Source organism: Mytilus edulis, chromosome 13 (genome assembly GCF_963676685.1).
Source record: "Mytilus edulis chromosome 13, xbMytEdul2.2, whole genome shotgun sequence".
Classification (NCBI taxonomy): domain Eukaryota; kingdom Metazoa; phylum Mollusca; class Bivalvia; order Mytilida; family Mytilidae; genus Mytilus; species Mytilus edulis.
This window is the reverse complement of record NC_092356.1, coordinates 36,062,282-36,134,370: the sequence shown is the minus strand read 5'-3', so window position 1 is coordinate 36,134,370 and position 72,089 is coordinate 36,062,282. Positions and strand designations below refer to the sequence as shown.

Sequence of the window (72,089 nt, the reverse complement as noted above, 5' to 3'; positions counted from 1 at the left end):
AAATGATTAGTTAACAAGGCCATGTCACTAGCGTAGGGTAGTGCCCATTATTCAGGAATCACTAGTTACATAGTCATATCACTAGCCTAGGGTAGCGGTCAATTATCAGGAATCACCAGTAAACAAAGCCATGTCACTAGTCTAGGGTAGTGGTCAATTATCAGGAATCACCAGTAAACAGTCATGTCACTAGCCTAGGGAAGTGGTCAATTATCTGGAGTGATCATCAGTTAACAAAATCATATCACTAGCCTAGGGAAGTTGTCAATTATCTGGAGTGATCAGTTTACAGTCCTGTCACTAGCCTATAGAAGTGGTCAAAATTATCAGGAATCACCAGTTAACAAAACCATGTCACTAGCCTAGGGTAGTGGTCAATTATCAGGAATCACCAGTTAACAAAGTCATATCACAGTCACTAGCTTAGGGTAGTGGTCAATTATCAGGAATCACCAATGAACAAAGCCATGTCACTAGACTAAGGCTATTATCAATATACCAATGGGCCTATGGTAGTGGTCAATTATCTGGAATTACCAGTGAACAAAGTCATGTCACTAGCCAAAGGTAGTGGTCAATTATCAGGAATCACCAGTTAACAAAGTCATATCACTAGCCTAGGGAAGTGGTCAATTATCAGGAATCACCAGTTAACAAAACCATGTCACTAGCCTAGGGTAGTGCCCAATTATCAGGGATCATCAGTTACAAAGCCATGTCACTAGCCTAGGGTAGTGGTCAATTATCTGGAATGACCAGTTAACAAAGCCATGTCACTAGCCTAGGGAAATGGTCAATTATCATGAATCACCAACTAACAAAGTCATGTCACTAGCCTAGGGTAGTGCCTAATTATCAGGAATCACCAGTTAACTAAACCATGTCACTCGCCTAGGGTAGTGCCCGATTATCAGGGATTATCAGTTACAAAGCCATGTCACTAGCCTAGGGTAGCCGTCAATTATCAGGAATCACCAATTAACAAAGCCATGTCACTAGCTTAGGGTAGTGGTCAATTATCTGGAATGACCAGTTAACAAAGCCATGTCACTAGCCTAGGGAAGTGGTCAATTATCATGAATCACCAACTAACAAAGTCAATATCACTAGCCTAGGGTAGTGCCTAATTATCAGGGATCATCAGTTACAAAGCCATGTCACTAGCCTAGGGTAGCCGTCAATTATCAGGAATCACCAATTAACAAAGTCATGTCACTAGCCTAGGGTAGTGGTCAATTATCAGGAATCACCAATTAACAAAACCATGTCACTAGCCTAGGGTAGTGCCCAATTATCAGGGATCATCAGTTACAAAGCCATGTCACTAGCCTAGGGTAGTGGTCAATTATCTGGAATGACCAGTTAACAAAGCCATGTCACTAGCCTAGGGAAGTGGTCAATTATCATGAATCACCAACTTACAAAGTCATGTCACTAGCCTAGGGTAGTGCTTAATTATCAGGAATCACCAATTAACAAAGTCATATCACTAGCCTAGGGTAGCGGTCAATTATCAGGAATCACCAATTAACAAAGTCATATCACTAGCCTAGGGTAGAGGTCAATTATCAGGAATCACCAATTAACAAAGTCATGTCACTAGCCTAGGGTAGTGGTCAATTATCAGGAATCACCAGTTAACAAAACCATGTCACTAGCCTAGGGTAGTGCCCAATTATCAGGGATCATCAGTTACAAAGCCATGTCACTAGCCTAGGGTAGTGGTCAATTATCTGGAATGACCAGTTACTAAAGCCATGTCACTAGCTTAAGGAAGTGGTCAATTATCATGAATCACCAACTAACAAAGTCATGTCACTAGCCTAGGGTAGTGCCTAAAATTATCAGGAATCACCAATTAACAAAGTCATATCACTAGCCTAGGGTAGCGGTCAATTATCAGGAATCACCAATTAACAAAGTCATATCACTAGCCTAGGGTAGAGGTCAATTATCAGGAATCACCAATTAACAAAGTCATGTCACTAGCCTAGGGTAGTTCCCAATTATCAGGAATCACCAGTTAACAAAACCATGTCACTAGCCTTGGGTAGTGGTCAATTATCAGGAATCACCAGTTAACAAAGTCATATCACTAGCCTTGGGAAGTATTCAATTATCAGGAATCACCAGTTAACAAAACCATGTCACTAGCCTAGGGTAGTGCCCAATTATCAGGGACCACCAGTTAACAAAGCCATGTAACTAGCTTAGGGTAGTGGTCAATTATCTGGAATGACCAGTTAACAAAGTCATGTCACTAGCCTAGAGTAGTGCCCAATTATCAGGAATCACCAGTTAACGAAGCCATGTCACTAGCCTAGGGTAATGGACAATTATCAGCAATGGCTCAGTTATCAAAGCCATATCACCATCCTAGGGTAGTGGTCAGTTATCAGGAGTATTTCTTGCTTTTAAAGAAAAGCAAACATGATGACATTCATATATGATTATCCAGTTTGAACTTAACTCTATTGTTTTTGTGTTGTTGGAATGTTGTCCATTGGAACTGTACCCCATATCTCCTTGTATTCATCTGCTTAAATGTTTGGAAAACATATTTCCATACTACTTGTCTAAAACTGAGACAAAATTATTCCAATCTTTTTTAATTATTTACAACATATTTTCCATGATTAGGGTAATGATACATTACTGACAACATCCCTAGGCTGGTGACACATTACTGACAACCCCACCAGTCTAGTGACACATTACTGACAACACCCCAGGCTAGTGCATGAGTGAAAACATTCATAGGCTAGTGACATATTACTGACAACATCTCTAGGCTGGTGGCACATTAGTGACAACACCACTAGGCAAGTGATACATTACTAACAACATATCTAGGCTGGTGACACATTAATGACAACATCTCTAGGCTGGTGACACATTACTGACAACACCCCATGGCTGGTGACACATCAATGACAATATCTCTAGGCTGGTGACACATTAGTGACAACACTACGTAGGCTAGTGACACATTAGTGATAACTTCCCTAGGTTTGTGACACATAACTGACAATATCTTAGGTTAGTGACACATGACTGACACATTCCTCGGCTAGTGCCACATTACTGACAACACCCCTAGGCTGGTGACACATCAATGACAACATATCTAGGCTGGTGACACATTAGTTACAACACCACTAGGCTAGTGACACATTACTGACAACAACCCTAGGCTGGTGCATGAGTGAAAACATCGCTCGCCTAGTGACACATTACTGACAACACCCCTTAAGCTGGTGACACATTAGTGACAACATCCCTAGGCTAGTGAAACATAATTGACAATACCCTAGGCTAGTGACACATTACTGACAACATTCCTAGGCTAGTGCCACATTACTGACAACACCCCTAGGCTGGCGACACATCAATGACAACATCTCTAGGCTGGTGGCACATTAGTGACAACACCACTAGGCTAGTGACACATTACTGACAACACCATTAGGCTGGTGACACATTAATGACAACATCTCTAGGCTGGTGACACATTAGTGACAACACCACTAGGCTAGTGACACATTAGTGACAAATTCCCTAGGCTTTTGACACATAACTGACAATGCCCTAGGTTAGTGACACATCACTGACAACATTCCTAGGCTAGTGCCACATTACTGACAACACCCTTAGGCTGGAGACACATCAATGACAACATCTCTAGGCTGGTGGCACATTAGTGACAACACCACTAGGCTAGTGATACATTACTTACAATATATCTAGGCTGGTGACACATTAGTGACAACACCACTAGGCTAGATACACATTACTTACAACATATCTAGGCTGGTGCATGAGTTAAAAAATCCCTCGCCTAGTGACACATTACTGACAACACCCCCTAAGCTGGTGACACATTAGTGACAACATCCCTAGGCTAGTGCAACATAATTGACAATACCCTAGGCTAGTGACACATCACTGACAACATTCCTAGGCTAGTGCCACATTACTGACAACACCCCTAGGCTGGCGACACATCATTGATAACATCTCTAGGCTGGTGGCACATTAGTGACAACACCACTAGACTAGTGACACATTACTGACAACACCACTAGGCTGGTGACAAATTAATGACAACATCTCTAGGCTGGTAACACATTACTGACAACACCCCTAGGCTGTTGACACATCAATGATAACATCTCTAGGCTGGTGACACATTAGTGACAACACCACTAGGTTAGTGACACATTAGTGACAACTTCCTTAAGCTTGTGACACATAACTGACAATAACCTAGGTTAGTGACACATCACTGACAACATTCCTAGGCTAGTGCCACATTACTGACAACACCCCTAGGCTGGAGACACATCAATGACAATTTATCTAGGCTGGTGGCACATTAGTGACAAAACCACTAGGCTAGTGACACATTACTGACAACACCACTAAGCTAGTGACACATTAGTGACAACTTCCCTAGGCTTGTGACATATAACTGACAATACCCTAGGTTAATGACACATCACTGACAACATTCCTAGGCTAGTGCCACATTACTGACAACACCCCTAGGCTGGTGGCACATTAATGACAACATCTCTAGGCTGGTAACACATTACTGACAACACCCCTAGGCTGGTGACACATAACTGACAATACCCTAGGCTAGTGCCACATCACCAGTGGCGGATCCAGAAATTTTCATAAGTGGGGGCCCACTGACTCATCTAAGAGGGGGCCCACTTCAGTCACGCTTCAATGATTCCCTATATAAGCAACCAAATTTTTTCCCAAGAAGGGGGGGGGGGCCGGGCCCCATTGGCCTCCCTAAATCCGCCTATGATCACTGACAACATTCCTAGGCTAGTGCCACATTAATGACAACACCTCTAGGCTGGTAACACATTACTGACAATACCCCTAGGCTAGTGACACATAACTGACAATACTCTAGGCTGGTAACAGATTAGTGAAAACACCACTAGGCTAGTGACACATTACTGACAACACCCCTAGGCTGGTGACACATTAATGACAACATCTGTAGGCTGGTAACACATTACTGACAACCCCCTAGGCTGGTGACACATAACTGACAATACCCTAGGCTAATGACACATCACTGACAACATTCCTAGACTAGTGCCAAATTAATGACAACACCCCTAGGCTGACGGCACTTTAATGACAACATCTTTAGGCTGGTAACACATTACTGACAACACCCCTAGGCTGGTGACACATAACTGACAATACCCTAGGCTAGTGACACATCACTGACAACATTCCTAGGCAAGTGCCACATTACTGACAACACCCCTAGGCTGGTGACACATAACTTACAATACCCTAGGCTGGTAACACATTAGTGAAAACTCCATTAGGCTAGTGACACATTACTGACAACACCCCTAGGCTGGTGATACATTAATGACAACATCTCCAGGCTGGTAACACATTACTGACAACACCCCTAGGTTGGTGACAAATCAATGACAACATCTCTAGGCTGGTGACACATTACTGAAAACACCACTTGGCTAATGACACATAACTGACAACATGCCTAGGCCAGTGACAACACCATAGTGATACATCATTAACAACCCTAGGCTAGCCACGCATACTGACAATACCCTTAGGTTAGTGATATATTATTGACAACACCTATAGGCTAGTGATATGTTATTGACAGCCTAGGCTTATGAATGGCACATTACTGACAACACCCGTAGTGATAAATTATTAACAATTCTAGGCTAGTGACACATAACTGACAACTACCTAAAACTAGTTATATAACATGTTACTGACAACTACCGTATTCTAATGATATGACTCGTTACTGACAACTACCCTAGACTTGTGGTATGACACATTAATGATAACTCCCGTAAGTAAGTGTAAAATGACTCTGGGTAAGTGATATGAAACATAACTGACAACTTTCATGGGCTAGTAATATGACACATTACTGAAAACTACCTTTGTTAGTGATAGGAGACATCAATGACAACTACCATAGTCTAGTGATATGACACATAACTGACAACTACCATAGTCTAGTGATATGACACATAACTGACAACTACCATAGTCTAGTGATATGACACATAACTGACAATTACCAGTCTTGTGATATGACACATAACTGACAACTACCATAGTCTAGTGATATGACACATAACTGACAATTACCAGTCTAGTGATATGACACATAACTGACAACTACCATAGTCTAGTGATATGACTATTAACTGACAACTACCAGAGGCGTAATATGACTAATAACTGACAACTACCATAGTCTAGTGATATGACACATAAGTGGCAACTTCCATAGTCTCGTGATATGACACACAACTGGCAACTACCATAGTATAGTGACATGACACATAATTGACCACTACCCTAGGCTAGTGACATGGCTTTGTTCACTGGTAATTCCTGATAATTGACCATTACCCTAGGCTAGTGCTATGACTTTGTAAACTAATCATTTCAGATAATTGAACACTACCCTAGGCTAGTGATATGACTTTGTTAACTGCTGATTCCAGATAATTGACCACTACCTTAGGCTAGTGATATGACTTTGTTATTTAATCATTTCAGATAATCATGACAAATGCAAAAATTAAGCGCTTTGTTAATTGCTCATTCCAGATAATTGACCACTACCCTAGGCTAGTGACATGGCTTTCTAACTGATGATCCCTGATAATTGGGCACTACCCTAGACTAGTGACATGGCTTTGTTAACTGGTCATTCCAGATAATTGACCACTACCCTAGGCTAGTGACATGGCTTTGTAACTGATGATCCCTGATAATCGGGCACTACCCTAGGCTAGTGAAATGGCTTTGTAACTGATGATCCCTGATAATCGGGCACTACCCTAGGCTAGTGACATGGATTTGTTAATTGGTGATTCCTGATAATTGACCACTTTCCTAGGCTAGTGACATGGCTTTGTTAACTGGTCATTCCAGATAATTGACCACTACCCTAGGCTAGTGACATGGCTTTTTAACTGATGATCCCTGATAATCCAGCACTACCCTAGGCTAGTGACATGGTTTTGTTAACTGGTGATTCCTGATAATTTGGCACTATTATAGGCCAGTGACATGACTTTGTTAATTGGTGATTAATGATAATTGACCACTACCCTAGGCTAGTGACATGACTTTGTTAATTGGTGATTCCTGATAATTGACCACTTCTCTAGGCTAGTGACATGGCTTTGTTAACTGGTCATTCCAGATAATTAACCACTACCCTAGGCTAGTGACATGGCTTTTTAACTGATAATCCCTGATAATCGGGCACTACCCTAGGCTAGTGACATGGTTTAGTTAACTGGTGATTCCTGATAATTTGGCACTACCCTAGGCTAGTGACATGGCTTTGTTAACTGGTGATTCCTGATAATTGACCACTACCCTAGGCTAGTGACATGACTTTGTTAATTGGTGATTCCTGATAATTGACCACTTACCTAGGCTAGTGACATGGCTTTGTTAACTGGTCATTCCAGATAATTGACCACTACCCTAGGCTAGTGACATGGCTTTGTAACTGATGATCCCTGATAATCGGGCACTACCCTAGGCTAGTGACACGGTTTTGTTGACTGGTGATTCCTGATCATTTGGCACTACCTTAGTCCAGTGACATGACTTTGTTAATTGGTGATTCCTGATAATTGACCACTACCCTAGGCTAGTGACATGACTTTGTTAATTGGTGATTCCTGATAATTGACCACTACCCTAGGCTAGTGATATGACTATGTAACTAGTGATTCCTGAATAATGGGCACTACCCTACGCTAGTGACATGGCCTTGTTAACTAATCATTTCAGATAATTGACTACCCTAGACCATTATCTATTTTGATAACTGGTGATTCCTTATAATTGAACACTACCCAAGGCTTTTGATATAACTGATGTCTGATGACCCCTAGATTGGGCTATTAATATGACTTTTAAGGCTTATATGACCACCTGAATTTGTGTACCTTCAATTGCAGCTGTCTTAAACTATTACCAATCTCTCCAGTTTCTTTTTCTATAGATGAATATAATCAACCTGTCCAGTCACTCAAAAGTGTTATAGTCCATTGTAAATAAATATAAAACACATAATAAGTAACTGGAAAGGTACAGCAGTTGCTGAAAAAAAAATGCAGAAAAATAAATACATGCATGTACTCCTTGCACTTTACCTTTTTGTATTAACATGGTTAAGTGGACTAGTGACATTAATATATTTGACATTTAGATTGATTTTTTTTTTAAATTGTCATGATCAGAATTCCTTTACTCCTAGTTTTACTTAAAACTAAACAAAAAGCTTACTTTGAACAAAATATATCATTTGTAAATTTTCCTTTTAAGAGCATTATGTATATAAGTATATTTAAATTATTAATAGAGATACTTCCTGTCTTCACAAGTGTCAGAGGTTTTTCACTCTTTTTGTATTTCAGATTAAAAGAAATAAAAACACATCGGAACAATAAAAGAATTTAAGTAGGCAGCTAAATATACATATAGGTTTCTCACATACAATAATAAATGTACAATAAATGTATATGAATGGGGTGTCAGACTGTCTGGTTTACACCAGCCAGATGTCTGTATACTTTTTTTTTAGCATGTAACTGTGCACAAGATTAAACAAGCACCCTAGCCCCCATCCCCTTTGCCAAATTGGCCATATGTTTATGGTGAGATCAAAAGTAGTAGTAGTCTAGATAATTATGACAAAAAAGCCTTTCTAGACATCATATTTATTGGTCTAATCACTCAGTTACTGAGTTAGGCTAAGGTTTAGTTTTTTCAAATGGATGTGGAAGATTGACCAGGACTGGAGCGTTGCTTTATAAAACTCATGAATATTCATACTACCCTAGGCTAGTGCTACGTAGAGCTAACCTGTGCAAACACCTATTACGTTCTGGTAAACGCTTTTTTGACACAGATTAAAACAAAACGCATTAGTGATATACACTTTGAAAATTAAGAAAATTATAAGTTTTAGTTTTCTAAAAAACTCTGAACTACTTCGCTGTATTCTTTTACAAGGTAATATGTGTGCATCGGGTTGTTGATTTAGTATTGGAAATGTGGTATTTTTATATATTGATTGATATAAAAATGTTATATAAATATTTAGTTTTTAGGGCACATCATGTTGTTCTACTTTAAGAGTGTGCGTTATACATCCATTCTTTTTATATTTTGTCCACTTTACTTGTTTGAAATTAAAATATTTACAAATATACAGACACGATTCTCGGGGTGTCTCACTCTGGAGGTGTGCCTAGATTGACAAAAGTCATAAAATACATATAATGCATTTTTGAAATCATTGTATAGGAACATTTTTTAGCAAACAAATCGTGCAGATTGCAGATTTGCAATGCAAATAAAAACGTATTAACGATTGATATTTATGTTTTCAATTTCAGTGTGTAATATATGCATAATAAAACGACCATGAATTAATAACATTTAATCTGAAATGTAATATACATAGTTAATTTTCCGGCATTTGATGGCTTTATATCCTCAGAAGAGAACAGTTTGTAATTCTTCTTCTTATTTAATACAATAGGTGTTGCTGAATATCAGCCAAATCATGAAGCAACCAAACAGAATTCATATGTGGCAAGTAATTATTTCAAGATGGCGTGTATATCGACTGAAACTAAAAGCTCTGCCCCGTTATTCGAAGCAAAAAAAAAAGTTACATGTAAAAAACAAAACGCAACCTCATTTCTTTACGGAAAATGTGAACGGAAAATAAGTTGATATAAAAAAAGAAGACGGGGTATGATTGCCAATGAGACAACTCTCCACAAAAGACCAAAATGACGCAGAAATTAACAACTTTAAGTCAGCGTACGTCCGTCAACAACGAGCAAAGCCCATACCGCATAGTCGGCTATAAAAGGCCCCGAAATGGTTATGTAAAACAATTCAAACGAGAGCACTAACAGCCTTATTTATGTAATGTTCTCTTTCATCTGCATCAAGCGGGTCATTTCATAGGTCGCCATATCTTGCATACATAATCATAACATATGGTTTCGGAAGGCGCCGAATTACATTTATCAATTATAGACTTTTGACAAGGTCAACACATTATATATGCGTCTATTCAGATTATATTGACCGAGAACGAAGATAATATTTTCACCACCTCTTATCTTGATTTTTTTTTAAATTAGCAGGAATTTTTAGCAAAACTGAGGCCCGAGCCCCCTCTTATTTAAACTGCTTATAGGACCAACAAACGCAGCTCCATCATTTTAAAAAATTCTGGTTCCGCCAATGGTCATTGAATGAGAAATCAAAAAGAGAATTTTTTTTACGTCCGTGTGTTTGTTTATCTAATGATATTTTAATGAACAACTTCTCTATTCATTTTACATCGGATGATCGTGAGGACATTCATGTGTATTGCTGTCGCCTAGATTTCCATTACGCAACCTTCTTTTTGAGATTGTAACCGATCTATAAACATGATAAATACGCGGACATTATCGAGTGCAAAATTACATTCCTTATCGCTTGTTCTTAGTTCATTTTTAAATGGATACTCCTAAAAATATATTTTTTTGAACATAAATGAATAATATAAAAATGCCGTTAGAAACATTAATAAAGTAAAAAATCTTTGATATTTATACACACGTACAGAAAAAGTGTGTTAACGCATGCGGAAGAATATCTCAAGAACGTTTGCAATCTCCCATGCAGAGTTATCTGTCTTTGCTCTCTCTGCGTGGGACTTTGACGTTTTGCGGGAAAATATGAATGCCCACTCAAATTCAATCTATTAGAAAAAATCGATTTATTACAGAAGAGTGTCCACCATGCACTTGCACAGAACTATTATTAATATATTGCAATATAATGATAAACAAATGGAAGAAAATTATATATACATGTAACTGTAATTTACAAATATTAAAACAATATATAACAAAAAAAACACAGAGTATACTAATCTGTATCACTACTACGATGAGGTTGACTTTATCATTTACGCACGGACTTGTCTCAGAAAAAACATATATCTATACTTTATCGTCACTTTCATGTAAAGATATGTGATTTGGTTTTCTGGGACAAGTACTTGTGACCACCCAAAAGAACTTGCGGTCATCCGATGTTCAGTATTTCAGTACTTTGATTCATATCTTTAACATAAAGAAGTTCTAAAAAAGTAATAAAACATAACAATGGTTTTATATTTTTTTACAAATGTCTTATTAGCCTTATTCTATCTTGATTCATTTTGAGAACTCAAATCGTATCAATGACATATAAAGATTTTTGAAAACTGGGAGTTCGCAAGCAATTGTTTCATGGTGCTTTAAACGGATGAACAAGAGGGTTCCGAAATTCCAACAATACAAAACATGACAAGTTAACTTTCTTAATTTATAATCAGTAGCAGGAGAATTACAGAAGAATTTAAGCCTTCCCTTTCGTGTTAAAGTCTGTCACAGTTTTCTTTTCGTTACATAGGTGATTTTTTAAAAGAATTTTGACTAAATATGTTACGTCGATTTCAAGGCGAACAATATAAAAAAGAAGATAAGGTATGATTGCCAATGAGACAACTGTCCACAAGAGACCAAAATGACACAGACATTAACAACTGTAAGTCACCGTACGGCTTTCAACAATGAGCAAAGCCCATACTTCATAGTCAAGATTGCATCAATTCAAGAGGGTTTCCGCACTTTGCGGATAATTTGGATTGAATCATATAAACTTCATGCCTCGCTAGCTATTAATAATTAAAAAAAAAAAAAAAACGTCTCGCTTTAACAGTAGCCGAGAAAAGGGGGACCGATATATCTAAAAATTGCAATATTTAACGGAACCGTCAAAACTATGTATATTTTAGAATGATAACATTTAGATCCAATAGAATATATTTGTATGAAATTTTACATTTTTGAAAATAAGATTTCTCAGAATAATGATGTGCAGCAAATCCCTTTTATGAACATTTGGCTTAATTGTGTATTTGGCTATATTTATCGAACTTTTCGCGTTCATATCTAAACGCATCGAAGCTTACCGTTTATACCGTATATCCTGCAATAATATTCATTGAATTATGACTCTCCGTTCGGAAAATAAGTTGATTTTTTAATTTATTCGACGATATTCGTTGAAATATTGAACAAAAAGATAAATTCATATCAACAACTGGGGAATAATGTATTGATTATAAATGTACTTTGTCGGTAAGCGTGAAATTTATTTGTACGAGTTTTAGAAACAGGACGAAAAGCGATGCTTGCCGAATTTTCTCCTGTTTCGCAGCAACTAATACATTTTATATATCTGAGAATGTAAATATATTGTTTACAATTTACACCTGGTATTTGAGCATAAGTTGTTTAAATCTTAACCATTGTCTCTGATTTTTACAATTATTGAAACATGGACTCGAAGAAAACCCCAAAATGAACTATTACCCAGAAAGAAATATCCATATTACCGATTGATCAACATGGAAGCGGGTATTAGGAAAATTTATTTGCACATGTACAAACAAAGCACAACAAATGTTGTTTACCTGTTATGTGTATACAATAACTAGCTAATTGCAGGATAAAAGCGAATTACTTTACTGTAACCATTTTTTAAAAACTGGTGAAAAAATTAAATAGAGTAAAAAAAATAAATAGATTAGCTGACTATGCGGTATGTTTTTTTTTGTTGTTAAAGGCCATAAAGGGGTCTATTGTTATTTATTTCTTTGTCATTTAGTCTCTCATGGATAATTGTCTCATAGGTATTCATACCTCATCTTCTTTTTTATAGATAGTCAGATTTTTCTGAAATTCAAAGGGAAAATTATGTTATGATGACCAATTTAACAAAGAAATTATTTATTTATTCTTATAGACAACAAAAGTAACGATATGCACATCACTTATATAAATCAAGAATGTGTCCATAGTACACGGATGCCCTACTCGCACTATTATTTTCTATGTTAAGTGGACCGTGAAATTGGGGGTAACAACTCTAATTTGGCATTTAAATTATAAAGATCCTATCACAGGGAATTCAAGTTGATTGGACTTCAACTTCATCAAAAATTACCTTGACAAAAAACTTTAACCTGAAGCGGGACGAACGGACGGACAGACGGACGAACGGACGAACAGACGCACAGACCAGAAAACATAATGCCCCCTACTATCGTAGGTGGGGCATAAAAAATAGAAGAAAAAAATAACAATTTACTAGAATATGTATTTTTTTTTGTATCGTTCTTGATGACACGGTTCTCAAAAAGTTACCGGACCAAATACGGATAAATCAAAGTCATTATCTGGAGTTTCAAGTTGCGGGATTTATATTTAATTATACATAACATACAATTGTTTTACCAAACAAATTGCTAATTTGACATGACACAGAGATGCAGCGTCGGGAAATAAAGGCATCTGCACATAACATAAAAAAGAAATGACAGGACGTAAAGGTAAAGCGACAAAACACATTAAATATTTACACTATAAGACAGTTCCGGCGTTCCCAATTCGACTGATTGAAAGATTATGTCTTTATCATATGAATATCAAGCACAATCCCCCCGTTCGGGGTTTAGTATTATACAATCATAAAATATATGAGAAGACCATAACCCATGTCATGCCAACAGCTGGTTTTAGAATACATATGTTTAATTCCGATTCTGGAGCAGAATTTGTATTTACTAGAAAATGCCGTGACGCCGCGGTCCAACTGGGCAAGTGTAAAGGGAAAATAGTAGCAGATTTAGGAAGTCAAATTGCCACTTAGAAGCGCTGTGATTGGATGTAAGGGTACAATATATATTTTTTTTATTGATTTATTTTTTAAAATGACGGTGGGCATGGATGTTCATGGATTCTGCGTTAGTAGTTGATCATGATACTATTTGATTTCAAATTTTAAAACAGGATGATAAACAACTAACACCACACATAGCTGTTTTGCCCAGGATTATTATAAAAAGTGGTAAATTCAGAAAATATGAGTATTGTCGCATAAGGCAAAATACCCTAAACGAGGACGTTTTGCATTTGGTGAAAGCGTATATAAAAAATGCGTATTTAGTGAAAGATTGTTTCAAAGACACTTCGGTACACTTTCAAAGGAGGTACATTTTGTTTGGTATCAGAGAACATGCAGCTCAATGAAATCAGCCTCTTTCTTAAGTAATATAGATTTACATGTAGCAATTATTTAATTGATGGTACTCCAACATCACTTTCTTTGTCAGCATAAACTTAGACATTGCCAAATATGGTTTTTGTCCGAAATAGGATCAAATTGAATTAATGATATCAACGTCATCTATGTCAAAAATGTATGTAAGAAATATTTGTCGTTTATTTCTTCACCTTTGTAATATTCTTGGCCTAGATTTTGTACATGTGAAAAGGGAACATTCAGAATAAATAAAAATTAATGACTTGACATACTATATATCAGCTGTCATTTTTTTTTATATTATTTTAGTTCTTTTTTTATTTCTCAGTTACAATGTATGTTAGATTAAACATATTTATTTAAATATATGTTAATGGTACAGCAATGCATGTTAATGGTACAGCAGGTGAAAAAGGGGGGGGGGGGGGGGGGGTGGGGGATTTAGCGCGGTCTTTTTGTGGTCAGTTTATCAGTTCAATTTCTTATGTTTTATTCATTACAAATGAACAATTTCAAAATGCTCATTATAAACAAAGAGATGGAAGGCGACTTGTTCATATTGGTGTGAAAGTGTAAAAATAATATGGTATTTTGGGCGAACACATGTATTAGATTTAGTTCTCATATCATTTCCAAACACGATGAAGACGGACAATTAAAATACAGCTACACTTGGAAAGTCCTCCAATGGTAATTAAATATAATATACTAGATAAAAAGTTTGATTTACTGGCCGTTATCTATATATACAATGACATGTAAATAAATATAAATTGTACAGTGTGGAGATGAGTATCTATTGAGATTAAAATAATATATATGGAGGACGACGGTAAATTAAAATTTACAATCAGCAGTCCGAGAACAGATTGAAGTTCTGTGGACTGTGTGAATCGTATGTCGGTGTTTAGATTGTGACTGGTGTGAATTGTATGTCGGTGTTTAAATTGTTACTGGTGTGAATTGTCTGTCGGTGTTTATATTGTGACTGGTGTGAAAAATTTGCAACTAAGGAATACATCAATAATTGACCTAACTACTACAGAGCTATGGTTGTAGTGCTGTAAATGTCTGCATTTAGATTGCGACCAAAACGATTTAGAATACAATAAAAAAGGAACAATTTATTAAAGATTAACAATTGTGAAGTATAAGAGACACGATGGCACGTTCAAGAGATGAATTTAACGAATGGGACTGGCTTCTGTTTGCTGCAATGTTGTCAGTCTCAGCAGCCATTGGAATATACTATGCTATACGAGGAGCGAAACAAAACTCAACAAAAGAATTTTTGATGGGAGGCAGACAGATGCTGTTGATACCAGTCGCTATATCTATACTGGTTTCTTTCATGTCAGCTATTCTTATCCTTGGAACTCCAGCAGAAATGTATACACAGGGAACCCAGTATTTTGTTTACCTGTTTGGAATGATTCTGGCTGTTATCCTGGCCTCTCAACTGTTCGTTCCTCTGCTTTATCCTCTAAATCTCACAAGTTCATTTGAGGTTAGTTTAATTGAACTTTTTAGGTTTGTTCTACCGCATTTAAATTAAATTAATTTAAACGTATGCCATATCGAATAGAAAAATATATATTAAAACTAAGGCTCATTAACTCATCACAATTAAAAAAAGGCAATGCAATCTCAAAAAGAGGAACCACGCTAAGAAATGTGAAGAGCGTACCAGAGCAACATGAATGCAAAAAAAAAAAAAATAACAGAAAAAAACCGCGGAAAATACCGGAGGTTTTGAAGGGTAAAAAGATTCTCATGATTCTTCTCTTATGAGGGTAATTGGGTTTACTTATTTTCTAATGAAATATAAGGGGACAGGAATTGAAGTAAGGATCTGTTTTAAATGTATTATATTGGTATCAGAAATAAATCGAAATAAATCGAAATGAGTTAAGATTGATTTTCATAAAAAAAAATAAGATTATTTAAGGGGGCTCGCGGGTATAAATCATTTTTTTTTTAAATATAGGATTTCGCTAGATTTTCTTATAAATGAACTTCATCTTATGCTTAATTGAAAAATAAAATAAAAAAATGGGGTCACCATTCATTTAAACTAACAATATCCCTTCGAAAGAAGCATACATTTTTGTAAAAGTACTTTTTTTTCTATTGAACTAATATGAGAAAAAAAAAGGCAATATCGAAATAAAAAAAGAACTAAATTACAGAAATCGCTCAAATTTTACAATAGTTTAGTTTAAGTACAGCTTATTTGAAAATAATAATAAAAAATATAGGTCACCGATGAGTTAAAATAGATATTTCAATTTTAATGCCAACAAATGGCATTTTTGCACCAAAGGCAGATAATTTCAAGCTTTTTCAATGATATATACATTTTAAAAGTCATCTGGGGCCTACACGAATTGTTTTTTTCTGAAGGAGTTTTTGTGATAAAGTAATAACTAATAAAGTAAAAGATTATATATGAAAAAAGAAATGTTTAATTTTTTTCTGAAATTTTTATACCCTCAAGCCTCCTTAAGTGGAGAAAAGAAACTTGGTGAACGTTTTTGTATTTTATCATTTTTTCAATGTTAATTTCAGTATCTAGAAAAACGTTTCGATTCGAAAGCAGCTAAATTGACGGGGACAATAATGATGATCTTGCAACAGGTATGGTGTGGTAGATAAAAACAAATTAGAGAATCTCTGGTTATATAAATGTCAGTCCAAACAAGGAAATAGTACATTTCCATTTTACTGCTAGTAGAATTTTAAAGTATTATACAAGTGACTGAGGTGTCGATCGAAAAGGTACCCCGACAGTTAAAAATTAGAAACAAATTTGTTTTAAAAAATCATACCCAGCCATAATGTGGTGCATACAAATGTTTGAGAACACCTATCCCAGGTAGGTGAGAGTTTTAACTTTAGTTGCATCTTACTAGTTTAGTCTTGCTGCATTTTATGCACCTGACCTAATTATATGTTAGATACTTTGTTCGATTGTTCTCGTTTGTTGGTGTGGTTCATATTAAGATATATATATATGTACAGTTGCTCGTTTCTCGTTTTTTTATACAGATAATTATTAAGATCGGTGGTTTTACTGATGAAATTGTTTTACATTAGTCAGTCCGGGGCCAGAACTTGTTGTTCGGTCTTAGCCAATGCTCCATGTCATCTTCTAATTTATGGCAGCATTTCATATAAAAAGTCCGTAACATAAGAAACAATGAAGTTTCCTTCAAACTATTACATTTTAAAATATAACTAGTTTAAAACAAAAGGGGGGATATGTTCACAATTTTTGCACCATGACGTTGAAAAGATAGTAAAAGTTTCATATGTTTGTCAAAAAAAAAACAAAAAAAAAAACCCGTAGAAAACGAAAAAAAAAACCCGAAGGAAAAGCGACACTACGCTTGCCATAATATTTCTTGTAATGTTTATGGCGAAAAGTACATTATGCCATTATTTATTACTTATTCCTGAATATCTAAATTTTAATTTTTGTTGACTTAACTGATTTTGTGCGTTTACTTTATTTTTGTCTTGTAATATATTAAATATGAAGTGAATTCATCTGTCTAACAGGTTGTAAAAATAATGTATACGAAGTTTATTGTACTTAGTAAAACACTAAACAAAGTGCAGTAAAACATAACACTCTTGATTTGTCTGGTTTTAAGTATAATAAATAAAACTGGGTGTTTCCCGGCAGTTTTCTAGTTGATTTAACGATTGAATGAACGCATTTGCCCGTATATGTATTTTGTTTTGTGTTCATTGCAGATGTTAGCAACTTCGCACATTCGTGTATTAATGTGCTGTTCGGTCACTCGTTGCATTTTTTTCTATATTTCACGGTAGGTATAGTGTCTGGTTAGGATCGTGCTTTTTCGAGTGATTCAGTCCGTTTTTTTCGGGTGTCGTTTGGACTTTTTCGAATGAAAAAACATGCAATAAGGTCAACTAACTGCTAATTCCTAATTATAATAGTTTTGTTCATGATTACACAACTTATTTTGATTACTCTACATGTTTTGATCAACAAAGTAGCACAGTTTCTTGCACCTAACAAAAAAATGAGTATTTCTTTTCGAGAGCAACTGTGAAATCTTCCGGGTTTTTTAACAAATGGTCATGGTTTTTTTTAAAGAAAATTGTGAAAAAAGGTATTCTTGACTTAAAAATATGACTTTTTCTAGTTTATGAATGTAAACACGTGAAGGACAATGTCATATCTTCCAAACAAATCACAAAACCATATTACTACGGTGATCATTTAATTCTGTTCGGAAAACGTTCTACCACAACTTTCCAGTATTGAATTACAAGTTATTGGATCCTTTATAACAAAAGGTCTTTTGAACACAGTGCAGGGGACTCGTAATCTTTTCAACTTCAATTCATGGTTCTTTTGTTGTCACAGCTAATTATATTTTTCGTGGTGAACCCAGAGTTTTTATACGGGACGTTTCATGGTATACCGTTGTCCGTTCGTCGTCAGCAAGTCGGAAAATAACTCAAAAACGCTGTAACCATTTTACATGAAACTGCGGAGAATTGTTTTTATCTATTTAGGTATCCTCCCTTTCAGGTTTTATAAATTTTAGATTTTACATTTCCGAGTTATTGGATTTTATTAAACAAACTAGAGACCTTAAAAAGCATGTGTCGCCCACCTTGGTCTTTGTAATGCAGCACATATCAATCAAAGGACACTTATCAACATTGAAGACAACAATTGAATTTATGATAGAATTCTCTGTTTTGATGATGGTGACTTGTTATTCTTACTTTACTGAACATTCTTGCTGTTTACAGTTATCTATGTCTATAATGAACTTGGTCCAGTAGATTCAGAGATAATGTTTTTTGTAAAAATTAACAGACGACGAAAGCAAAGTGATGGGAAAATTTCACTTGACACTTTGGGCCAGATGAGCTAAAAAGGGGTGATTTTACAGTTTTCAGACAATATTTTCAAAGTGCTTTTAGAAGTTTTCACGAAACCTTTGTGACGGCTTTACATATAATACGGTAACCTCCCTTTAGTTTTTTTTTATAAAGTTTTAATATGACATTACGAAATTATTGATAGTTTTCATAGATATCGCTTGATACCAACTCTAGTATTTAATGTCAATAAAATACGGCGAGTTTATTTTATGAGAATTAAATAACAATAGTTGATGTCCAACTGTATCCCATTCTCACAAGTTGCTAAACCTATTCATCTTAATATGGTCAATATAACACTCTCGTTATGTTAAATAAAAATGAGATGTCGTAATATCATCTTATGATTCTGGATAAGCAAATCAAATAAACGCAGATTTTCGTATCTCTTCCTCGTATAACACGCTGTGCAGTGTGATACGAGAAATGTCTATTCATGCAAGATATAGATAATAAGCCACAACCATATGAGAATGAACTTTATTCTCTGAAAACGCAATAAGAAACCTACTGGACAGGAGAGTAAAATCAGAAATATGCTATGTAATAAGAAATATTCTAATGAAAGAATTTTATATTGACAGTTAACAATTAAACGAATAGTTTATCAGCTTTACACATGTTCGTACGTACGTCTCAATTCAAATTGTCTATGCATACATTATACAATTGGCATCACAAATATATATAATAAACATGTAATTTATAAGAAGTGACAAACAACAATATTTACAAATGAACGATACTTGTATATAAAGTTTAAGTATAGTACAACATTATTAAACTGATGAAATTATTGGTTTCGTGCCTTAACAAGTGCATAATTTGAACTCTTTTTTATTGTTTTTAAACGTAAATATATATATATATATACACGGACATTCAACATTTTAAGCTGTAGAAAATTTGTATAATCACTCGATAAAACACAGACGCACTCGATAAGGCCCGGACTGCTCTCGAAAAATTCCGAACACATAGAAATGAATTTAGTCTTAAAATGTCGTTTTCAATGTAATAACAAAAATTTTTGTAAAGTGTCTGTACATCTAAGGATATACGGATTCTATGAATGCATTAAAATTAACATTTGCATTGGTATTTGTATAAAATTGACTTTATTCTGTTTTTTGGAATAAAAGCATTGTAAGGCTAAATTCAACTTTATTTAACAAAAATAATATCGGATTGATAATATTTTTTATCTTAAATGCTAACACAACTTGTATATCTTGTATGTTTAACTAAAGCGTCTATATCACGTCTTGTCAGAAAGGAGGTCTGTTTGTTTACATTTTCGATCAACATCACTCGAAAAAAGTGGTAACAATCGAAAACGCACGATCAAATCACTCAAAAAACCTAAATCCTAGCCGGACACTAAACCTACCGTGATTTGAATTCTTCGATTAGTAATTCTTTAATTCAATCCTTAAGTTGTTTTACTTTCTAATGGTTTATATATTAGTTTCTGTTATTTTTTTCACCTATTTATTCTTATGTTAAAGATTTAATAATAGTTTAGACAATTTGAATTAAAAATAAAATATCTTATATCTCACTGGGGTCTATGAAGTAAAAAATTCCGTTTTCGCTCTACTAATACTTCCAACAACAAAATGATAGGTCATATGACACCAAAGTGATCTCAAACAAAATTTGGAGAAAAGTCTACGAATAAAACACTGAAGAAACAGCCAAGTACAATACGTCACAACTTGGCCGTTTCCGTACCAGAGTAGCGGATTAACCCGAGGATTGCCGATTGATCAAGGTACTGAGAATTTGACAGCTATTACACCGTTGCATTCAGCAATCCTAGGTATAACCTGCAACTAAATTAGGGTACGGAATGGGCCGAGTTGAGACGAATGGCACCGTTGAGTAGTACTTTTTGTAAGCTCAGTAAATATGCCAAAAAATTGTATTAATTCTGTACATGATACCTTATGGTTTAATTTTGTAGGTCATCTATATGGGAATCGCATCATTTGCTCCATCCACAGCACTGGAAGCTGGTGAGTTAACTCAAAATTGATATCGTGTGATGTCGAAACTATTAAATTGATGAGATTCACAAGTCAGACTAAAGAAAATAAATATCCCATCATATAAAATCTTAATAATTTTATTGTCTTTAACATACATTTATATTATGATTTTTTTAAATGATTTCTTCTTCTCTTTATTTTGTTTTATAATGTTTCTATAAAACACTACCTGCTAATGATTAGCAATTTAAAGTCTGCTATTCTGTAACCAAGTGTTGTGTCGGAGATGACATACGTGTAGAATACAGTAAATCGCTATAATTCATTGAATCGTGTACTGAGTATATATAATATTAGTTAAATTTACTCCTCTAGTTCCTCACCCGGTTTTCCCCATGGGTTCAACAATAATTATTGTAATGATTTGCCCGCAATACTCTCTTAAATCTATAACATCAGTCTTGTTTATGAGTTATTGGTGACATTTTATATTTGGACAGAAATTTTACGGCATCTTGTTGGAATCATATATAGGTAGGTAATTACATTGTAACGAGATTGTTGTTGTTGTTTTCCATCTTCCGAAGCAAGGTTAACAGCTCTCCGAACATTCCCGAAGTCCTGCGTTAAACATCGACTCTGTGAGATTCAGTCCTTGTTTGGAAGTTGGTTATTTTAATGGAGTTAATGTTAGTGAATTCGGTCTTATAGTTACGATACCGTTGTCAGGTCATTAAAGATTGTATATTTGGCTTTAATATTGATTCACTTATAGGGTCTTTGCATCGGAACTAAACACATTTATTTAAAAAAAAAACAGTTGTTGGCTTGACACGGGTTGTGTTCTTCTCATTTATGTGATGATGGTATGATAGTAAACCCCTAACGGGATGGACTGTGTCTGTTATTTATATGATGAAGGCATAATAATCTTCCAATCAGTGTAATTGAAGTCTGGAGCTGGCATGTCAGTAAACTGCTAGTAGGCTGTTGTTATTTATGTATTATTGTTATTTTGTTTAGTTTCTTTTTTGCATCTTTTGACATCAGCTCGGACTTCTCTTCAACTGGATTTTAATGTGCGTATTGTTATGCGTTTACTTTTCTACATTGGCTGAGGTATAGAGGGAGGGTTGAGATCTCATAAACATGTTTAACTCCGCCGCATTTTTGCACCTGTCCCAAGTCAGATGCCTCTGGCCTTTGTTAGTCTTGTGTTATTTTTAACTTTAGTTTCTTGTGTATAATTTGGTGTTCATTGTCACTGAACTATGTATATCTTTATTTAAGGGCAAGATGAAGGACACCTCCGGGTTCGGGAATATCTCGCTGCATTTTAGACCTATTGGTGACCTTCTGCTGTTGTCTGTTATATGGTCGGGTTGTTGTCTCTTTGACACATCCCCATTCCCATTCTTAATTTGATTTCATATTACTTTATTTATTTGTGAGTGAATCGGTAGTGTTAACATCAATAAACTCCTCCAAAATATACTTAAATATTACGATTGAATGCCTATACCAGAACACGAATGTCTACACATTTTAAATTAAACATTTATGTACGATATGGAAACCAATTCTTCTTTGAAAAATATATTAATTTTTCTAGTAAGCTTGTCACTGTATTGTTATTATGTGCAATTTTGTTGATGGTTCTTGTGATTTCTTTTGATAAATAAGACACAATTCATACTCCAAACAATTTAGCAAGAAACATAATGATATATTTTATTTTATTAACAGTAACTGGATTTCCAACTTGGGCAACAATTGTTACTGTTGGTCTTGTTTCTACATTGTATACGTTTCTGGTGAGTTTGCTTTATGTATTATCTGTTGTTAATCTGTTTACCAACTAATATTCACAAGTTCACATAATCGAATTGTTTTGTGACAAGACAGCCATTAAGTTGCCCCCCCCCCCCCCCCCCCCCCTCCCTTTTTGCAACATACGGGTATCTCAGATAAAGGTCAAGGAACAGTCTAGAGAACAATATAGGATACTGTCTGTTCAATGATCATTGTAGTAATACTAAAACGGAATTCTTTTCAAATCCAAATGAGAAAAAACACTCTTGAATGTATATTTGCCGTAGATTTATCAAATAAATATATGTAAACTGCATTGCAGATATCTTTACTGATTTAAAATTAAAAAAACTTCCTTTGAAATTTTAATATTTTATTAATAGTACTGTTCAACTCATATTGCTTACATTTTGTACTCAATCATAATGAATTATTTTTACACATTTATAGGGTGGAATGAAAGCTGTTGTATGGACAGATGTATTCCAGTCATTAGTTATGATAGCCGGATTACTAGCCATTGTTATTCAGGTAGGGATAACTAATCATTGATGCCGTTACCATGCAAGTAGTTTACATGCATTAAAAGGTCTTAAGTAGCGTTTTTGTAAAAACAAAAACACACGTCTTCACTGCTTCAAAAACTTGTTTATATATTTATACCTGAATAAATGATTTACCATTACAATGTTACATATGCTACACATTACTTATATGCTAGAAAATATATTTGCTCTGTAAAAATACCTTAGAGAATCATCTATTAATGGCAATAGCTTTTAATTTGATAACTAGTTTGATATGTCAAGTACGCTTCATTTGGAGCCATGCTCAGCATGGTTTTAAAGTGCAAGGTTGGGAAATTTTGAAGATTTCATCCTTTTTGTTTTGATACATTCTTGTCTAGAATTACATCAGTCCGTAAACAGACATTGACAAAACAAATCTAAAAACAATGGCAAATTCCATTGATCTAAAGAAGAGATTTAATCAATTCAATATTAAGAACAACAAATAATCGATAAATTAAGTCCATGAGACTTGTTACATTTACAAATTCGAAAGCACATCCCAATTTATACCGCGAAGTTGTTTACAAAGCACGTAAACTTAGATACAATTTTGGTAAACGTCGAATTGTATCTTTTTATATTACTTTTTCTAAAAAGTTACCAAGAAAAAAGATCTTTCAATAGTTTATACATTCAGGTAAAAAAAGGTCTATTTTGTATCAGAAATTAAAAGTTTTCGTAAAGATGAATAGTTTTGTGTCAGAAAAAAATGTTTCGTATGAAGAAAATGTATTCAAGCATGAATTATTTTGTACCTATAGGGAGTGGTAGAAGTCGGAAGCATGGGTGACGTGTGGGAAATCAACGACAAGTGGGGACGGATCGATTTCTTTGAGTAAGAAAAGTTTTGACTATTAATTATGAAATGCAAATTTGTGATTTTGATTTAGAGCAGGACAAATCTTGGCATGATGAAGTTAGTATCTAGATATACAGGACCACACTGATTTTACTCACTGTTGATAACATTAAACAGTCGCAATGTATTGCATTATAAAATGATTTCGGTGTCTTCACTAATATTTATAACATAAACGGTACCAAATTTTCTGAACTGGATTCAAATTTCGACAGCCAAATTAAAGCCTCTGCAGTGATGCTCGAGGCCAAATAATTCCATAAAATTCATAAATTCATAAAAAGAGCTATAAACCAAAAAGTATAAAAAGTATAGCCAAAGCCGGGCAAGAAATCAGACCTTTGCACGAGAAAGATGCATTCCTTATTATTAAATAGTAACTGTTTCTTAAATTTTGTTACAGCAAATTATAATATTTGAGATGAACTCTCTACAGGCTTGTAAGATTATTTTCTTTAATCAACATAACCCTAAATTTAACTTCTGTCTTATATATTTGTAAATATACCAGTATGTAGCTTTAATCTTTTTAACCCCATGTTTTTTTTTATAATGTATACTTTTATTACTATTTAACAGCTTTAATCCTGATCCCACTCAGCGCCATTCCTTCTGGTCATTGATAGTTGGTGGTATGGTAGGCTGGACAGCGACATATGGTGTGAATCAGGCCAGTGTACAGAGATACTGTTCAGTACCAACACTAGCAAAAGCTAAGCTGTATGTTTTATGATATATGAGCTGCGTATGATATGAACCGACCTTTTGCAAATGATTATTCAGGAGCCTCTGGCCTTTGTTAGTCTTGTATTATTTTTAATTTTAGTTTCTTGTGTACAATTTGGAGTTTAGTATGGCGTTCATTATCACTGAACCAGTATACATTTGTTTAGGGGCCAGTCGAAGGACGCCTCCGGGTGCGGGAATTTCTCGCTACATTGAAGACCTGTTGGTGACCATCTGCTGTTGTCTTTTCTTTGGTCGGGTTGTTATCTCTTTGACACATTCTCCATTTTCATTCACAATTTTATCAATACATCTGCTAACCTATTTCGAGTTGACAAAATCTATATACAAAGTCTGTAACTGTTTATAAAGTTGAGTTGATATGAAACACCTATCAAAAAGAGCAAAATTCATCTTTTATTTCGTAATTGAATGTTCCAAGAACAGTAAATAGTCTTTTATACATGTACATGTATCTGTGTAGTTGCATAAGGTCGATTTCTATTTGAAGCAGCTCAAATGCCGTTTGGTTGTAAACAAAGTTAGTGATAAGATAAACTGCCTAAAATAGTAAAATATAAAAAATACGGAAATTCCTATATCAAATGGCTAAATTAAAAGCTTAATTGATATAAGAAAATGTGGTATGAGTGGAAACACATTATATGAAGTGTAACCAACTGACTTGATATAGGAGTTTAATTTTGTTATACAGACAATGATGGATTGAGCTTGGTTTAATAACCTCTCATTTGCATGACAGTCGCATAGAATTCCATTATATTGACAATCATATATGAGCAAAAGAACGAAATACAATAGGTAAAATGTGATAAATTTGGGAACAGCATTCAATATAGTGTTACAACCTTCAATCACAACAGATTACTACTTCAACAAATAAAGGCAAATTAGCTAACAGACAATGTATAGACAAGGTACACAAGCAAAACTGAAAAAAACTCGAAAACAGAAAAGCCCATAGCAAAATAACACAATGGCGGGGTGTATAAATGCCGAGCCATATCATAAGTATACTAAGGTTAACAATATACAAACACATGTAAAGAACATTATTAACATTTACAACGTCAGTACCTTCCAGGGACAACCAAGAACTGTAAGTCGAAAAAATGCAACCAACAAAATATCCTAAAACGAAAAAAAGAAAGCAATAATAACCCCTTCAAAACCAGGTTAATATAATGTACTTTGTAAGGGAAGCAGTTACCATTTTACTAATGACACTCGAAAATTCTAAAAGGATTTGTGTATTTTGATAGTCTCCTTTTTTCCCTTTTTCTAGCGCTGTGTTGTTAAACATTCTTGGAGTTGTAATTCTGTTAGTTGTAACCTGTTTGGCAGGGATTGTTGTGTTTGCATATTATAATGGAGTGATTGGCTGTGATCCATTGGCCAATGGACAAGTAAGCAACGAAAATCAGGTAGGTTAAACATTTGTACAATATAAAAAGAAGATGTGGTATGATTGCCAATGAGACAACTCTCCACAAGAGACCAAATAACATAGACATTGACAACTATAGGTCACAGTACGACCTTTAACAAAGAACAAAGCCATACGTCATAGTCAGCTATAAAAGGCCCTGAAATAACAATGTAAAACAATTCAAACGCGAAAACTAACGGCCTATTTTATGTACAAAAAATGAATGAAAAACAAATACATAACACATAAACAAACGACATTAATCAATTACAGACTCTTAATTTAGAACAGACACATACATACAAGCATGTTTCATAGTTAGCAAATTGTAAAAAAAAACAAGTAATATATTTGTCATAATATAGAATCATTTCAAGAAGTTGACTGTTTTCATGTAACTTTACAGATTTTTTACCATTAAGTTTGGACTCAAACTATCAAATTTAAACTGAAACCCCCAAAACCAAGACATCACAGGCAAACAAAGATTTAATGGGATTCAAAAGAACAATATTAATGTCCAATAAAATTGATTCATGAATTATAATTATAATTGACAGTTTCATTTAAGTGTTTGCGTATATTATTTCAATTAAACTACAGAAATTGTCTACATTGTTTGTGTGTAGCCAGATACCAGTATAGATTGTGAACATTGATATCATTTCAGATAATTCCACTCTTTGTCATGAAAACATTGGCTTACCCTGGATTACCTGGGTTATTTGTCTCATGTTTGTTCAGCGGAGCTCTCAGGTAAGCAATTTGATAAAAATAATTGTTACTCAGTAGGCGGCTATTCCATAGTTTCTTTGTGAAGCTTTCTCATTATTGTCATATCATAACGTCCAACATTAAACAGTGAAGATATTTTGGTTGATAGTGATATCGAAGTTGAACACAAATTAACATTAACTTTCATATTTTTATCTGTTAACACTAATAACTGAACATTTTTCCGTATAAGATAAACAATTGTAAGATGTAGTATGATTGTCATTGTTACAATTATCTATCGGAGACAAATAAAGTAGAAGTTAGCACATATAGGACACCGTACAGCCTCCAACTATGAACAGCTAAAACCAATACCACTTATTTAACATGAAAAGGGTACTTTTATCGTACATATTTATCTTTCATTCAAAATTTAAAACGAACCTTTTCAATGTATATCAATAACTACAACTCATTACAACTTTTTACTCTTTTATTTTTTTAGTACAATGTCCTCATGTTTAAACAGTTTAGCTGCAGTCACGTGGGAAGATATATTAAAACCATTCTGGGGCAATATTTCAGAAGATAAGAAAATTTGGGTGACAAGAATATTAGGTTTGTATATACATGCTTTATATCTTTCCCAAAAAAAACTGAAAAAATTGTTTAATGAATATGTTTGAAAATAAAAAAAAAATAGAAAAACTATTTTATTACAAGGATTCTGGCTGTCTCCAATTGTTTTTGTCCATGCAGGTGTTTGGTACGAAAATCCATAGTAATATTTGCATGATTGATGACGTGTTTTTTTTAAACATAGAAGTATAGGGTCATATATTTTTTGTTATTCTGAAATCTGAGATAATTATAATTTGTTAAAACAGCTTATGTGTATTTTTATGTCATTGTATAAGTGGTAGTTTTTACAGTGAGAAAGCGGAATTCTCATTTAAAAGTAGAATGCTATGTGAGGTTTTTAACTGTTTACAAAATTTTGAATTTTTGAAATACTAAGGCTTTTCTACCTCAAGAATAGATTACCTTGAGTTAGCTGTATTTGGCAAAACTTTTAGGAATTTTGGTGTTCAATGCTCTTCAACTTCGTACTTAATACTTAATTTGGCTTTTAAACTTTTTTTTGGATTCGAGCGTCACTGATGAGTCTTTTGAAGACGAAACGCGTATATATAAAATTTCAATCCTGGTATCTATGTTGAGTTTATTTTCATATATAAATATACCGAGAAGTCTTCAAACATAGTTGTTTCCCCTAGTCTTCAGGTAAAAAAGTAAAAATGTGTATTCAAAGTATTAATTGATACCTTATTTTTTTTAACAATTTGATAGTGGTGTTTTATGGAGGTTGTGGTATAGGTATGGCCTTCATGGCAATGAACCTTGGAGGAACTGTATTACAGGTATTTTATATTGTACATTAAATATATTATTTCGTTTATTTATACAATGTATATGAGCTGCGCCTGATAGAATTCGACCTTATGCAAATGAATATCTATTCGTCTGTTAACCGATTTAGGGTTGACAAAATCTCTATGCGAAGTCTGTAACTGTTCGCAAAAATGAGTTGATATAAAAACCTAACTAAAAGGAGCAAAAAATTCTTTTATTTCGTTATTGAATGTTCTAAAATCTCTCTGTCTTGCACATGAACATGTATCCGTGTAGTTGTATAAGGTCAATTTCTATTCGACGCAGCTCAACTTATGAACACTTTGTACGAACTATTTTATTTGATAAGCAATAGCCATATTGTTTCAGTCGTGGCTGTCTGTCATGTCTTTCTTCTGTTCCTTTTTCGTCCTTTTCCCGTCCGTTCCATAACATAAAATAATTGGTTTCCTCATTCAGTTTCAACTTTAAATCATACAGAACGATAGTTATTAACTACACCCAAGGTGTGCATACCATCTGAATTTGATGTTTTCAACAAATTGAAGAAAAGTGAGCTTTGTTTTTTCTAATTGGCTAAATGTAACCTTTTGGTGGTATATTTGGTTGTCTTTCTAATTTTTAGTTAAGTTTTTCAGCAAAAACTTATAAAATAGTTAGTTCGTGTACCAACGAATAGAAGCTGTTAAGTGTCATGAGATTTTTTTAGTACAACTTAGCTAGCTCGTTATTAATACTTCACAAACTCATTTTCACGAATTAGGTAACTCATTATCACAAATTAGATTTTGACGACTAAGATAAATCATTATTGTTCGAGTCCGTCCACATAAATGCTATATCAACTTGGAATAAATCTATAATACAACAGGTACCACATTAGTTTATAGGTTCAGCTATTTCATATATATATATAAATGAAAAAAATCATTATTTATTATAATATACCCTATGGTCACTGTATCAAGCAAACCAACCCCAAAGCAACATATTCATGAATTAATGCAGTATGATAATATGAGAAAGCTAAAAAAAGTATGAAAAAGTAAAATCACAAAAATACTGAACTCCGAGGAAATTCTAAACAGAAAGTCCATAATCATAATTTTATGGCAAAATCAAAAGCTCAAACACACCAAACTAATAGATAACATCTGTCACATTCGTGACTTGATACAGGCATTCTTTTAATGTAGAAAATGGTGGATTAAACATGGTTTTATAGCTTGCTAAACCTCTCATTTGTATGACAGTCGCATCAAATTTCATTATATTGACAACGATGTGTGAACAAAACAGACAGACATAAAAGGTAAAAATGTCAAAAATAGGGGTACAGCGGTCAACATTGTGATATAATCTTAATCACTGTAAATACAAACAAGTTTGTACTAAAGAAGCACACAAAGGCATAGAGACAAAGCACATTATAAAAAACAAAAGACAAAAATAGAAATATTAGCAATAACACAATAACATAATGACGGAATGTATAAGTACAAAGCCACGTCATATTTATCAAATGGATTACTGAAATAATATAAAAATTATACAGTTTTTCTTTGATCTTTGTATAATTGTAGGCTTCACTGAGTTTTACCGGAGCTGCTTCTGGTCCTTTGTTAGGAATATTTGTTCTTGGAGCTTTCTTTCCATGGGCCAACTGGATCGTGAGTATTTCATGGTTCGTCGGTTTTTGTAAGTATGTATTGGATATACGTCAATGAAACAGCAAACTTTTGATACTAAAAGTATCAGAGGTCGTTTTTGATACGAAAAAATTATTCTCCATAACCGATTTTGGAAAAACAAAAACGGGTGCTGGGCTCGAACATCGTGACACTAGGCACAAACGTAAATGAATGAATCACAAACCGGTTTATCTTGAAATGTTTATAAGTACTAAATAGATATAAGAAGACGTGGTATGAGTGCCAATGAAACAACTTTCCGTCCAAGTCACATTTTGTAAAAGTAACCCATTATAGCTGAGAATACGGTCTTCAACACGGAGCCTTGGTTCAAACCAAACAGCAAGCTATAAAGGGCCCCAAAAATAACTAGTGTAAAGCCATTTAAACGGGAAAACTAACGGTCTTATCTATATAAAAAAAACCAAGAAACACTTATAAACCACATCAACAAACGACAACTACTGAACATTAGATTACTGACTTAGTACAGGTGCAAACGACGACCATTAGGCGATACTGTTTTAACAGGTAAGGTAAGCATAAAAAATGACAATGAAGCCAATCTTAAAAATGAAAAAAAAACAGCGATATTACTTAACGTACGTATAATTGTGTAGATATTGCTTATCAAAAAATAAAATAAACTAAAAGTTTGAAAAAATCTGAGATCGTCCACATGCAAAATGACATTATTTTAAACTATAACCGCAGATGCAACTTTGTTTCCATATCTTGTACTGAAGTTGGTTATTTCTTTAAACAAATTCTTTCTCTACAACTTTTCAATGCAAGGCAGATGTTAATTCTTAAACATAACATCACTTTGTAGGGAGCAGTTATTGGAAGTATTTTAGGTTTTATTCTCCCAATGTGGATTAGTATAGGTGCATACAGCGTTGGAGGAAAAACAAATCTCCCAACAAACACGTCACTGTGCTACATGTACAACCAAATAGACAACAGCACGAGCTCATACGTCACTTCCACAGAAATATATACTACTGTCATGCCAGATGAATCGTAGGTTTTATGTTATGATATTAAGGGAAAAGAGGTTTTTTAAATTTGTTTATAATCCCCATAAAAACAGAGGTGAATATCATCAATAGACAGTCCAAAACCTTAACTCGAATAATATAAAAAAAACAACATGGCTTAAAAAAGAAAAACAAGGATAAGACAACAGAAACGAATAAAAATAGTGAAAAGTGTCCAGATAATAAAAAAAAGATAATAACAGTTTAAAAAAAAATGTGTGACATGTGTGAACACGATTTTCAAATACATCGGCTATCAGTTACATATACTTGTAACGGCATTTTTCACACGCTAGCTAAATGAGTATGTACTATACAGACACAGTTGGTTTTAATGATTAAAACATAAATATTTTTCATCGTTATGGAATACATCTTTTGGTGTTCCCTTAATAGTGTTTGAAAGAATGACATCTTAACTTTACGTGTTATTGACGTATGTGAAAATGATTGACGCAATTATTTTGTAAACATCTCATCGTACTTATAGTGCATGAAATGTTTATTAATTTAAGTAAAGTAACCAAAAGCTTTTCTATTTGTAATTTAAGAAAAAAACTCATAACAGATACCAGGATTGCAATTTAGAAAGTTTTAAGTGAATAAGTAACTTTAGATTCTGAAACATACGTTTCCTACATACTCGTAGCAATAATAAGCAAATTAATAAAAAATCGGAAACTTTTAACACAAAACAAAGCGTCAGTAAACTACGATCGTCTTCAACTGTACCAGGTTTCGAATGCCGTAATGAAAATTCTAACATTGGTGTTAAAAACGCATTTCTTTTACATTTTGTAGGTCAGGAGGAATATCAGATCTATACAAAGTATCATATTTATGGTACCCATCTATAGGAGCTGCCACTGTTGTTGTAGTCGGAATGATTGTTAGCGCAATAACAGGTTTGTATTTATGCATGAGTTTGGGTTTGTCCACTAAAAACGCGTTATTCTTAACTTGCATGACATTGTTTTGTTGAAAAAATGCGGGTCTAGATGTAGTTTATAGTTTAGAGAACACTGAATAGTGCGTGGAGAAAGGTGAGCACTAAATATAAAGAGTAGAGAATAATGAGGTACACAAGTATAATTGAACAATAAATATTATACAAGAAGATCATTCCTATAAATAGGGATATGCGGTAAAGTAATTATTCTTTACTAAAGACGTTCATTCTCCATTCTCGGATCCAATCTTGATTGACTAGGATTGTCAGTTTTTCAGATCGAAGTTCCAAGGCTTTCTCCGTGCTCCCCAGCTTTCTCCACCAATAAAAACTGACCGCCAAAAATAGCCGAAAGTGTGTGCTTTAAAGTGGCGTTCAAATTTAAAAAAATCAAAATCAATTCATTTTATCACAGTAAGTGTTACAAGTATCCCTATCTATTTATCTACACAGAGTTGCCATTACACATTAGAAATACATCACATTTATTACTATACACCCAGTATACAAAACTTGCCCTGGTATTTGAATCAACTATAAATAAATAAATTTGGTGTTTTTACTGTCTTCTGATTGGTTAAAATTATTAGTTTTATTTTCAATGTTGTCAATTTTGATCGTGACACGCCCACGCTGACGTTGTGTATTCATACGCCAACATGTGTGTACGTTGTTATTGATGATATAAATAATATAAAAAGTTCTTTGAGCCTTATTTTTGATAGAAATTTATTTATGATGAATGGCAATTATTTATTTTGATTTTATTGAACCATAAAACTAATTTTTGACTCTTCACATTTTACATAATCCGCTTGGCGGATTATTCAATGTGAAGAGTCAAAATTTAGTTTTATGGTTCAATAAATTCAAAATAGATGATAGCCATTCATTAATGACTGTGTTGTCACATAACATTGACCGTTGTTCTTTGCTGTTATAATCAGACATGTTTGCGTTCTATAACAACTTTACATTAATAGGTTTTACAAGAAAGTCTGATGTTGATCCAAAATACTTGATTCCGTTGTTTGACAGAATTTTCTGCTGCCTGCCATCGTCTTTCCGTCGGTGGTTGAGATGTTATATAGACTTCGAGGATCCCGAGGTAAGACGTTAAAATGTAAAAATAAAAAATAATCACAAAAATACGGAACTTTGATGAAAATTCAAAACGGAAAGTCACTTATTTTAACAAATGAAACGGCAACAATTCAAAACGATATTTGTTAGGTGATAATTTCAAGAAGGTGACGTGAATTATGAATGAAATCAATTGTTTCGCACCGTAATGCAAAGCAATCAGAAAGTTTTTTTTTTAATTTTAACGGGCTGCTTGCCTGTTTAAGTTCAAAATACTTTGTATAAACATTCTAAATGATTAGATTATTTTAAGTATGAATTAATCTTTGGCGCTGACAGTTTTGTGTTTCTAATTCATATCGTAAACCTTTATATCGGCTGTCATTTAATAATTTTTTTATAAACATTATACATATCGATGTGTAATCCGAAATTGTAGTGAATTTACAATTCAAATGTATCTCTTAATATGATTCATTTATTTTTGAATGTTTTATTAGAGGTTTCCCGATTTGCTACATATCAGGTACGGTTGGTACGTAACACAACCGTTTGGTGCTGTTTTGGAGGTATCATTGAATGTATGAGATTAGTGTATTCATCATGATGGAATTTAAGAAATCGAATTGCATATCAGCGATAAAAAACATAATCTTTTATTTAAATACGATTTCACTCATTCTAAAACACTTTGTTCGTGATTTTATACGAGAATACTTATGTTGTGCACAAGAGAATGAATCAAACAGTCCTTACTTGAACTGAGTTGCCTCGACATTTAGATTCTAAATATAGATTTGCGTTTCTGTTTGTTTGGCTTTGATTTTGTTTTAGTGTATATTTTGAAAAAAAATAAGATAAAGAATGTTTTTTCTTATATAGAATTTGGGATAATTAGAAATTATTTCTTAACAATAGCTAACTGGTGTCATTATAACTAGTATACGTTAAAATGGCAAAATTGGGTTGACTTCTCATTAAAACCAATTGTCATTAATTATTAATTAATCTTTTCGGTCATTGCAGCAACATTTTTCTTAAACGCAACACACATTATAAAAATATCGATCTATCTTTTGTCTTATATCTTGTCACTGAACTTTTCGGGTGGATGTATTCATTAGAAAAAAGTTGTTGATTAAATTACTTAAAGATTGAATAAAATTTTATGACACTAACGAAAACCATTTCTTAAGTCGAAAGATTTATCATTACGATGTTATTTCATCTTGTTCGTTTATTACTATATTATTAAATATTGCGAGTAAATTTGTGTACTGCACCAGCTTTCGAGTAGTATATATAATCTACATGGGATGATGTTAACCAATATATCCATCCCTTAATCCTTTAATCGTACAGCAATGCTAGAAAAACTTCTTACATCACAACGTATTTTGTTCCCTGATTACGGCAATAACTTGACGCTATTTTTGCACTAATGCAATATGATTATGTCTTTCTAACTCTTGATATTGTTCTACAGGAAATACTCCATTTACAACTGATTTCTGGACTTAAAATTAGGGATCATTTTCATCGGTTGAAAATTTTTTCTAGATAATTTGTTAGATAGATATGTATCATAAGTAGGATCTTTGTCACTCGCCTTACTGCGACAAAGATATGAACTGTTTCATTAAAGGACATCTTTCTAAAATTCATATAGCATAGTATAGTGATTTAAGGAGTATTTTGTAAAGAAGTCCGAGGGTATAGTTAATTTTTTGTTGATCATTTTTCTTTTTTCAATTTTCAATTTCTCTCTCTATCTTTCATATTTTGTTGTACACTTACAAATGTAAAAGCATTGTCATTTAAGGGCAATAACTTTCATACGTGAACAACTGGCAATGCCATCTACACTGACCTATTTGCAGATCCTGTGTTTTTTTTTTATCAATTTGCTATTCAAAGTTTCTATCAAACAAGGACAATGACTACAATAACAACTGGACTGATGATTTACGATTGCTGATCACTTTTGATTTTGAAGTAATTCTCTGTCTATTAAAGATTTGAAGATAATAAGTTGTATTTTAACCTATAACTGTTTAACTTTTACAAATTGAGACTTTGATGGAGAGTTGTCTCACTGGCAGTCATACCACATCTTCTTATATCTATATAGAACAGAGGCTGATCTATGTTACAGGGACTATATTCTATCTGTACACGCAATATCACAAGTTCTTTTTTTCATACTTGTACACTATTCCCTCGTTTATTCCTCAGATATACAATTTTGTATTTATTCTCTGTATTGACATGACTGATATTATAACCATTATTTTTATTTTTTTAAATCTTTAAACGTTAATATTCATTTTAATTCAGAAAAGCTAATGGCGACCAAATTTGCTTTAAATTTATTTCATCATTATGTTTTTGTTATTGAGATCAATTTATTTTTAGAATAAATTCTATTTGTTCGACATGTTTTCTGAAAATCTACTGTAAAAAGTGATATAAAGTTATTAAGAACAAAATTTAAATAGGTTTAAAATTTGTTTTTTAATTAAGTTCTTTTTGTTTATGAATTTTTTTGGGGGAAATAACTCTTAACTATAAACCTTTCGTACCAACGGTTACTAGCAACGGTTGTTTGAATGCATAAACGAGTGCACACAATATTGTTTATTATGAATACAAGAAGTAACCACATGAAATTAGTACCAAATTACAGCTAAAATTTCTCAAAATAGTTACGTATATGATTCATAAAACATACGTTGAAATTAAGTGTATACATCAATTATTTCCAAAAGTTAAATGACGGCTCCCAGTTCGTACTACGGTTGGTACGGTAGCAAATCGTGAAACCTCTATTAGGAGACAATTCGAAACAAAAGGTCAGATAGACCTACACTATTAACTTAAAAATCACTTTTTGTCGCTATGGAAAACTGGAGTTGATATGACGGGTAGAAACTAAATCAAATTGTTCTTCAATGCAAACAAAGTTACTAAATATATTGATAAAGGAATTAACTTAATATGAGTTATATGGGGTTGTATTTAGTGATCTCCAGATAAGTATTTTCTGATAATAATTATAATAATAGTAATAATAATAATAATAAAAATAAAAAAAAAATAATAATAATAAAAATGATAATAATAATAATAATACTAAAAATGATAATGATAATAATAGTTATTATAACAAAAAAAAATAAAAATAATAATAATAATAATAATAATAATAATAAAAAATAAATAATAATAAGAAGAAGAAAATAGAAAAAAATAATAATAATAACAATAATAATGTATTCTGAAGGATATAAAAGAAGAAGAAAAGAACGAGGAATTTACAGTTGACAAGGAAGGCAACCTATATAAAGAAGAACAACCATCGATAATTGGATCGATGAAAAATGGCGATATCATCGACTACAACATCGGACGATATTCCAAACTGAATAAACCTTCTGATAATGGAGCACCGCCAGCTTATGGGGCACTAGAACATAATAATTTGGCCTTTACAGATGAATCTCATACAAGAATATGAATTTCGGTAGAACAGACAATTAGTTTCTGAATATTATTGTAGGCATTGCATAAACTGACTGACCAATCACAATCAAGAATTATAGAGCTACTTTTAAATCTGTCTATCATACATATAAAAATGCATATAACTATAGAGGAACATTTGTTTTAATGTACATATCTCTTGTAACTATCATGAACTTTTCAACTTAAATGTAAGTTCAAGATTCATTAAATGCTATAAAACTTAAATCAAAGGTACCATAATTATAATTTAGTACGCCAGACGCGCGTTGAGATTAACAGTAAAATATTGACAAAGTCCATGTTAAGTTGTCTCCCGTAACATGTTGAAAATGTCATTCGTAGATAAGGAAATAGAATTGTTGCAATCATGTTTAACCCTGAGTTTCAGTGATTTATTTTAATGTACACGTGCTCCCGTGATTATCATGAACTTTTAACTAATATGAATCCAAGATTCATTAAGAGTCCGTCTTTGATTTATGGATATTATTGCATTCATTTATTTGTTGTCTCCAAGGGAATATAATTGCAGAAATTTATATCGCTGACTTATTCGTTTTTTAATAATATTTTCTTAATATGATTAACGGGTTAGAGGGGGTTAATGTCAGTACGACAGAAACCAAACTTATATATTGTATTATATGTCATTTTCTATTGTTTCATTTTTATTGCTAACTATACTGAGCCAAAAAAATTCAGCAACACAAATGTGAAATTTTATTTTATTAAAAAATCATAATAACATATAATTTTAATAATAACGAAATGGAATTATGACATTTCAGAAGCAACATGAATGTTTATCACTCACATTCATTAGGGTTTTCTTTGTATGCAGCGCGAGAAGGTAAAAATGCAGAAATGAGTATAGTGTTATTCAAATTTAATTTCTCAGCCATGCCCTAAGTGCACCAATGAAGGATTGGCAGGCACACCAGCAACTGCCCTAAGTCATGCACTACTTTTGTGGCCGAAAAAAAAAATTGTCACGTGCTGACGTAAAGCGAAGGTAGCGCTTCTCCCCTGACGATAGTTTTTGTTGTCTACGAGATATCGACCTATCCTGTGCAGTTGCAATTTGTCGATATATGTTTGTTAGTCTCTGAACTGTTCCCTTATGCACATTTAATCGAGCCAAGATGTCAGCAACACTCTTTCTGGCCATTTTCGGGGTGGCCTGGTTGACGCCCCACGCAATTTTTTCAAAGGTGTATGTGTTTTTCTTACCAATTGTGTGTTTCTGAACGTTAGTGAAAAAGAATTTTTTAACAAAAGTTAAAAGTACAGAAGGTCAAACATCAATTACACATGCAAAGCTGAAATGGCGCCAAATCAATCACCAGGATAAAAAGTACGACTGTTTTGAATTACAGGTAAAACTAACGATTATATCAATGATATTCATATAATTTTTTTCCAGAAACAAAAAAACAAACAAACAAAAAAAGTGTTGCGAAACGTTTTCGGCTCAGTTTATTTAATTTGTCATTCCGGCAAGTTAATCAAACAGATAAAAATACTATGTTATTGTTGCTCCTTTACCCGACATTTTGCCTGCAGTGAAGATTTAAGAATAAAATTGAGAATGGAAAATGAAAATGGGGTATGTGTCAAAGAGACAACAACCCGACCATTGAGCAGACAGCAGCGGAAGGTCTTTAACAGGTCTTCAATGCAGCGAGAAATTTTCGCACCCGGAGGCGTCTCTTAGCTGGTCCGTAAACAAATATATATACTAGTTCAGCCCAGATATGGTCAACCAATACTGCACCAAAGAACGAATACTGCAATATTTCTCTTAAAGAAACATATTAACGTTTTGATAATGGTCAAGAAGGTTTGATAGTCATAACAACCGTTCGTATTTACAGATTATCAGAGTGTTTTGTAATTTTCAAAACTGTTAGTTATGCATGAAAATATGTATCAAATATGTATCAAATGTGTAAGAGTGACTGCATTGAGATGTATCTAGGAACAAATACATTAACGACTAACTTGTTTAAACGTGTCTTCAGAATTTTTAATGCAAAAAAGATATATTTAATAATCAGATTACTATTCCTATGGTCGTAACCATTACCACATCCTTTTATGCTGAAATATGATTTACTGAATTAGACTTATCACTGAGTTGGTAAAGCAATGATCAAAACGTTGATTAAAATCTGTTTATCCTATAAATGCACTTGAGACAACCCCCTCTTGTTGTGAGGTTATTGTTGTTCTTTTGTTTTCTTCGTTGTATTTTGTAACTAATAATTTTCTCTCGGTTGTTTTTCTTTTTATAGCCATGCCATTTTCAATTTGTTTTTGACTTTCGCCTTTCGCTTCAAACAAAACATTTTTATAATGAGTTGGGAGACAGACATATTGTATCAACAAATTCGTATTAGTGACAGTAAACGCGTGTGTGGTTTCTGAAACACAAGGCGAGTGTTGAAACTTTCTTATAGTCTTAATTCTATTATAATTTAATTTTGGATGCAATGCATCATCTGATTGGCTGACTTTGTTTTATTTATCAGCTCATTAACATGATTTAGTCATGTGAACGTGACGTCATTTACGATTTTCCATAGTTTACTCCGGTTTAAAATGGAATTTAGAAATAAATTATGAGAAATAACTGTAATATTTTTTCTATCTATTCGAAATAAAAAAAACTATGGTGCACACTTTAAAATAATACGCCACGTGGGTTATTCAGTGTGCCCCACATTTTTATGTTATTTCATTATAGACAGAAACAATTACAGTCATTACTAAAATATTTTTATACATTTATACAGTATTTGTATCAACATCATATACATCTATTCATATATATTTGTAAATAAAATTGAGAATGGAAATGGGGAATGTGTCAAAAAAACAACAACCCGACCAAATAAAAAACAACAGCAGAGGGTCACCAACAGGTCTTCAATGTAGCGAGACATTCCCACACCCGGAGGCGTCCTTCAGCTGGCCCCTAAACAAATATATACTAGTCCAGTGATAATGAACACCATACTAATTTCCAAATTGTATACAAGAAACTAAAATTAAAATAATACAAGACTAACAAAGGCCAGAGGCTCCTGACTTGGGACAGGCGCAAAAATGCGGCGGGGTTAAACATGTTTGTGAGATCTCAACCCTCCCCCTATACCTCTAACCAATGTAGAAAAGTGAACGCATAACAATACGTACATTAAAATTCAGTTCAAGAGAAGTCCGAGTCTGATGAAAAAAAAAAGAAAATAAACAAAATGACAATAATACATAAATACATTGTAACAACAGACTACTAGCAGTTAACTGACATGCCAGCTCCAGACGTCAATTAAACTGACTGAAAGATTATGATTTCATCATATGAACATCAGGCACAATCCTTCCCGTTAGGGGTTTAGTATCATACCATCATAACATATATGAGAAGAACATAACCCGTGTCATGCCAACAACTGTTTTTAGAATAAATGTGTTTAGTTCCGCGGCAAAGACCTTATCAGTGACTCAATATTAACGCCAAAATATGCAATCTTTAATGACTTGACAACAGTATCGTAATTATAACCCTTCTTAATAAGTCTATTCAAAGGTTTTGTAAGTTTCTGAGGTGAATACTGCATCTTTGTGCTTTATAAAGAATATTTCCATAAATACCTAAACGTATTAGAAGTCTGCATGTTGAGCTATATTTACGAATGATGTCTTTATACCGATGATAAAATTTAGTAAATGTTTTTGATATCGAAAACCCTGGTGTAATAATTTTTCAGTAATACATAAATTTCTCTCGTTAAAATCTAAAACATTGTTACATACACGAGCGAATCGTACACTACCAATAATTTACCCACACTTTTTTGGTACATTTCTACCCTCGTACATATCAGTACTGTTAGGAAAGACTGAAAACTTATAATGTTATACTTTCAATGAATTCAGTACTGATTTTGTCAGTACTATTTCAGTACTGATTTTGTCAGTACTGTGTCAGTACTGATTTTTTCAGTACTGTTTCAGTACTGATTTTGTCAGTACTGTTTCAGTACTGATTTTGTCAGTACTATTTCAGTACTGATTTTGTCAGTACTGTTTCAGTACTGATTTTTTCAGTTCTATTTCAGTACTGATTTTGTCAGTACTGTTTCAGTACTGATTTTGTCAGTACTGTTTCAGTACTGATTTTGTCAGTACTATTTCGGTATTGTTATTTTCAGTACTGTTTCAGTAGATTTGGTGTTGTTAATCTTTTTAACTTGAAGGTGTATTGTTTCAAAAAATATTTGGAACTGAAAACTTTTAAACTAGGTAAGTATAGTATGCTATATAATAACTGTGGCATATTTTGTATCTTTTGTAGATATCTCTGATTAAGTGTTTATCATTAGAGAAGTTTTTACAATGTGCATCTCAGTACAATTGGTATCCAAATATAGGTTAGATAATTCTGTGACAATATTATTATTATCCTTTTTTAGCTGGTTACGTTTTTCTCTTTGACTATATCACCCCGCTGCGCAGATTTTTTTTAGCGACGTGAACATGACCAAGGAAAATTATCAAGCTTACTCTCGTCTATCGAAAAACTATTGAAGCGAAGGAGAAAACTACAGAAATGAAGTCAGATAAGCAGTTTATCGGATTTTACCCATTAGGAGCACCTGAATTCACTCCCGGTTTTTAATGGAGTTCGTGTTGTTTTTATATATGTATTTTTCAAAGTGTTGTTGTAAAAGCCCTTTCGTTTTGTGATTCTTTGCTTACTTCTTGATTTTGATTGTGACTGTCTTTCAGTGTTTATAAAAATAATACGCACTCGACATCAGGGAGATTCACACTGTGGTTCGAGGCTGATATTTTACAGTATCAATGTGTATAATAGCGCATAATTTATTATAGGATTAAACACATTTTTTCTAGAGGTTATTGATGTGTAAACCGGGACGATTAACTCACAAACTGAATAAAAGTCCGAAGGACTTTTATGTTAAGTTTGTGAGTAAGAGACCCGGTTTACACATCAATAACCTCTAGAAAAAATGTGTTTAATCCTTATAATTCTTCAGCCAAACATACGCGATTATTAATTTACATTATTTGTTTGATGGCTGTTATATTTGCCATCAAAAGTACAATGGCATGTCGTAACTAAAGAGTACGCCGCCATCTTTTTAAAAACCATAAATGTCCGATAAATGCATCAGAATCTAAAATGAAATATAGCACCTTCCTCAAAAACTTCATTTTAATTAAATATTATCCGAATTTGAAGCGTACATGTAACAAATAATCTTTCCCTTGAAAAATTCCACCCGTATGACGTCGTGTTATGCTAAGACGTAAATTCGGCAAATCCTTCATGAAATTTCGCGGAATTTTATTTAAATTTTATTTTTATACACTTTCGAAGCTTTAGTGCATTTGTTTTATTTCTTTTTGTTTGTTTGTTATATGCATTAGAATAGAAACAACTGTTATGCAATTGTTTTATAATCGCAATTTTCTGAAAATCTCAGTATCCCCGCAAGAATGTGTATCGCGCATGAATAGATTACGAAAGTAGTTTCGGAAACATGGTTTATCGAAGTGTAAACCAAGAGAAAAATTCGAATTGACCAATCCAATTCAAGTATTTATAGATATGCAAATGATATAAGAATTATATATATATCAAACAAGATTAGAATCTTCAATACTGTTCATTTTTTGGTATTTTGCTATTGCTTAAAATATGTTGTAATTAATGCAGTCATATGTTACTATGTTAGGCAATGCATTATAATCAACACAAAACAATGTCTCGATTACCTTATTATTAATCATAACTGGAATTTCTTTTATTTATCATAACCATTTTTTAATATATAAAACATTCAACGTCATACCAACATGTGAAGTTTGTGGCAAAAATCTCTGTAATTTTCATGCCCCTTGGTTATTTTATGACCCTTTAAAGCTCATAAATAAAACAATCAAAGAAACAATTAATTTTGCATGTATCATGTTTCATTGCTCTACCCCTATGCCATCCTTTCTTTGGAATGCTAAAACAGTACTGTCAAAATCAGTACTGAAACAGTACTGACAAAATCAGTACTGAAACAGTACTGTCAAAATCAGTACTAAAACAGTACTATCAAAATCAGTACTGAAACAGTACTATCAAAATCAGTACTAAAACAGTACTGTCAAAATCAGTACTGAAACAGTACTGACAAAATCAGTACTGATTTCATTGAAAGTATAACATTATAAGTTTTCAGTCTTTCCTAACAGTACTGATATGCACGAGGGTAGAAATGTACCAAAAAAGTGTGGGTAAATTATTGGTAGTGTACAAGTTGAGACCGACACAGCTAATATCTATTTTTATCTATAAAAAGATTTCAACACGAACTTGTCAACCCCTTTACTTGTTTATCGTCTTAACAACGAACTTATTTCTAAATATAAATTATGTAGAGACAACTAATACGTTTAAATATTTCACATCCTATTTTCTATGAGAGTATTCTGTACAAAAAATGTCGCCATTCACCCTTCCAAACTTATCTAGTTGTACTGTGACTTTACACAAAGTCTTATCGTAAAAGGATTAATTACGATACTGTTGTCAAAATATTAACGAAGTTTTTTTTAATCAATACTGATCTACTCGTCGAGTCTTTACATCGAATATAAAATTATGTATTCTAACAAATAACTGTTGGCATGATACGGTTAATCACCTTTAATTCATACTGAATTGTTACTAAATAACTGACGGGGAGGATTGTGTTTGATTTCATATGACAAAGACACAATCTTTGTATCAGTTTAATTCAGGGGCTGGCGCATATGTAACAGCTAGTAGTTTATCTTTGCGTAATGTTTATTTTTGCCGTCTTACCTAGTTTTTTTTCTGTTTCCTGCCTATCAAACATCGAACTCAGACTCAGAACTGGAGATTCGCATTAGGTAGATATAAAGGGAGAGGGTTTAGATATCACAAAACATGTCTCATCCCGATTTATATGTACATCTGTCACAAAAGATGAATCTCTAGCCTTTGTTAGTGCCATCTTACCAACTATTACATGTTTAGTTGTCCGGTTTCGGTTTCCTACCTTTTGGTCGAGTTGTTTTATCTTTGTATCTATTTTATTATACAGTTTTGACTTCCGCACGTGATATCCCTATTTCTGCACATTTAAAAAAGATTTTTAGGACTTTCCCTTTAATATCTCTATTGTAATAAGTGTATTCAGATTTGACTTTTAATCATAATATATCTATGTTATAGTTTATTTTTTCTATGGGTAATATGGTTATCAAACCTGTTGAGGCTATATGCAAAAAGCGGCTTAGACAGCACGACATTCTCACTTTGACTCACATACATTTTTGTAACATCGGCGAAATATACCAAAGGGACATTCAAGCTAAAAAATAAAATAAATTGACAGTGTCATGCTTAAAAGAAAAGATTAAAAGACACTAGTACACATCATAAAAACCTAAAGACTGAGTAACAAAAAAACACGCCAAATTCTGGGGTGCACTGTAAGTGTCGTGTTGATATGTTGGTACAAACCCAGAAAATAAGTCTTATTCCGTTTGTTCGATTAAAAAGGGACGGGATTGTTGCTACGACATTTGGCACGCATCCGATAGGAACGGATATTCATTAACGGTCAACCAACTAGTGATGAGGTCTTTAAAATCTACAAAAGAATAGTTTAACATTTACCACTCTTGGTTAAGTAGTTTCCTTTCTAATTTTTTTTTATTCAAGATAGGAAGTACAAGCACTTGCGTATCGTATCTACTTGGAGATAAATACTCTGTACGCAGGCCCTGTTGAAGTATTGCTGCATATAAATGTAAAGGTTTACAACCGGGAAGCTGAAATTGTATTCTTTGTCGCAAAGTTTGTTTACATCATTATCAAAAGCATTGCTAATGTTCATCACATGTATATATGTTTGATATCATTAAACCCCCGTTTTTTTTTAAATTAGTATTTCTCAGTCGTTACTTTTCTCAGTTGAGTTTTGTCTACTATTGAAAAACTTTGTTCTTGGTGGAATTAATCGCTCAATGCCAAATGTTTGAAGCCTTTATTGCAGGATAAAGCTGCGGAAAATTAAAGATAAACAGTACAAATTACTTCAAAGGAATCTATTGATGAATAGGAAAAACAAGTACCTCTTGCTTTCCGGATGTTTTGGTGTGAAAAGTTTCCATAATCCGTGTGAATGGTGAATACATTGGACAACAGACAGTCATACACACGACATATTAGAAAAAAAACCCGTTTTATCCAACAATTGACAAATATTGGATTTACAAGACAAGTTCCTTATTTCAAAGAGAGAATGTCAATTGGAACATTATATGTATTCCGTATTAAAAACATAATAATAAAAAAAAAACACGATAAAAAATCAACAAAACAAACACGAGAAAAACCTTTGGTATACATACACAATTCTAAATATTTATAAAACATAGTTCGCTAAAAAGGGAAAGCATACCCAATATACATGCCCGTTATAGATAGAAATTACATGCCTCCATTCATATAAAGTATACATTTGGACAGGTCTAAGGTCTATTTCTATGTCCGCAACAGATTTCAAAATTATATATTCGATATAATAGAATTTAAATATATATTGTTTCTACATTGACCATCCGTGCAAAATAGATATATGTATAAACATACCTGTTGGCTTTAACTGATTGGATATGACTTTTTATTTTTAAACTAATTGATATTTCAAATTCATAACATTGGAAATGAAGATAAATGGACTATATCCGCCATCGTCAATTTCTAAAATGATAACGCATATCTTGAATTTTATAAAGGTATTTACCTTTCCCTGTCCTAAATCACGCTTATCAGTGGGAAAACGGGTATGACATACAATACATCGATTTTTGTTCAAATAAAACACACATGAAAGGAAGAAAACGCAGATAATCGTCACGATTTCAAAATGGTGGGAACAATAATAAAGTTGATGTTAGTAATTCTGTTCGTCCAAAGCGTTTCAAGTCGACAGGTCTTGCACAGTAAGCAATAACTGATTATTTTCTTTATTAATTTATACTTTATACGTAACTTCTTGTTCAACGTTTTGTAGTTTTATGGATCATTTAAAATTATGAAATGCAGAACTCTTAGTTAATCTTTACGTTTTGTCGTTTTTGTTTTTATAGGTTTTGGATAATCAAGTATGTATGTCGCAATCACCACTGGAAAATCACATTCGTTCATTACATTTGACACCTTTAACCTTGTAATGTTTTCACCAATATTGTTTCGAAACGAAAACCAGGTTAATAAACAATATTTGAAGTATATATGTACTATCGGTTTTCGATTTTCATTTCAATTTTCGCTGTGATAAAAAAAATGTAAAAACAACATTTGAGTTTAAAAAATATCAACATTGGTAATGGTTTTCATAGCCCCTTAGATAACCATTTGATTGAACTAGATTTAACATACGCTTTTGACTGTGTTGCGTGTGTATCTATACTACTAAAGCATGTAAAGAAAGAGGCCGATTTCATTGAGTAGCGACTCCTCTGAAAACATAAACAGTCGTTAAAATATTTGATATGACGTATAAACAAGATGAATGTAGTGTCTAGTACTTCCTAAATTTGTCTTTAAAACAATCTTTTTTTTCGACAGATAACGCCAATGTTTGTCAATTAAAGGCAACAGTAGTATAACGCTGCTCAAATCATAAATCGATTGAGAAAAAGACAAATCCGGGTTACAAACACAAACTGAAGGAAAAACATCAAATATAAGAGAAGAACTACGACACGACAGAAGCAAAACATTAAAATGTAGCTTTATGTGTTTGTCAGTTCGTATTGTTGTTTATTTGTGCAATGCTTTTGTTCGTCTTTCGTCGACTGATACATTCCACTGTCCCTTATTATCATTTTCCCAAAAATACAAATTGATGACACGCAATTCTATTATACTGTATAAATATTCGATAATTCTGCCCAAAACACCTTGTCCTAGATTTATATCATAAGATGTTCCCTAAGATTATTTTTTTTTAAAAGGCAAACATTACAAACAAAACATCTTGAGGTACTGCAGATTAAATACACCTCATTAGATATTCAAATTATACAACAGTTTTTAATTTCATACTTCGATTGTAGTACAACTTGCATACTTTCATATTTTGAAGGTTTACTTGCTTTAAATATACATACATTGTCCAAAGCAAGTAAAACGATACTCTTGTTATCTACTATTTTCTCTCAAAACTTATTGCACTATGTTGTGCGTTGGAAAGCGTTCGATAAACACATATATATTGTAAATAAAATGAAGGATCGTACGTGTTTTTTCTTATAATTATTCGATATGTAAAACTATTTGCAATTCTTAACTATGATTACATTGTTGTTTGTAGAAAGTGTATGCATGGATGGCGACGTTTACTTACAATGTCCACACAGACAGTCTATTGTTATAACGAATATATTGTACGAAACCAAGTGGAATATTTTTGAATGGAGGTTATTTAGTCCGTTCTTTTGTAAAACATTGACCAATTCATGGAATGATTGCAAATACTCAATTTCCTACCAACACTTACAAGACCAGTGTATAGGGGAAGATACATGTACAGTGATAATGAACTACAATCCATGCTCATCCGAACCGTTGTTGTATGCTACTATATATTATGAATGTTCAGGTTAGTTTTAATTAATGTTATTCTCACACATTATGATTGATAGATGTAATTAAATACCGAAATTGAAACTTAAGAAAAAACAAGAACCGTTATGATGAATAGTTGATATGTATATAACAACAATATTTGGATGTCCAAAAACAAAATAGTTCAATTGCATTCATTCATATTTTTATGATATCATTTGTCAAAATAATCAAGTAGTTTCCTAATATACTGCCGAATATTAAAATTAATTAAAGAAAACGTTAATAACTGTCCTTTTCAATGATTGTTTTATTAGTTGTTATTGTCTTTGAACTGACTGTGAGTAACTGCAAGTACTCTATGATCGGTACTAAGTGTCTTTTTTGTTGTTGAGATGCATAAATACTCTGCTACGTACATTACAAGGTTTGTGGTTTTGTTAGATGCGTCGATATGAGTATTTGAGCCATTTTAACTGATTTCTGTAGTTGAACTGATACACCACTGTTCAAGTTTAGTGGAAGGTGTGATGCCGAAAAAGTAGTTTAACCACGTCATATCATGAATGTACCTTTCCAAAATCAGGATCCTTAAGTGTGATGGTTGTCGTTTGTATCTTTTTTCATTTATTGTTTTGTACATATATCAGGCCGTTAGTTTTTTAGGCACCAGGTCTTTTTTTACTTTGAAGGTGATGGTTTTATTTCAGTTTATTTATTTGTTTACCGTGTTCCCTATTGAACTTCATCTTCCTATTTGATTCACTTAATTTTGCCATCGATAAACTATTGCCGCCATATCATACTCAGATAGTTATATCACAGGCAATCACGGCTTCTTTTTATAGAGATAATAAATATTAAAACATAAAATTGCAAGTTAGTTGCTTTAAATTTGAAATGGAGCGAACAGAAAACTGCTAAAAAGTAAGATCTAAAAACAACTGAACTTAGAGGAAAATCAATTCGGAAAGTCCATAATCACATGGCAAAATCAAATAACAAAAGTTTTCTAATAAGAATACACATGTTCATGCGGTATACGTTAGTTTAAAACCCTGGTATCTAATCTCTAAATACAGAGGTTTGAATATCTGATATGGATTTTAATTAATAGATTAAATAATCAACTTGAGTTAATTTGAAAAATGATGGTCCATGTTCGAAGTTTTTCATTTATGTGTTATGGAGAAAATCATTGGAAGCGCTGTTTTTAAGTTTTGGTACTCTTGTACGTACAATAAACTTGCATTAAAAAAAATCAATTAGTTTTACATTCAATCATGAAGTAAAAGTAGGAATACGATTTTGCGTAAACAAACAAGTTTAACCCGGCCACATTGTGTTTGTGGCTGTCTTAAGTCGGGAACCTGTAATTCAGTGGTATTCGAATGTTACTGTGTTACATATTTAATTTTCGTTCATTATTTAGTACAAAAATGAGGCCGTTACATTTAGAAGTTTCGTTTGAATTATCTAACATTTGTCATTTTTTTCAGCTTACTATGCTGTAAGGGCTTTGTTTATTGTTGGTTGTCGTACGCATGTGCTGACCTATAGTTGTTGATTTCTTTTTCATTTGATATCTTTTTGAGAGTTGTCTTATTGGTAATTATACCTCATCTTATTCTTATAATATATCAACGAATAATATCACACTTTACTTGATTTTTATGATTTTCTTGATAGAGGGTTGCTGCTCACAAGGAAGCAATTAAACCGAGAGTTCCAAATGGTGTAGTTGAAATCGTCCTTTCATTTTACGGACGCCATCACGAGTTGATTGACAGTTATGGAATAACCGTTTCACAGATGATATCGGATTTTTTCCTTACGTCGTAACTATCATTCCCTTCCCTTTCATGAACGTGAGCTACCGAAAAAGACTGTATACCGGATTTGTTATAACATGAGCAACACAGTGGGGTCACATGTGGAGCATGATCTGCTTACCCTTGCTGAGCACCTGAGATCACCCCTAGTTTTTGGTGGAGTTCGTGTTGCTTATTCTTTAGTTTTCTATGTTGTTTCATGTGTACTCTTGTTTGTCTGTTTGTCTTCTCGTTTTTAGCAATGGCGTTGTCAGTTTATTTTCGATTTATGAGTTTATTGATTGTCCCTCTGGTATCTTTCGTCCCTCATTTATGGATGTATCGCTGTATGTCCTTGAATGAAATTTAATTTTACCATAACAAGTTTATTTTACGCCTCTAATATGCAGATTTTACACAAACTTTTTTCGTTTCTGAAATAAATTCATCAGTGTTTATTTATCAAACATTTGCAGTAAGATCCGCATGTTAGGAAACATTAAGGTTTTTGTGAGAAGTAATTTAAAATTTAGGTTTTTCTGATTGACTTTCATTTTTTTATATACTTTTTGAGGGTTTATTGTTTAAATAACATAAATTAAACATAATTTGACATTAAAATCAGCGGAAAATGTATATCTCATATGTTTTTTTAGAATCAAGATATGAAACAATTGTTCCACTGATAAAATACTACCCAAATGGTATACCAACATCTACATCTACACAGAAAGGTATGTTTATCATCAACCTATTTGAACCATCAATTTTATGATTTCTATAACACTGATTCAATCCACATAAACCTCTTTTTTACGTGCACTTTATCGAAACATATAATATATAAAAAAAAATCAGTATATCCGTATATGTGAAAGTTGGAATTTATCTGTTCTTACTTAATTCAGATTTAGAATATTATTACAAATACAAAAAACTAATTACGACAAATAGGACGACTCTTATCTTCTTTATGCTATTATGCAAATTCTTCTGGTTAGTATATTACGGGTTCCTATATAGGGGTAATATCTTTTAAGTTGTAACAGTACTTGCATATTTGACGTTTACAGTGGGATTAATAAAGAGTTAAATTGAAGGATCGTGTACAGAAAAGAATTTAAAAAACAACTATGAAATAAAACAGTGTTGACTACTGTACCTTTTTTTTGACATTTGAACCTATTATTTCTGTTTGTTTTGTTCACACATCGTTGTCAACATACTGGAACAGTATACGATTGTCATACATGCAAGATGTTTAGCTAGTGTCAAAACCAGGTTTGATTAACTATTTTCGACATGAAAAAATGCCTGTACCAAGTCAGGAATATGACAGGTGTAGTCCAATTGTTTGATGTGTTTTGTCATTTGATTTTTCCATTTGATTTAGGACTTTGCGTTTTGAATTTTCCTCGGAGTTCAGTATTTTTCTGATTTTACTTTTTATCTTTAAGTAAAAGTATCTTTAAGTATCTGTTTGTAATTATATTTTGGGTGTACCCGTTTTTTTCTTTTTGTTGCTTTCTTGTCACTATTTTATATATATCTCTGGTTATCATGAGGTGTGATAATGAATAGTAACTTAGTTTTTTCTGTTCAAATTTAAATTACGAAAATTTAGAACGTAAGTATTGCATTTTTCGTCATATATAACCAAATTATGGTAAAGTTTCACTTACTGATTTATAGCCTGGAAACATACATATATATATATTAGGAGTTTGCAAAATTTGGGATATTTTTGTGCGTATCTGGCCATTTGTTTTATCCTGACAGAATTTTGCATAAAAATGTTACCTCAAGTTAAAAAGGGGGATCGTGCACAAATTATATAATACCTAAATTTCAGTATATCAAATGTTCGATTTATTTACAGGACAACTTTGCCTTGAATATGATTACACCTCTGAAAAACAGGCTGTTAAACAATTTGCTGTTTTGTTATGCTATGTTATAGTTTCAACGTCCTTCACGAACTGTTAGTTGACCTTACAATACAAATAATATAAAGTATTAATCAATTTATTCATCACATAATGTAATGTACCCCACGAAACATTTTGTATACGTATAATGATTAATGTACATTAACATCCCTATTTTGTCATCATAATGGAGGTAATAATAACTGTTATACAAAACCAGGTGAAATCCAGCATTTTCTTAGAAAATGTCTACAAAGAGAAAAAAAAATACATTTTCATTTTCGCGCGTTCTGTTGATTGATGTTTGATTTGTGTAGCTGTTATTGAATTCTCCGTTTTTGTTTTGTTTTTTTCATTATATCCTTTTTAATGAAAGATATAAATACTTTAAAAATTGACGTCTTGTCATTTTAAACGCTTTCTTATTTTGAATTTTGTGAATACTGTTGAGAAGTAATGTGTATTTTGAAATAAGTTTATAAAACAAAACGTCTAATTAAAATCTCTTTTATATTTTGCATATTATATTTATACATATATATTTTATATTAAGATAACAACTCACCAAAACATAAGCACAAGAAAAAAGATGATGATGACGACGACGATGACGACGATGACAAAATCCACAACGGAAGCCAAAACAACACATCTTGTATGTAAACCTTTCCTTGATACATTTGAGTTCAAATCATGCATTGCATAAATAAAATGCACATTAATTCCCCGTGTGCATGTTTCGTTTGTTACTTTCATTGTTTGAGTTGCATATCATAAAATTGAGAATGGAAATGGGGAATGTGTCAAAGAGACAAGTACGTTAACGAGGTCAACATGAAAATGTCTAATATCTATCTGAGTAAATACGCGTCTTAACACGTTTAGTCATAGTAATCGGAGAGTTACTACAATTTTTTTAAAGTTTATGATGGCACCCTAAACGGCGTTGGGTTGACATATTGTTATTTTACGTTTCTTTTTTTCCCTTATTTTTCTTATTCTTCCACACATTTTGTCCGTCGTGTTTCTCGGATTACAATGGACCAATGATGATGGAACTTCACTATAATGAAAAATTCTAAATCTTTTATTAAAAGACTCAACTGGGTGAAATTTTTCGGAAATGTGTAGATAATATTAAGATATTCCAAAATTGCCGTCGTTGTCATGGAAACTAGGAGAAAATTTAACACTTATCCTATCAGCATTTTCTTAGAGAGTATCGAAATTAAGTCAACGAAACTGTATGGATATATAACATGACACGTGGCAATGAGATGTCTTCTTTTAGAATTTTGGAATTATCCACTGTAATCATGGAAACCGCAAAAACGTCAAAAATTTCAAATACTTAAAAAATGCTCCAAACTGAAAGAAACTTTACAAAAATAGTAAATGGCATGTGTTGATGTACTCTACCATGGACACAGCAAAAATGTCCTCTACCATGGACACAGCAGAAATGTCTAACATTTCAAAATTCTCTAAACTTATTGAAACTTTACATAAAATGATAATTTGCATGTGAAGATGTACTCTGCGACTTTGGAATTGATCTAAGCCAAGTATTAGGGCAATACTGTTTGTTTTAAAGATTCCCTGTGATTGAATTTTGCGAATGAATTATGCAAAGATATGTAATTACAACCTTTGAAAAGTTCACAAATGTTATTTATAAAATTCCTTGCATGTCAATTAATTTTAAAATTGTATTGGCTTTTTCAGTGAAAATTGGTCTAGGGACGGCTGTTGGAATCACATCGCTTATAGCGATTATTGCTTTGCTTTGTATGCTAAAATCCAGGTTAGTCTATTAGCTCACGTTTTTAACTAGTGGCACATAACATGTTGTTTATAACAGAACTTTGGATAGCAGTCGTATACGGAAATTGTAAATCAACCAAGAAAGAAAACGTGATTGTGAAAGTCAGTCAAGTAATAAAGTAGACCTTGCTGTAATTGATCTTAAGTTCAAGTTCTCTGGGAAAAATACAATGAATATATCATATTTTGAATTATTGAAGTAATTTCTATCAATATCGATGAAGTAAATTTTGATAGGAAACAAACACCAGATTGAATATGAAAAATAGAAAAACTAAAAAACTTTATGGTATTCACGGTGATATTTGTTTTTTGTGTGTTGGGATATACACTTGATCTGTTGTTGTATTTGCTATCTACGAACTTCATTAAGTATCTTCAATTATCTGTTAATATTAAACCGAACTACCTTCTAAGAAATCGTTAATCGTCGGTATTTCTACAATAATGTCAAGTGACTAATTCCGAGTAGTCAATTACCTATTTCTTTGTATCATTTGTAGTTGATAGACTTGCCTTATCAGTAATTATCCATATTACATGTATTACGGTCGGATCGATACGCTTTTCTGAATTGATATTCATCTAGAACAATAAAACACCAACGATTTTTAAACTATAATGTTTAGAAGTCAATTTATATTACCAATAGGACAAATGATTTGTATATGTATTTTTTAGTTTCTTTTATGTAAAGTTAATATTGTTATCATTCGGATATTCATTTCTGGGTTTTAGAGATTTCTTGAATCTAATTTAAGGTGGTACCCAACACTTAAGCTAAAATTAATTTGTGTCGTTTAATTTTCTTAAAATTTTGACAAAGTATTTACTTTGACCCTTTTACAAAAATATAAAAAAAATTAAAAAATTTAAACCAACCGTTTTATCAGAAAAATTACACTGGTTATATAGCAGTTTGACAAACACTTATTTTGATCATTGAGAAGCTTAATATTCCCTTAACAACACAACGTAATTAAAACGTTTAGCTGATTTTACAGAGTTATCTCCCTGCAGTGTTAGGTACAACATTAATGTAACAGAGGACTTGCAATGCATGCTATGTCAAAAAATTAAAAACAACACGTTATAAATTTCGTGCGTCCGAAGTGCTCTTCACCAGGAACGCTATAAGCCAATCATTTGAAATAAAGTTTATTATATTTTACTGTTTAGGAGAAACAAACATGAACAAAGACCAAACCCTATGTCTCGCAGCAATCATTTGAATCATGATTATGATAACCGCTTTGAAAACCCAACTGTAAACCAGATTTTAGCTTCAAATCCAGGATACACGGGATACAGCCAAACAATGCTGGACAGAGTCGATACTTCTAGTGATATCAATTATGCTCTGCCTTCATATGAAGAAGCAGTCAGCAACCCGTACGAAGAGGTGAATTATAGAACTCCAAAGTAGACAAAACTGTAACACTAATTGTAGTGAAGTGTCTAGAAACAAATGTTTAAAGGCTTTGCTAATGTTAGTCTCATGGAATTTGTAACGAAATTAAAGCCTTGCACTTGCTAAAGTGGAAGGTTTTTATCGGATATAACTTGCAAATCATTATCTACTAACTTCAATATGACGGATATAGTCACTGCTTCTACGTAAAATAACTACCCCACCATAGCACCTGACGTCTTTTGCCTAAAATTTATGTTGGTTATTAGTGTTTGTTAAGATGTTGTTTTGCTTTATTTTTTATTTTTCAATGTACACGTGTTTCTGTATATGACGTTCGTGTATGTCAGTGTAAAAAGCTGATATTTACTCTATACACATTTTCGTATAAATTAAGTATTAAAATAAAATAAATTCCATGAACCTACGGGTAACAATTTTGTTAATGAACTAGAGTGAGACTAGACAAGATTCAGCTTTTATTTTATTATTGATTGATTATGGTTCCTCCATATTTTCTAAAAGTTCATAAGTTTTAATAATAGTGTTGTTCTTTGGAACATGAAGGTGAACCATAATGTAGCACCAAGATTATTAAGGGCTGCGCGTTTTCTCAAAGTATTAATTACTGTTAATTGTTGTACAGATTACAGTTTGATTTTAGCCAGACAACATGGGCTAATTACTTTGGAAATAAAGCAAAAAATCAGCAATGTGTATATATGTATAGACTCTTTTATCTTACATGAATAGAAAGGATTTTTTTATGAATATTTTTCCCTTTACGCTGCGTTCATACAAAGATATGATTATAGTACTTAGCGTTATTATATCTTATTCATATTGAACATGACTTTTTTTTTTAAAGTAAAATCAAACTATATATGAAGATACTTTCGTCCGTAAATCTTTATTCCAATTCTATGAATTTGTAAATTGAGTTTAGGTTCGTAATCCTCAGATTGGTTTCATTACAAGTTAAAGAATTGTAAAACTTTTTTTTAAAAGATTAACAGTATAGTACCGAACTCTAATCAAGCTAATCATAGTATAAAAATAATATGGTTAATAGATGTATCATATATGATGATATTGAAAAAATGTAACCTTCTCGTTCTTTTTTGTAAGTTAAATTATCATTGTCTAAAAACCAAATAAGTTATAAAAAGTGGATATATTGTGATAACCTACAAACATGATGCAAATAAATAAAACTCAAACAGATAGTGAAATCTTATTTTATTATTTAATTATCTTCTAGCAAAATTTAGCATCTTTTCATACGTTGGGTTTGACAATCTGCGCATTTCAGTTTGAAGCCATTCATAGAGCATGTTACACTAAAAACTCTTTTGAATCACCATACAATTTCAAAATGAAACTTCTTGAAAAGGTAAGGAAAATATTAGTATGGATAATTTGAGAATTGCATTATATTTTCATTACATTGTTCTGTTATCATGGATAATGAAAAGGACTTGATTTCTTATATAACAGTTTTTGGTGTTGAAATCATTTGCTTGCTTTTTTACAGAGGATGACCTTGAGGTCACTCCGATGTATTGTTATCGCTTAAATTTCCGTCATTCATAAATAATAGTCAAATTAGTTTTGGGTTTTCAACACCAGTGAATAAAGTGCATTTTCATACCTGCGATTTCTGTTCTCCGGTTGTACGATGTTTCAACAAAATATGGAATCATTTCAGTTGTTGATTTAGTGGTGAAAATTTGACTGAATTATATCTTAATAAATACGATTTTATATGTTTAATTGGTGTTTCAGAAAGAGGTCAGGTGCTCTTGTTCATTCATAAAATATCGTTCATTCATAAATTTATCGTAAAATAAAAATCACTACACAGGTTATACGTGTAGTGTAAATGACCACCTGTAATCTAAAAATAGCGGTCTCACTAATAACGACAAGAAGAATTTTAGCGACAAGAAGCGTCAAGAACGGACGAGAAGAATAAATTAAGCGACAAGAAGACTATTTAGCGACATGAAAACTTCTCGTATCGCATGAGGATGACACATATCAAATGAACAATTATGTGTGGGACTTAGTTTTAAGAAATGATGTCAAAGTAACACTATGAAAATATGTTTAGTAAGCTGAAATATATATTTATTTTTTACATGTTTATGTCTTGTAAGTTATTTTATTTCTGTCCCATTTTTCAACATTAGCGTCTCGAAAGGTGAAATGTTTTAACTGAATGGTTAATTTAAATTAATCATGAAAATTGTTAAAATTAAATAAATAAAAGTAATTATTGCCCAGTTACAAACACTACCAGGGGATAATCCATAATTACCCCCGACTTAAGCCTGGTAAACTTGTTGTCTCCTTGTGAAATATAAAACATATTAAAAATGATTTCCTGCTTAAGTCTTTTATTGATATAAAGTCAAAACCTTCTTGCTTTTCACTAGACAACCATGTCCTGTCAGGTTTAATTCTTATATATGTAGATGAAAAATAAAAGTCCCCAAAACATTAACATGGCAGCAATTGCTTTTACAGCCTTTAAAGCTTTGATTTTTTTACAGAAGAGTGTCCACCATGCACTTGCACTGCACTATAATAATAGTAGAATAGAATTATCATATACAAATAGATGAAAATTAGATATAAATGCAATCGTAATATTAATAGTATATATAACAACAAACCAGTGTATTCTCTACGACTATTATATATATAAGTATAATAGTCCAAGGTATACTGATTTCTTGCACTACAATATAATAGTTATTACGGTGAGGTTGAATTTCCTGTCATTTATTCATCATCCAAGCACGAACTTGTATCAGAAAAAAATATCTCTGTAAATTAACCCAAGTTTCAGGTATAGAGATGTGATCTGTTTCTGTGACATGTGCTTTTGACCATCCACAAGAACCTGCGGTCATCCGATGTTCAGTACTTCAGTACTTTGATTATATATTTTCATTTAAATGACTGATAAGGCTTTTTCGGTGTTGACATGAATATCAATAATGTGGTCATTTTTATAAATTCCCTGTTTACAAAACTTTGAATTTTACGAAAAATTAAGGATTTTCTTATCCCAGGCATAAATTACCTTAGCCGTATTTGGCACACCCTTTGGACTTTTGGATCATCAATGCTCTTCAACTTTGTACTTGTTCGGCTTTATAAATATTTTGATATGAGCGTCACTGATGAGTCTTATGTAAACGAAACGCACGTCTGGCGTACTAAATTATAATCCTGGTACCTTTGATAACTATTTACGTATATAATTATACATTATAAAACAAACTTATTGAAAACAATGTTCAAACCTATGATTCCGTTGGATAAAACCCACAATTTTCATACGTGTGCATCCATAACAAAATTATAGATGAGTCTTAATACAGTACAACATTTTCAAAACGACAAAAGAGTGAAAAGGTATATTTTAACAAAACGGAAAATAGTAAACTTGCGGGGAAAATGGTAAACTGCAAACACGAGGTGCAAAAATCATAAATAAAACATACTGTTCTTTTAAATGTAAAGGTGTCAGAGTCTCTCGAAAAAAGGCATTTCGGATGCACGACATGTATAAAGATTTATCTTAATTTATTATGGCTGCTGATTGATTGTTATTTGGTTAATGGTATCTCCAGTTTAATAATCAGCACTACAGTCTTGACAAGATAATCATGTTTATATCATCCTTTTTTCTTTAAATTCACCGCATATAAATTTCACTTTAATTTTGTGGTGCTTTTTAGTCGGCGTTTCCTAATGGCTCTACGTTTGTTTTCTTAGCTTCATTTCAAATTGATGTTTTACGGCTCTTTTCGGTCCTAATTATTTCCCCTGCTTTAAGATAATAAGTTTGAGCGTTCATGATGAAAATTGATCTAGAAAATCGATAAAAATCGAATTAAATTATCATCGTGTTGTCCCGCATTTACCAGCACTTAGTCGATGGCATTAATGATTGACTGCATTATCAACTCAGTGGACAGTGTGTTGGTACTGACATAATTTTTAACATCAGTTAAACAGATTGACCATAGGTAGATTATGAAATTATTCAGAAACCAAGGTTCAAACTCCCTTGGGTAAGGTTATCCGGAGATGATAAATCATCCTTTTTAAACCTGGCCTATTAATGGTTATATATATCATAACGCATTGTGGTATATTCACATCCATGGCTTTAACATTTTTGGGTTTGAGCGATCTACATAAATGAAAATCGGTCACGTTATTGTTTAAGCTTACTCCTACAGTCGGAAACCAGGTTGAAATAGAACAAAAGAATCGAAGCTCTCTATTAGAGAAGGCGATAAATGTTTACTGTATTGTTTACTATAGTGACAAATTTTTAAAAAGTTAATAGAAACAAACAAAACTGCAATTTTCTTCTCAATTACGAGGTGTTTTATTTCAAAAACACCATTTCCATAAGTTTTCAATTTATCTAGTACATAGTTAAGCAGAACAATTAGATATCAAGTCGACGACATGGGTATCTTTCAAGTTGGATGACAAAAATGCATAACCTCCGATTTTTTTGAAAAAATTACCACGGACGGAAAAGATATCAATCTATTAGTTCAGTAATTTTCGTGTCTGCCCTTCCATTATGTGACTGACGAAAAAATTCCAAAAAATAGGTAACAATTGTATCGAAAAGAGAAAATCGAGTGCACTTTTTTTATGTTAGGGCGTGTTTGAGTTGAGTATTTTGTCTTGATATCGTTCAAAGTAAGAATATTTCATACATCTTCTCGCTTCAGATTCTATCATTTTTATATATTAAAGCTACAGGTTGACTTTATAACACAAAAAAATAACAGTACTAAAAGATGAAATATATGGGTCAAGTGAAATACCTATCTAATGAGTCACAAAAACAGGGAAGGTGTGTTCGAATAGCTATTTTTTTACTAAAAGTACTTGACGACAGTCTTACAAGTTGGATGATGAAAATGCATATTTTCGAAAAATTCTAATTTTTTGTGTGTGATAACTAGGGTTTATAGTCTTCAACCACTAAAAAAATCTAGTCTGCCCTTCCACGAAATATTTAATTAGTTTTTTTTTAAATGTTTATGATTTTTCGAAAATTCCACCTAACAACCGATCAGACAATAGTTTTAAGTTGAATCAATGCAGACAATATCATTAACTGATGCTCATTAGCTAGTTGATACATTTGTCTTTTAAAATATAACTGACATATAAGGATCGTATTGGTGCAATGTGGATAAATTTATCGGTTTCCAAGAGCAAAATTGGTAGCGCGTCATCGCTACAATGGCTTCCATTTTTACGATTGTGAAAATGAACTGGCGTAATGGGGAGATAATTTTGACGAAGTAGGATCCTGACTGTAGTGTATGATATGCGGGAAAACTAAATATTTATTGACATACATTTAAGCCCTGTCATTTCAAAATCGAGGGAATATGCGTTGTTGTTTAATATTATTCTATTTTCTGAGAGTCTAAGGCCATGTTCACACCAAATTCCATGTACAGTAAACTTGTTTACAATTAGTTTAATGAACTGGACATTGGTTTCACATTAAATTTCTTGACATCTATACACCTTGTTTAATTACCTGTACATAAGATTTGTTCACATTTATAAACTATGTCATTTAAATTTTCATTACGTAGAATCGAATGAAACTTTTCTAGCAGTAAGGGAACGACCATTTGACTCTAAATCGGGGGATGGAAATATTCCGAACCCCAATTGGATAAAGAAAACAATTCTTTCGCTACAGATGATAAAATATATTCTGAATCAAGAGTTTCGCCATACATTATAGTGTTAAATGTTGAAGAAAAACAATTTGATTACCAGCATCGGAAAAAAAAACCGGTATAAAACGTTTGCGCGGCAAAATTCTGCCTCAGATAAATAAACAAAATTACCACCCCCCTTTTGTTTTTGAAGTTAAGTGGTTGCTTCTTTATGAAAGCCATTTTGATGATTTGCAGTAGTTTAAAGATACTTAAGATGTCTCGATTAAGCATTAGAAAACGTAGGCTGCAACAGGGTGCTTACAGACGAAAAAGACGGATTGATATATTAGGGATCACTATATTTCTATCTTTTCTGTTTGTTCAAATGGTATTTCTTCTCCAAGAAGTATTTGGCAAAGAGAGGGGGTAATGTTTTGGTTTTTTTTTTTACTTTTTAAGTGTAATTTCACGGATCCAAGATACTAGACAAACAATACATTTACCTCACACTTTTTAAGTAATGCATTTATGAGTGAATCGTTGTTTGAGTAAAGACCAGTGGCAAATATTTCTATGTAAGCCAAGTCGATTCGGAAAGACCTTAATTTTCAAATGAATTATGTGTTTGGCAATGATGCTGCTTTGAGTCTTGATAAGGGCTTGATAAAGCTACGTTAAGTTTTATTTCTAAACAAAACAAATAAATATATTAAGCTGAGACAAATATTTCTGTAAAGAACTTCATGAATAATTGCTATAAATATCAATTTTATAAAAACAATTGTTTCTTCCTTAAATATGCACGGTGAAACTAATGTTTTAAATACCTAGTTTTGTGTACACTTAATCTACACAAGACCAACATCGAGTATCGACTGCATGTAGACAAAACATGATTTACACTACATGTAAACATTGAGTTTTATCAATAGGAACGTAATTTTGTTTAGTGTACGTGTGAGTTACACTTACACAACACCGAGTTTAGGTCAATGTGAACACGGCCTAAGTGATACATATGCATGCTGTTTCAAACCTCGGCGGCGGTATCGGCAGTGGCGGTGTAAACAACGTATAATGTTTTGATTAGGTCTAGATTATGGTGACCCACTACCAGTAGGTCAATGGTATTGGTATGTAGTTGTATTAGTATTGGTACATCTTATTTCAATGGAACTATAAATTTAATTTTTACTTGTGTCATCCATTAGTTTAATTTGATGTGTGAGCTTTTGATTTTGCCATTTGATTAGGAATTTTCCGTTTTGAAATTTTCTCGAAGTTCAGTATTTTTTTTCTTTCATTTTTTGTAATCAAATTTGTTGTATCAAAGAGATTGTATAATCCCAACCATTGGTACTGACTTTGAAACTTTTACATAGTCTGTAAGTTAGTATTGGTGTTTAGGTTTGTTTAAAGAGAACAACTAATGATAAGTCAATGGAATTTGGTATATGCAGTGGTATAAGCATTGGCACATCTCATTTTCTTGCCGATATATAATCATGTATCTTTTCTCATAGTTCATAAACTTTGAATATATGCATAATTAAAATTTCAAGGGATTGCTGTTTTAATTTTAATATTTGCAATATGAAAATTACAGAAAGGCGAGACATATATATGTACGGACAGGTTGTATTATTAACGATTTTGTATGACAGATGACAGACAGTTTTGTATTGCATTTGCTCCTAATGATCGGACGAAAACTAAAACTTTTTAAAAATCAAATATTTTTTCTCCATTATTTCGTTCAATATCCGTTTTAAAATTTTAATAAATTTATTATTCTGTTTCGTATTTCATTTATATCAACCTTACATGTAGGATATCTATTAAGAAAAATACTATAACCCATGTATTAAGATGCAATAGTAAAATTAGTATCTCATATTTTCATTCTTTTTCTATGATATCTTCTTTAACGAATCTAAATAGTTTATTAATTCGATTTAATATGCTGTATGAAGATAAAAAAATGTCTTCCGATATTAAAAGATTTAACAGACATCAAATTAAAAAAAAATTGAGAGATATTTTTATTCAAACATCAAAGGTTCCAAATTTCAAACAGTAAATTAAAGAGAGCACTTTTCATGCACGAAAGTAAAATGTCTCTTTTTTAAAAATTTTCTTCGAACATGATGATTATTTATGTATTTGAAGATGATAAAACATTAGAAAAAAAAGAAAAGAACCAAATCTTGAAAAATCCACTGATTTTGTAAAGCTTATCAATAGCCTATGTACAATTGAGTTAACACTACTAAATAATAACCACTACAAGATGTTCTCTCTCTAAAGTGTATCATAAGTTTAGTGCATAGTATTTTATATTTTGTAAGTGGATTTGTGAGACCCATCTGATATTTTGTTGTTGTTGTTATTTCGAATTATCCACGGTTTGTTGGATTTTTAGTATCCCAAAGGGACATTCCATCTCTCAAGTATTGTCAATCCTATATTATGAAAAAAGTTTCAACTTCATAATATCATACCTTGCCAAGTTTTAGGGATATAAACTCTCACAACCGATGGTTACCAATTTTCTATTGTGTGATGCCCAAATCATTGGATTATAGTATCTAATTAGTTCCAATGAGTGAAACAGCGGATTTCACATGTGGTGCAGCATTATGTAACCCTTCCGGAGCAATTGAATTAAGTCAAGTCTTTGTTTAGATTTGTGTTGCTAAATCTTAAGATAATTATGTTGTGCTTTTGTAGTTTTCGTCGCTTTTCGTTTTCTGTCACGATATAGACAGTTTGTTTCCCAAACACGAGTTTGAGGAATCTGATGTTCAGTAGTTGTCGTTTGTTGATGTGATTCATAAGTGTTTCTTCTTTCTCGTTTTTATATAGATTAAAATGTTGATTTTCCCGTTTAAATGGCTTTACACTACTCATTTGTGGAGCCATTTATAGATTAATTACCAAAGGCTGCGTAGTGAAGATCGTACTTTGACTTATTATGGTTAACTTTTTTAAATTGTGACTTGGATCTTTCGCCTGTTTTATAAGTCAAATGTAATCATTAATCTATATTGTAAAATATTCGTAGTTTGATACAAAATGTAATCGCAAAGATAAAAAGTTAAAGCAAAGAGCAAAGCTAAAGAAAAATTATGTAAAAGTGTTAACATCGATCGTAAAGATCTACATATCGCGTGACATTCGTTAACCATGACGATTTATGCCTGATGTTCCACAGATTGCAGACCTGATGCAGATCATTGTCGTGTTGAAACGCGTTGCATTCCTGATTGACGTCACACATGAATGCGCATCTGATGACACTGATACCATAAACTGTATCAATAGAATGGCCATCTATAATTGTGACATTTTTATGCCTGCAGAAATCACCTGCAATTAAAAAGAAAAAATAGATTTTTTATGGTTAACTGATTAAATTGATTAAGAAAATGTGTGCAAAACAAAATCAAGTAATTTTGCTCACGACGTTTATGTTTGCCGTTTTTTGCATCGTCTATTTTGCCGTCTGAGAAGAAAAAGTGAGTATACCAAAGAGAGCAATAAAAAAGAAGAAAAATTTCGAGAACACTTTTGTCAATTCTTGTCAAACAATTGTTTGATATTTGAAATGCAATCGTTGGTTATTCCGGTTATGAAATATAGGAAAAGCAATGATAATATACATGTAGTACACTTATAATACTAATTGTATGACGCGCACGACACGAATTTTCGTAATATTTCTTGATGCTCTACACTATAAAGTTAGCGTAATTAAAATGATTAAATGCAAAACAGGCTTTTTTTAAAATGTCCTGTACCAAGTCAGGAAAATGGTCATTGTTATATCATAGCTTGTTTCTGTGTGTGTTGAATTTCAGTGTTTCTGTTGTGTCGTTGTTCTCCTCTTATATTTGATGTTTTCCCTCAGGTTAAACATGTTACCCGGATGTGTTTTATCTCAATCTATTTATGAATTTGAACAGTGGAAAACTTCTATCGCCTTTATTTCGAACAAACAGAAGGTAAAAAGGATACAGAAAAAAAGAGTACCGTTTAGAACTACTTAAATTTTCTTAATTTTTTTTAACCCTCAATGAATAATACCTCATAACTTATGATAAAGTCAAAGTGGGTGTTAATCTGTCCAACACCAAAACATAGTCTTCCTGGTCAAATGGTGACATTTGTGGAAGAGAAGTGATAAGTATTTAAACTAATTATACCAATACCAGCACGCATTAGGGTGCAAAAAGAGGGACGAAAGATACCAAAGGGACAGTCCAACTCATAAATCTAAAACAAACTGACAACGCCATGGCTAAAAATGAAAAAGACAAACAAACAACAGCACACACGACACAACATAAAAAACTAATGAATAAACAACACGAACCCCACCAAAAAACTAAGGGTGATCTCATGTGCTCCGGAAGGGTAAGCAGATCCTGCTCCAGATGTGGCACCCGTCGTGTTGCTTATGTGATAACAAATTCGGTAAATAGTCTAATTCGATAGGTCAATGCAATACGCGACATAGGTATTCTGGGTGAAAAAAACCTTACCTTTGTTTGTACACAGGTCATAATCTGGAATGGTCTGAAGATCGACTCCTGTGGTGTCCGGACAGATAATACCATCACCATGATCCAAAACAATATATAAGTCTTTCAAGCTTACTAGGGCACAGTTACAAATGAGCTGATTGTCAGAAAGATCCCTTCAATGAATATTTTTGCACACGTATGTTATTGACATGTGTTGACCTTTTTTGTAAAGGATTATATACAATATAATAATGTCTTTTTTTATATTGCGTAGAATGTTTAGAAAAATGTCGTACATGTATTTGAAGCTGAATTCCATGTAAAATGTATTCCATTGAATTGGCTTTTATTCAGTAGAATTAATATACACAATTTATATATAAATAGAAAGTGAAGCATAATGATAATTTATGTTTTACAAAAATCCCTTTAAAATTTCAGGATAAAGGTATAGTTTAATTGTAGTTTATTTGCATTTATTAAAACAACATAGACATATTTATGTTTTGATCCTTCATTGTGTAAATTCATCGACATGATCTATCCTATTTTTCAAGAAATCGTTGTTGTTCTTTGCGATAAATAAGTTACACTAATCTAAAGTAGCAATTATATGAACATGCAATTGTCAATTTTAAAAAAAATCTTCGCAAATTACCGTTAATGAACGCCTCTAATTAAGAAGAAGAATGCATGCACTAGTATGAAATGGAACTCGTAAAATTTACACTATTAATTCTTGATTATGAAATCATTAATGCAACATTTCTTTAAGGAATAATTCATAAATGAATATACTTACAAAATTTCTAAATTTGTTAGTCCTTTGAACATCTTCATATCTATGGATGTTATTAGGTTGTTTTGCAAGTTCCTTTTGACATGAAAAAAAAAATAATTAGATTTTAGAATAATCAAAGAGTAGTAATGTTATCATATTGTCTTTCCGGTGCTAACAATGAACACTGCTCTTTCCTTAAGATTTACATCACAATAGGAAGCTTAATACCAAAATTTATGATAAAAAAGATATATATTAGATGGTTACGAACCATCGTACAGTGTTTATATATCTCAACTCGTTCGATTCGCTCGTGTATGTAACAACGTATTTGATTTTAACGGGAAAAAACAAATGTATAACTGAAAAATGATAAGAGCAGGGTATTCAATATCACTAACTAGTCAAAACATAAACTAACTTTTGTCATCGATCAAGGACATTATTCGCTGTTAGCATGATCATGATATGGTTTATGTTCTTCTCATATATTGTATGATGGTATATAATAAAACCTAACGGGAGGGATAGTGCTTGATTTCATTATGATGAACACACATACAGTTTAACTGTGGTCTGGAGTTGGAGTAACTGCTAGTAGTTTTATTTGGTTAATTTATGTATTTAGGTCATTTTGCTTAGTTTCTTCCGTTACCTATTCTGACATCGGACTCAGATTCCTTTAAAACTGAATTTTACTGTGCGTATTGCTGTGTGTTTATTTAATCTACCGGGTAAGGGTGAGATCTCACAAAACCATTTGCTATTCATGTTTGGGGCCATTTGTAGCTTGCTGTTCGGAGTGATCCAAGGTTCCGTGTTGACCTATAATGGTTTTCTTTTACAAATTGTGACTTAAATGGAGAGTTTTCTCATTGGCACTAATACCACATATTCTTATATATATCAATCCCGCCTCTGTTTGCGCTGCCCCAAATTAGTAGCCATTGCTTGTCTTGTTTGTTTTGAATTTCAGCAAGAATATATGTTTAGTATGACGTTCATTTTCACTGAACTAGAACACAGTTTTGGTAAGGGATCAGCTGTAGCCAGAAAATGAACGGTTAGATTTATGTACAAAACAGTGAACAAAAATAAAGATATAATGCAACAAAACACAGCCCCTTAATTACAGGTTCCAGGCTGGAGACGGACACAAACAAAATGTGGCGGGGTTAAACTAGTTTTTTGACAACAAACCCTAGGAATAGTGGCGTAAATATACAACATAGGAACAAACAATACAAATTAATTGAAAAGGGATCAACCTATCACATAGATACACAGTTATTTGCTCAGATATTCCATACAGTTATTATTTGTCATCTTATTGGTCATAAAATATGTCATCGATATAGGAAGAAAAGGTGTTAGTACCAATGAGCATGATGAGACAACTCTCCATCCAAGTCACAATTTATAAAAGTAAACCATTATAGGTCAAAGTGTGATCTTCAAAACGGAGCCTGGTACACACTTCACAGCAAGCTATGAAGGGCACACAAAATCACCAGTGTAAAACCATTCAAAGTTGAAAACCAACGGTCTATTTTTTTTTTTATAAAACGAGAAACGAGAAACACTTATGAACCACATCAACAAAAGACAACTACTGAACATCAAATTCCTTACTTAGGAGAGGTGCAAACAATTGCAGCGGGTTTAAACGTTTTCATGTATTGTGTATGATATGTTAATCAGCGATTAAACTTTCGTGAAAAGTAAGAGCAAACTGATATAACGTAAAAAGTGTCGTTCAGTTATGACAAAAAAAGTAAAATATTGTTAAATTTAGAAATACTAATAATTGTTTCTTTTTCTTGTACAGACCTGTCAGTCAGGTTGGACAATTTCTATAAAACAAAATAGATCAAAATTTTCCTTAAATACACTGTTTATTCATCAATGTCAAACTTACAACTGTTTCAATTTTTTCAAATCCTCGAACAAACCGGATACATCAGTCAAGTTATTGAATGCCATCAATCTTCAAAGAAGAATATATAATTTTATTTAACATTCAAGTATAAATTTTGATAAATGAACTCACTATTTCTTATTAAACCGGATTATTTAAATGATAATTTTTTTGACAGTCAAAATTAGTTGAAAGATCATACATTTCCTTTTAATTTAGACTTTATTCCGGATAGATTTTAAACAATAGCTCTTTTTATTTTAATTGAACCGACTATGCGGTATTGGCGTTTCTCATTGTTGAAAGTTATACGGTTACCTATATTTTTTTAATTTCTGTGTCATTTGGCTCTTGTGGAGAGTTGTCTCAATTGCAATTATACTACATATTTTGTTTTATATTATCACCTAGATAGCTAATTTTAAAAAGATGTCGTGAAAAATCTAATTTTAAATATCAATTAATGAGTTTTGCTTTTTCATTTTAAAATCAAATATTTCAAGCTCATCCATGGTATTCAGTTTCTCTCTTGACTTTTATATTAAATTCAGATAACTCAAATTCATTTATTTTCAACATAAGATTTGACCAATCAGAACTGATATATACATAAGAAGGAGGAAACACACCAAAGGGAAAATGAAAATTAACAATTCAAAGCTAGATTAATATTTCTAAATACTATGCAAAGACGAAATAATAACGGTTGACATGCCATAAAGCCTATTATGAATGTTTGCGATAATAGAAATAGGCATGTTACACATCAAATTGTACAAAATTTGAACACTTGTCAATGTTACCGACAACTGCCAAATCGAAATATATTGACATTTTGCTACCTATTGACATTTTTAAGATTTAAGAGTTTAGTACCTTGTGTTATAATTACATGATTGAAGTGTACAGATATATTTTTGGTCAAAGACAAGTTCCTTAGTTGCGATTTGGATCGCACTCAGTCAGTACAAATGTAAACTAGTCGGAATTAACTTAATTGGTTTATAGAAATTATAGCACAGAATAAAGTTTTAGTGACTATCTAATTTGTGCTTTTCTGCATTTCAAATTCTTAGTCATTTAACGAGGAAAGAACAGAGCATATGTTTCTTTTGCAAAATAGTCTACCAAAATAATAAGCTTGGAACTATACATAAATTGTAAAAACATAACTGTCAATGCAAAAGCCACTTATCCTTCACGATGTGGCCACAAAATATATCAGTTTAGGAATTAGATAGTTGTTGTACCGATCTTTTAAAGTTCGGACGTTAAAATTATATTATAATATAAAACGAATCAAAATAATAATTAGAAATAATCATGATGAGAACAGTAATAAAAAAATTCACAACAACGCATAAATACTGAAAAACAAATTCATAGGCAATTCCATCGCACACAGACAACTCTTCCCTGAATCATGCAAATTGACACATGATATATAATGTCATTAGATAAATCCAACAAGTTAAGCCGTTTTTTCTATACAATAGTTACTTACAATTTTTCCAACTCATAAAGTCCTCGAAAAACACCCTTTTCAACCAAGTTGATATCATTTCTTGATAATTTTCTGACGAACAAATTTAAAACAAAGGTTTTTAAAACATTACCATTGGTGAAAAATAAAACTGTCTTAGACACAAGGAAAGATTTATCAATATTTGTTATTACCATACATTTCAAAATTCAAAGTTCAATTGTGATAATAAGCTTGATATTAAGAAAGACGAAGCCATTCATAAAATATTATAATACTAAAAACTTTAAATAGCATTCAATAATCCTGGTAATTTCCTAATCAATGAAACGAGACGGGGGGGGGGGGGGGGGGGGGTGTCTTTTTTACGACAATTGGAAGACATCTGTGGTTCTCAATTGAACAGGCATTCATTAGTAATCAACCAACTCGTTTAATTGGTCATGTTATTTTCTGATTAATTGTGCGGTTCAAATTTCTAGAAATACCATATTTGTTTTTACAGATCAAAGTAAATATGTCCTCTAAACTATAAGAAAATTAAACGAGATAATTCTATCTTATACAAAGTGTTTGGAACCCCTTTCAAAGCTTTGATTTGAGACCGTTTTATTAACAGCAACTCCCTATCAATTGAGATAAGTAACGAATATCGTATCATACTACATATGCGTAAGTATGTTACTGATTTCAAATCCTGCGAATCCATTTCGCATATGAACTACAAATGGAGTAAGATCGCAAATTACCAGTTAAGGTGGTACCTAACACTTTAACTAAAATTAATTTGTCTCGTTTAATTTTCTTAAAATGTTGACCTAAGTATTTACTTTGACCCTTTGACAAAAATATAAAAATTTCAAAAAATTTGAACCAACCGTTTAATCAGAAAAATTACACTGGTTATAAAGCAGTTTGACAAAAACTTATTTTGATCATTGAGAAGCTTAATATTCCCTTATGAACACAACGCCATTAAAAGGTTCAGCTGATTTTACAGAGTTAACTCCCTGTAGTGTTAGGTACCACCTTTAAATATCCGTGTGCCTTGGTCGAATTTCACATTGGAAGTTTTATTTCTTTTTACAATGTATAAACCAATCAAACCATAGAATCAGGAGTTTAAAAGATTTTTTTCCCGTCTATATGATTTTCTGTATTTAATCTGTTCTTATCAAAAAGTAACAGACGTTAAGTAATGTTTTCCTTATCTCTTGTTTAATATATTTGGTTTCGTACTGATAAGAGGCTTCCGAAAAAACTAAGCAAAGTTACGTACATGAGTTGAAGATGCAACATTCCTTCAAAAGTTCCATTTCTCAAAATATGAAGAAGATTCACATTTAGTTTCCTAAAAAAATATTGAATAATTGTTTTGCATCTGAATGAGATGACTCCTGCATTTCTAATACTTAACAAAAAGTTTAAAAATAGGTTAGTTATAAATCATATCAGAGCCGAGGTACTAACTACAGCGATGATAATCTCATGAGCGTATAGTGCGGTATCTGAGTTATTCACCCAGTGTTGATTTTTTTTTCAGCTTGGTACAATAACCATGCGTCCGAATCGCGATTTTTGTTTTACCTTCATATGAAATATTTAAAGCCGAATATTGAATGCAAAAGGAGTACTAGAACATTTGAAGAGTTATATAACATGAAGGAACTAAATAAATAGCCTATTCTATCTGTGATCAAATTTGCCTAAAGAGTTGGAACCGAGTTTCTAAAAAATCGATATTTATTAACGAACAGTTTCAAAAAAGTTTTGGTAATGGTTATGCCAGTACCGAGGTAATGACTACTCAACTGAATTAAAACTTTACTGTAAAGAAAGAAAACAGCACGTTCCAATGCGTGCGTAGCGCTTTTTCGGAATGACCTCCATCCGGAACGCTCAAAACCGAATAGTTCATGTATTTAGAAGCTAGGATGTATAAGATCATAAACAGTTGAAAAGTTACATGTACATAAGAAATAAACCAATTCCAGATTTGCCTAATGGGAGTTGAAACCCTTGTTTACAAAAAAAACTTGAAATACATTAACGGAAAAGTTTTGTTTTAAATTCTGTTTGTACCGAAAAACTGAATACCGAACTGACGATTACGTCAGGAACTGAAAGTCCTCCAATACAGGTATCCACCGAATGGTGTGAAAAAGAAAACAACACATGTAAATTTAATTCGTGCGAAGCACTTTTCATGATTTAATCCATCAGAAAAGCTCAAAACCGAATATTTGAAAGCCAATGATGTGTACGAACATGACTAGTTAAAAAACTATAACACAAAAAATAACACTAAATTATAACTAGGTAAACTTACATTTGGGTCACTGTAGAAAAGTGTTTAAATACTCCCGCACCAATATCCGTAATCTCATTTTGTATTAAGATGCTAAAAGTAGTAAAGTACTCTTTATATCTGACATTTGGTGATGTTTATGGATATTCATTTCTCTTGTTTTTGAATATATGCCAGATATACGAAATCCTCTGGTTTTATCTATATATGTTGTGCCATTCAAAACATTTCCCTACTAAACCATGCTTTTCTTTTCATATATTTGTTATATAGCTAGCATATATATATGCGTTTTGCAATAAAGTGTTCATAGTCAATAACTGTTTAGTGACTTTAAAGTTTAGCTGTATTTGTACGAGGATATGAAACAAGGTGTTTGCGATTTTTTATGGAGCTACTACACCTGTTTCGAGCCGAGTACAAATACAGCTAATATTTAAAGACACTAAACAGTTATTGTCTTTATACTGCAATTAATTATGTATATTATTTGTGTTTTTTAAAGACGCAAAAACAAATGTTTTGCATTTATTTTCGATTTGAAATCTATTGAGGCCCGTGTAGTAATACGTTACAGTAATCACAAATTCAGCTGGAGACGGGTTCGCAAACAAAAAAGAATCTCGAATGATCAACAATAATACATCGCTCAAAGTGAAGAATTATCTATTTTAACAGAACAACTAATTTCAACAGTAAAAAC

The 72,089-nt window shown here is 32.5% G+C and overlaps 2 protein-coding genes across 2 annotated transcripts; both read left to right on the top strand.

Annotated features, from left to right (window-relative positions):
- Window positions 1-15,017: 15,017 nt before the first annotated feature.
- LOC139500923 (sodium-coupled monocarboxylate transporter 1-like) lies at window positions 15,018-37,842 on the top strand. The gene is made up of 16 exons (XM_071289822.1): window positions 15,018-15,730; window positions 16,792-16,860; window positions 21,119-21,170; window positions 22,890-22,957; window positions 23,406-23,486; window positions 24,289-24,362; window positions 24,966-25,106; window positions 26,419-26,557; window positions 27,233-27,318; window positions 27,785-27,897; window positions 28,630-28,700; window positions 30,276-30,362; window positions 31,216-31,406; window positions 32,225-32,328; window positions 33,356-33,480; window positions 36,739-37,842. The coding sequence occupies exons 1-16, from the start codon at window positions 15,386-15,388 to the stop codon at window positions 36,970-36,972; spliced, it is 1,980 nt and encodes a 659-aa protein (XP_071145923.1). The 5' UTR covers window positions 15,018-15,385; the 3' UTR covers window positions 36,973-37,842.
- An 8,042-nt stretch (window positions 37,843-45,884) lies between these two features.
- LOC139500583 (uncharacterized) lies at window positions 45,885-55,350 on the top strand. The gene is made up of 6 exons (XM_071289333.1): window positions 45,885-46,040; window positions 47,417-47,704; window positions 50,138-50,215; window positions 51,963-52,064; window positions 53,135-53,213; window positions 54,413-55,350. Exons 1-6 carry the CDS (start codon window positions 45,965-45,967, stop codon window positions 54,657-54,659), a joined length of 870 nt encoding a protein of 289 aa, XP_071145434.1. The 5' UTR covers window positions 45,885-45,964; the 3' UTR covers window positions 54,660-55,350.
- Window positions 55,351-72,089: the final 16,739 nt, after the last annotated feature.

Excerpts from the sequence above, each read along its gene's own strand:
- LOC139500583 (XM_071289333.1), top strand. The coding sequence starts at position 45,965 with ATGGTGGGAACAATAATAAAGTTGATGTTAGTAATTCTGTTCGTCCAA. Across the intron at positions 46,041-47,416 it reads AAGTCGACAGGTCTTGCACA|AAAGTGTATGCATGGATGGC; the intron begins GTAAGCAATAAC and ends TGTTGTTTGTAG. Across the intron at positions 53,214-54,412 it reads CTTTGTATGCTAAAATCCAG|GAGAAACAAACATGAACAAA; the intron begins GTTAGTCTATTA and ends TTTACTGTTTAG.
- LOC139500923 (XM_071289822.1), top strand. The coding sequence starts at position 15,386 with ATGGCACGTTCAAGAGATGAATTTAACGAATGGGACTGGCTTCTGTTT. Across the intron at positions 15,731-16,791 it reads ATCTCACAAGTTCATTTGAG|TATCTAGAAAAACGTTTCGA; the intron begins GTTAGTTTAATT and ends TGTTAATTTCAG. Across the intron at positions 27,319-27,784 it reads TTGTTCAGCGGAGCTCTCAG|TACAATGTCCTCATGTTTAA; the intron begins GTAAGCAATTTG and ends TTATTTTTTTAG.